Raw genomic sequence first — 70,069 nt, 5'->3', positions numbered from 1 at the left:
CCACATCGGGCTCCCTGCTCAGCGGGGAGTCCGCTCCTCCCTCTCATGCTCTCTGTCTCTCATTCTCTCTCTCGCAAATAAATACAATCTTAAAAAAAAAAAAAAAAATTTCTTAAGGTAAAAGCTAAGGTCATGGATCTGAGACCTTTTTCGACTCAAGTATCAGTGTTTAGTGGGCTATACCTGCCCCTTTTGGAAAACATTATACCACAAATTCCCTCGAAGACCTGCCATAATGCATCTCACAAGCCCCGATATGCTGTTTCCATTCTCATTCAGTTCAAAATACTAATTTCTCTTTCGATTCAGTGGTTTTGACTCATGGGTAGAAGTGTGTTATTTAGTCTCCAAATACTTGGGTATTTTGCTGAGACTCTCCTCTTACTGGCTTCCAGTTTTTCATTCCATGTTGTTAAAGAACATATTTTGTATGAAGTCCTTTTAAATTTACTAAGACTTGTCTTGTGGCCAGAATATGGTTTTTCTTGGTAAATGTTTGCATGCACTTGAAAAGAATGTGTATTCTACTCTGGTTGGTTAGAGTGTTCTAGAAGCCTCTGTTGACTCAGCCTGGATGATAATGTTCTCTACATCTTCACTGCGTACCTGTCCACTTGTTCCGCCAGTTACTGAGAAGGGGTGTTAATCTGACTGTAATTGTGGGGTTTTGTACTTCTCCTTGTACATTTATCAAATTTGCTTTATGTATTTTGATGGTCTTTTATTAGGTATGTGAAGGTTTATAATTGTTAAGACCTCTTGGTAAATTGATTCCCTTTGGAATTATGAAATGATGCTCTTCATCCTGGTTTCTTTGCTATAGTCTACTATCTGATATAAATACAGTCAGCCCAGCTCCCTTTTCATTAGTGTTAACAAGGTAAATCTTTGTCCATCCTTTTACTTTTAACTTATTTGTGACTTTATATTGAAAGTGGGTTTCCCAAGAATGTAATGTAACTATCTTTAATAATACTATGCTATACATTTGAAAGTTGCTAAGAGAGTAGATCTTAAAAGTTCTCATCACAAGAAAAAATATTTGTGGCTATGTGTGGTGATGAATAATAGACATTTTGTGGTCACTTCACAGCATATCAAATCATTATGTTGTACACCTGAAACTAATATAATGTTGTATGTCAATTATAGCTCAATTTCTAAATAAATGAAGTGGGTTTCCTGTAGGCAGAATACAAGATTGCACAGTTTGACGATCTCTGCCTTTTAATTGAGTGTTTCTACCATTTACATATAATGTGATTATTAGTATGGTTAGACTTAAATCTACTATCTTGACATCTGCTCTCTATTTGTCCCATCTGTTCTTTTTCCCCCTTTTCCTCTTTTTCTGCTTTCTATAGATTGAGTATTTCTAGTGATCCTATTTTACCTCCATTATTTCCTTATTGGTTACCTGTCTTTAAGTGGCTGTGTTAGAGTATATGGTGTACATCTTGAAGTTGTCACCGTCTGCCTTCAAGTGACACTCCATCACTTCGGGTATAGTGTAAAAACCTCGTAACAGTATACTCCCTTTCAGCCTTGCTAGCCTTTATGCAACTGACCTGGTACATTTTACCTGTGCCTATGTGATTAAACCTCACATTACATGGCACCTGGTGGCTCAGTCGGATAAGCAGCCAACTCTTGGTTTCAGCTCAGGTCATAGTCTCGGGGTCCTGGGATCGAGCCCTGTGTGGGGCTCTGTGCTCAGTGGGGAGTCTGCTTTCAGATTTCTCTCCCTCTCCCTCTGCTCCTGCCCCAGCCCCCTCACTCTTCTCTCTCTAAAATAAATAAATAAAGCTTTAAAAATAAATAAACCTCACATTACATCAGTATTAATTTTGCTTTAAACAATCAATTGTGTTACAAAGAGATTAAACAGTAGGAAAAATATGTACCCAAATAGTTACCTTGTCTGGTACCCTTTTTCCCTGTATAGATCCAGATTTCACCTGGTGTTACTGTCCTGCATTTCTTATAGTGGAATCTCCAGGTAACTAATTCTTCCAGCATTTGTATGCCCCAAAATGTCTTTATTTCACCTCTGTTTTCAGAGGCTATTTTTTCTAACTACAGAATTCCAAAATATCAATTTGGGATTTTGTTTTCTGTCCAGTTCTTTAAAGATGCTGCTCTGTCTTCTCACTTACATTGTTTCAGATGCAAAATCCGCTGCCCTTCTTATCTGTTCTTCTCTGGACACCGAATGTCTCTCCCCACTCTCCCGCTGCTTTTAAGACTTTCTTCTTGATCACTGGTTTTTAAGAAATGTGATCATAGTCTGCTTTCTGTAATTTTCTTCATGTCTCTTGTGTTTGGAGCTCATTGAGATTCTTCGATTTGTGAGTGTGTAGTCTTTCATCAATTTGGGAGTATTTCAGCCCATGTTTCCATTTGTCTTCCCACTTCCTTTCCTTCAGACTCCAGGTGTACCTACATCAGGACACTGAAGTTATCCCACAGATCACTGGTGCTCTGTTGATTTTATTCAGTTTTTGTACTGTTCCACTTTGGATATTTTCTATTTCTGCATCTTCCTATTCACTAATCTTCTGTCATGTCTCATCTGCCATTAATCCCATCCAAAGTATTTTTTTATAGAATTGTTTTCATCTCTAGAGATCAATATTCCATGCCACGTTCAATCTTTCCTCTAGCTTCCTGACATATGGAACATAGTTACAATAAGTGTGAGAATATCTTTTACTACTAATCTTAAAATCTGTGCCATTTTCTGGATTGGTTTTTGAATCGATATTTCCTTTTATTATGGGTCACATTTTTTGGCTTCTATGCATGGCTTGTAATTTCTTATTGCTTGCCAAGCATTGTCAATTTTACACTGTTGATTGTTGAATGTTTTTGTATTCCTTAAATATTCTCGAGCTTTCGTCTGGGATGTATTAAGCTATTTGGAAACAATTTAATCCCTTCAGGTCTTGATTTTAAGTTTTTAGGCAAGACTAGACCAACTTGTAAGTCTAAGTCCCATTCTGCACCATTTCTGAGGCAAAAGCCTTTACCTAAAATGCCCATGAAGTACGAAGTTTTCATTCTGACTGGTGGGAACATGAACTATTCTCAGCCACATGTGTGCTCTGAGATGCATCTTCTCTAATCCTCTGGGAGTTCCCACCATGCCCCGCACTGGTACTCAGATAAAGACACAAAGAAGGAACCTCTGCAGACCTATGAAGTTCTCTCTCTGCGACTCCCTCCAGGACCCCACCCTGCACACCCCAGTTGACTCTGCTCCTTTGATCCCCAAGTCCATCCCCTGAACTCAGGGAGGATGCTGGGCTCCACCTGGGTCACCCTCCCAGGCCACAGCTTTCAAACTCTCTCTAGGCAGCAAGCTGGAGTATTTGAGGGGCTCACCTCCCTCCTTGTCCATGTCAGAGATCCTGTTTGTTATTGCCTGAAGTTCAGTGTCTTAAAAACCACTGTTTTATCTATTTTGTCCAGTCTTTTTTACTTGTTTCCGGTGTGTGTGTGGAGGGTGGGAGAAGTCTACGCTTCTCACCGCGTATAAATAAATACTCTTTACTTAAGCCATTTGATGTAGATATTCTGTCATGTGTGTAATAGAAAAATATACATTGACAAATACAACCATCCACAATGCATTGTTTCATTTCACTTTCTCAGAGTGTCTTAAATTTTGTCAACTGAAACTGTGCATGGGTTACCCAGAATCTTCTTTAAATGCCAATAACTCTAGTAGGAGCAAAGAGCTACCAACTTGTCTCAAGTTAATACAAATTTTTTTCCGACGGCTTTTCACCCAGTAGCTGAGATTAGCCGGACTAAAAATGGAAATTTTAGTTGGGGGAAGGACAGAAAAAGTTAGAAATCTGGAGAGGAAACAGATTGCGGTTTGGTAGAATAATACACCTGGATGGGAAGAGGCAAGAGCTATGTCCCATGTGAGAATGTTAATGAGAAATACTCAAAGAGCCAGGAAGATGCCAAAGCATTAGGAGCAATCATATGAAATGACCACTTTGTAGGTCAAACTGTAAAATATCTAATTTCATACAGTTCCACAAAATATTTTTTTCCCACATTTTTCAATGAGCTGACTGGCCTGCTTCAAAACCTCGCTCCCAGGATGAAGAACGCTGCATGGGACAGATTAGCCACCAGTACACTAATTTTTTTCACTCACCCACGGTCCTGACTCTATCAAGAACACAGAAGAACTCCCACGGAGTCTGCGGCAACGCCATGGAAGGGTGGCCAATACGGGGAGCCAGCCACTCGAAAACCTTTCAATTCGGTATTACTCTACCGAATGGGTAGAGTAATATTGTGCCTGGAGCAAGATCATTCTGGGTAGAAGCATACGGAAGAGTCAAGATAAGAAGTTTATCTCTTACTCCAAACGACATCAGACCATCAGACGTCATCGAGAGTGAGGGAGTCCCACGGTTTGCCCTCCTCTTTTCAAAGATAACTCTAGGGACGCCTGGGTGGCTCAGTCGTGAAGTGTCTGCCTTCAGCTCAGGTCGTGATCCCAGGGTCCTGGGATCGAGCCCCGCATTGGGCTCTCTGCTCAGCGGGGAGCCTGCTTCTCCCTCTCCCTCTGCCTGCCGCTCCCCCTGCTTGTGCTCTCTCTGCCAAACAAATAAAATCTTAAAAAAAAAATAACTCTAGAACGTGGTCAAATAAGACATCTGTGGACTAACCAGGAACTCAGTCTCCAACTTTGTAGTTCCCTATTTCCACATAACTTTGCACGTAAAGTTGTCAACATGAGACTTCATTTTAGAAACACAAGTCTGTTCCTAAGTTGAAGAATAATTCTCTTAGTTTAAATAAAGAGGAAGAAAAGAGAAACCCCCATTTTCCTGGAATATATTGCTATTTAATGACCCATCAAAAAAGAGGTCTAGCTTGACCACAGGTTTTTAAAAGATGAGAGAGGGGCCCCTGGGTGGCTCGGTCGGTTGAGCATCTGACTCTTGGTCTCAGCTCAGGGCTTGAGTTCAAGCCCCACGTTGGACTCCACACTGCGCGTAGAGCTTACCTAAAAGATGAGAGGGACGGGGCACCTGGGTGGCTCAGTCGTTAAGCGTCTGCCTTCGGCTCAGGTCATGATCCCAGGGTCGTGGGATTGAGCCCCGCATCGGGCTCCCTGCTCGGAGGGAAGCCTGCTTCTCCCTCTTCCACTCCCCCTGCTTGTGTTCCCTCTCTCGCTGTGTCTCTCTCTGTCAAATAAATAAATAAAATCTTTAAAAAAAAAAAAATTTAAAAAAAAAAAAAAAAAAAGATGAGAGGGAGTGTGTCAAAGGTTTTTCCAGAGAGTCTGAGGGCTGCAGAGAAGAGCATGAGCTATACCACCGAGGAGATAAACCCTCAATTTCCTTCTTTCTGCCCTTTCTGGGAGGGGAACAGCATTCCTGTGCCGCCCTCCTAAACCAGTATCATGGGGGTTTCTCTCTCTGCTTTGGAAAGACCAACCACCAATGCCTTTTCTTCTCTAAAAACACTTTCAGTTCAGATCTTTCCTTCCCACCTCAGGTGTCCTCATCACTGCAAGACCCTGACAACAATATTTCATGCCTCCGGTATAAGGCTGAATTCAGTAGACCAATTCCTTATATAATTCTGGACTATAGAAAATATAGAAAGATCTGCATTTCATTTTGAGAAGACAGCACAACCTTTTCTGACATTTAAAACTGTACCATATGTCAGCCCGTCTGCGTGCTTCTCATTCCTCACCTCCTGCAATCCTCAGAGCAGACCCGTGAGCTCAGTGTTGCACGTGGTCTTATCTCACGGGTGGGGCAGCTAACAGGAAGAGAGCAAGTGGTCCGGGGCGCCCATCCGGCGGCGGGGGGCAGGGGGTGGGTGTTGCAGTTCAAGCCTAGCAGTCTGCTCCCAAAGCCCGGCACCACCACCTGGAAATGGTAATGCAAAACCAAAAACCCACTGCTCAATCTCCCTTATGAGCACAGACACAAAAATTAACAGAGGACGCAGAAATGCTATGACCAAGCAGGGTGCATTCCAGAAATTCAGCAATGATTGACATTAGGAAATCTATCAGCATTAAAAAGTTACATCAAACAATGGAGGAAAAACCAAATTATTATGAGTAGAGGCTGAAAACGCACTGTCAAAGTTACTAACCATTTCTAGTAAAAGCTCTATACATAAAAATCTTAAATATGTTCAAAATCACTTGCCAAAGAAGGGATAAGAATAAAATAACTTAAAACAGTAAACACTAATGCTTTTCCCACTGAAATCAAGACATTGATACTCATAATTGCCACTGTCGTCCAAATTTATTAGTGTTTCCAGCAGATCCAAAAACAGAAAATAAAAAAAATCAATATAAATATTAGAAACATCATAATACAGTCTCTTTTTGCTAAATGTGACTGAGTTCCCAGAAAAAGCAAAAGATGTGTCAAATGAGTGTGTTAAAGCAGTGGGATTCAAGATAACTACCACTAAAAAAAAAAATTGTTTTTTCTGTATGTTACCCATAACCAACTAAAACGTAAAATGGAGAAAAACATCCCATTTGTCTAAAGGGATACACATGAAGAAAGTTAAAAGTAGAAGATGAATTTTAAAGTGTGTCTCATTGGGGGACTAGGAGAAAGGACAGCTTTGCAAATAGAAGAATGTAGTGAGGAACAAAGAGGAGAAGAGGAGCACGGAGAAGAGTGACCACTGTGGGCGGGGGGGGGGGGGGCGCGGGGGGGCGGGGGCAGGTCAAAGGGCACACACTCCCCACTCCCGGGGTAGGGAGAGTAAGTCCTGGGCATCCAGTGTATAGCATGTGACAACAGTCAACAATGCACTGTGTCCTCGAAAGTTGCTGAGAGGGTAGATCCTGGATGTTGTCGCCATAGCAGCAACAACAAATGGTAATCACGTGGGGTGACTACTCCCCGTTTCACAGCATACCAGCCCGCTCAGTCATGCGCTGGACGCCTCAGACTTAGGCAGTGTGGTGTGTCAGTTACAGCTCAGTGAAGCTGGGGGTGAAGCAAAACACACCATTTGGGAACTGTTTGAAAACCTATCCTGAATACTGAAAGAGCACATACAATAAAATTTCACGCTACATAGAAAGTGACACTGATACCGAAGCAGCTCAAATAAGCAAAGCGTTAGTCAGATAAAAGTGTGTGGTCTAATGTAATTTATTAACAAATAAGAATTACTGTTTTTAAATGTTTAAGGCTGAAATTAAAGAAATTAGAAAAGGATCCCAACAGTTCCAAGTAAAGAAGAAAGGAACTAATAAAGAGGGAGGGGGGGTATTAAACGTAAAAAATGTGAGAGCGATCTTAAGAACCTCTATTTTTCAACCTAAGAACAGTAAGAGAATGTTCAAATGTAAAATAAATGATAAAGGAGAATTAACTGCAGAAAGAAAATTAAATTGGAGAGAACAATTTGCTTAAATGTATGGAAATAAAGCAGATCTCAGTGAAGTATTTATTTTCCAAAGGAAATGTAATTTAACAAAACTGCTTTGCTGAGCAGTGACTACGGCTCAGGCGACTAGGACTTCCCAGCATGATCCAAGGCGACGGAAGTCTTCTCCACAGCAGGGGCAAATGCAAACTTGAGCAACCTCTTTGCAAGACAGTTGGGTGGTTGCTGACAAAACTAACATACCTTAGGGGCGCCTGAGTGGCTCAGTCGTTAAGCGTCTGCCTTCAGCTCAGGTCATGGTCCCAGGGTCCTGGGATCGAGCCCCACATCGGGCTCCCTGCTCCACGGGGAGCCTGCTTCTCCCTCTCCCACTGCTTGTGTTCCCTCTCTTGCTGTGTCTCCCTCTGTCAAATAAATAAATACAATCTTAAAAAAAAACTAACATACCTTAGTACAGGATCCAGCAATCGTGCTCCATGGTATTTACAACAAAGGAGTTGTAACTTTGGTCCACAGAAAACCAGCACATGGATGTTTATAGCAGATTTATTAGTAATTGCCAAAACTTGGAAGCCACTAAGTTGCCTTTCAGTGGTGCATGGATACACAAACTGTGGTCCATCCAGACGGTGGAATAGCATTCAGCGCTAAAAAAAAAAAAAAAAAAAAAAAAAAAAAGCTGTCAAACCATGAAAAGACAGGAGGAACAGGAGAGATGTCAAGTGCTAAGTGACAAAAGCCAGTCTGAAGAGGCTGCCCTCGTATGATCCCAACAGTAAGTGAGGAGTGGTTCGTTCGTAAGAGAAACGCAAATTAAAACCACACCGAATTACCACTTTCCACTTATCTTAATGGCAAAATTACAAAAGTTTAAGAACACACGTTGTTATCGGAGCCATGGGAAAACGGGAGCTCTCTCACCCGGCCAGGGGATCCGTCGACTATACATCAGCTGTGGGCTACAGAGACCAGCAAGGAGCAGCTATCAATTCATCTGTGACCCACAACCCAGGCGAGCAACGTCCTGCAGGTAGGGCTGCACACACACAAGATGACACATGTCCAAGCAACGTCTGTTATAGTGAAATAGTAAACAACCCGACTATGCCCACGCAGCGGTGATGCTGTGCAATTACTTAAAGAGAGAAATCTCAGTACACGAAATGAAAACATCTGCAGGCTACGCTGCAAAAAGCAAAATGCATAATGTCTAAATCAGCTAACTTTCATGTTTCTTAAATGGTAGTAAAATAGTCTATAAACAAGCATGGCGGGATATGTAAGAAACTAATAAAGGCCATTACCTACTGGGGAGAGGCCGGAGCTGCACGGAGGGGGTGACTTTTCATCAGTCTGCCTTGGAGTGCTCCTTCATTTTGGGGCCAGATGAATGTATTATGCATGCTCTGTTCAAATAATTAAAGGTATTAAAAACTCATTAAATTTGTATATACGCACACAATATGATAAAATGGAGAATGCTATGGAGCAACAACCTACCAGTTTGTTGCCATTGGTTACCTGGGTGGGAAGAGGATGGAAGGAAAATAAAACAATAAAATTGAAAAGTGCATGCATAAAAGAGCACAGGTAAGGACGGGAACCACAAGGTCACGCACGGTGTTTTTCTCACAGCATATGATTGATTGTAGATGCCTTCATATTTGTATATATTGTCTAGATATTTTTAAAACTAACACCTACTGCTGTAGAACTAAAACATGGTTATTTTCATTTTTAAGAAAATTCTCAGCAAGTCAAAAATACCGTTTATTTCTCAAAGAGAAAACTAAACGGCTTTTATATCTTAAAAAGAAACCAGCCTTCGTTAGGAAAAAAATGTATCAGAAAATCAGAAACATGAGTATCCTCTTTTTAAAAGGGAATTTTTTTCTTTTCTTTTTTTTTTTTTTTTTTGAATGTTTTATTTGTTTATTCATGAGAGTCAGAGAGAGAGGCAGAGGCAGAGGGAGAAGCAGGCTCCCCGCCGAGCAGGGAGCCCGATGCGGGACTCGATCCCCGGACCCTGGGATCATGACCTGAGCCGAAGGCAGACGCTTAACGATCTGAGCCACCCAGGTGCCCCAAGGGAATTTTTTTTCTTATTGAAAACAGCTTAATATGTTTTTAGGTGGAAATAACAAGTTTCAATTCAGTTGTATTTTTTACTCACCCTGTACTTTTTTACTCTTAAAAACTTCTTGACACTCAAGGGGAGAAAAACAGAACCCTCCTATTTTAGAGAGATAAGGAAATGCGCAGGGCCATCAGGCCTGAGATACAGTTTCAGGGCTTATGAAACATTATTCACATAATTATATGGTCGTGAAATAATGTCATCTGGGAGCATCAGTGGCTTATAAACGTATTTGTTACTTGTCGACACTAGATGGCGATAGACGGGGTCCTTATACCATCTTCTTAACTGTATTAACCATATCTTATACTAACTTCACTAGTCTCCATAATAGAAAGTTTTAAATTTTATAATCTAAAATGGCTGTGAATGATTTAAAAGGAAAGTTTGCTGAGCGTTTCCTTAAGACCATTAAAGCTCCAAGTCACGTGGGATCAAGGGGACAAATTCATTGTTGTCTTATTACCAGTTCTCTGAAAAGTGATTTCTGATGGTTTTTCTGGATCCGAAAAGACATAAAATTCTTGTGTTATCTTCCATAATAAAATTTTAAAATGGGAGACGGATAAACGTGTCAGTCCTGGTCACTGTGGTAACTAGATTGGCATCATGCAGTGCTCCGCGAGACCCACCGCGGGTAGGGGATGGGGGGTGGCGGCACTCACCCTCATAGGACCGTGGCCACCTGCACGGCGGGCGGATACTGAAGGAAGAAATCACTACTTACAGAGGGAAGAGTTTGGGCTCGTGGATTTCACGTGGTCTCAAACCCATGTCTTTCTGCATCTGAATTACTTTCTATTTCCTCCTTCCCCAAATTACCTTATACATAAAATGATTTACGGGAAATGTCTGTGGAATCAGTAAATGACATAAATCGTCATTGGCTGGGACCGGTCGCCCAGTGGAGAATGCTCGTCGTGTATTGTAACTGAAAACCCAGCCGGTACCAGAGTAGAAATCCTGACTCAATACTGTGTAGCTTGGCCAAGCTGCTGAATATTAACATCCAGCTTGTCATCTTTAAAATGGGGAGAGTAATAGTGTGGATCAACTGGAATTGTTAAAAGCGCTAAATATACCCAGTATTGTGTCTGGTACATATATGCATAAAAGCTAGTTCTTTTTTTTAAGATTTTATGTATTTGAGAGAGAGAGAGAGAGAGAGCACGAGTGGGGAGGGGCAGAGGGAGAAGGAGAAGCAGGCTCTCTGCTGAGCAGGGAGCCCGACTTGGGACTCGACCCCGGGACCCCGAGATCATGACCTGAGCGGAAGGCAGACACGTCACCAACTGAGCCACCCAGGCGCCCCAAAGCCAGCTGTTTTGATTATATAGTGTTTTGCTGTAGACATATATATGTATACCACACACAGTATTAGGACCACCACTAATAGGTACCAATAGAGTATGCCTTCCATGAAGAAATGGAGTTAAATTTTAACTCAAAACCAGTTTATCACAGTTATCATCTCCTAGAAGGCCGTCGGAATCCCACCCGCTTGTACGAACTGCAGCGCCAAGTTCTTTTTTTTTTTTTTTAAGATTTTATTTATTTATTTGACAGAGAGAGACACAGCGAGAGAGGGAACACAAGCAGGGGGAGTGGGAGAGGGAGAAGCAGGCTTCCTGCTGAGCAGGGAGCCCGATGTGGGGCTCGATCCCAGGACCCTGGGATCATGACCTGAGCCGAAGGCAGACGCTTAACGACTGAGCCACCCAGGCGCCCCGCAGCGCCAAGTTCTTAATTGGTGTTGTTCCAGCGCGCCGCACGCTCGGGACCCTCTCGGAAGCTTTCTCTACTTGCTTGAGTTTGTTGAAAGAAAATAGTCAGTATGGGATACAGACATTTAAATCCTTGAAATGAAATTCACACTTAAGACTTTTTAAAGGTATGCGTTTGTTAACATTGGTGGTAGAGCAAACATCTTGGTCTTTCTGACGTCACCAGGCGGGGCCGGGGGTGGGACAGAGGTCCGTGGGGCCCCGTCCGTCCGTCCCTGCAGCTAGGCCTCAGCGCTCTGGGGACTGCCCTGAGAACCACAGGCAGCACGGGAGGCCCTCAGCGTCCAATCCTCCCAACTGAGCTTGCGATCAGAGGCAAAGTTGCCCAAACACAGGATTGTTCCCTAAAGACCATTTGTAAAATGACTGCCCCACACGTCCCCCAGCCGGGTGCCTGTGAGCGTCACTGACCGAGTCGGCGAGCCCAGCTTCTGTGGTGCTCAGGCCTCCGGCCCCCGGGGATGAACAAAGCTGCCGCAAAAATCAGGTAAGAAAGCCCAAGCGCGACAAGAGATGCAAGACTTGATAAACTGTGTATCAGGCCGATTGAGACTAGCTGAAACTGAAGAATAGAAATCACAAGGACCGTCAGCATTCCGGAGGGAATAATCTGAATGCTAAAACACGAACAAAGTCTTCAGACATGTTTATATAAAAAAATAAGATCATGCTGTGAAAATCAACTGTGTGTTGAAGAATATACTATAATTCTACCACACAAATTGTGTTCTTCCCAAATTCACACAACTCATTTTTGGTTTGTTCCAAGAATCAGCATATAATTTCAATTACAAGCTCAGTGGCACTAAATACAAAACTTGGTCATGATTTTTAGTTTCATTTTTCAAAACACAGTCCTAATCATTTTTCACTCTTCACTTGGAAATTTTGATGCTTATTTTAAATGGTTTATTTCAAGTGACTACTTTTAATACCACTTACGCTCAGACAACAAGGAGATACATTAAAGAGCTTTATTAAACGACTTTTTTTTTTTTAAAGATTTTATTTATTTATTTGACAGAGAGAGAGAGAGACCGTGAGAGAGGGAACACAAGCAGGGGGAGTGGGAGAGGGAGAAGCAGGCTTCCCGCCGAGCAGGGAGCCCGATGCGGGACTCGATCCCGGGACTCCAGGATCATGACCTGAGCCCAAGGCAGTCGCTTAACCAACTGAGCCACCCAGGCGCCCCCAGATGTACAGATTTAATAATAGGTTGATTTCTACAACTGTGCTGGGCCTGTCTGCACACACACGCACACTCCCAAATGGACTTACAGGTTCTGTCTCATTCATGGCCAATGAAAATTTAAACCATCAAGTTCAACTTGTAACAAGAATTCACAAACTCAAATGCCTATAGACCAACACCTGGGCCGCGTGTAAGCAAACAGTCCTGAGGTTCTCAGACGCAAGAGTTGTGACAACCCGGAGAACCCGCCCCATCCCTGTAGGACTGGGGTGTCCCCAGATCTCTCCGTGTCTCCAGAGAAAATGGAAATCTAAATTTTACGTGACATTTTCTTAAGAGGTGTCACTTTAAAAAAAAAAAAAAATTATTGTGGCCCACACGGAATACATTGCTCGTGGGAATGAAGATTTACGACACTTTGGAAAGGAACTTGGCAATATCCAGCAAAATTGACCCTTGCATCTTAACTCTTCGACCCCCAGTCCCACTTCTACAAAGATGCTCTGGTGCAACACTATGAAATTATATGTGTGCAAGATGTTCCTTCCGAAGACTGTCCGTTGAGAGGGTCTGTGTGAATATATCCCGGAGCACGACATAGCAAAACCTACACCTAGGCAGTTGTAATGGACTGTGTCCAGGATACGTGCCACTTACAATTCAGAAGAACACACACAGTATGAAAACTTCTGTGTAAGAAACAGAGAACAGGCTGCCTGGGTGGCTTAGTCGTTAAGCGTCTGCCTTCGGCTCAGGTCATGATCCCAGGGTCCTGGGATTGAGCCCCGCATCGGGCTCCCTGCTTGGCGGGAAGCCTGCTTCTCCCTCTCCCACTCCCCCTGCTTGTGTTCCCTCTCTCGCTGTGTCTCTGTCAAATAAATAAATAAATAAAATCTTTTAAAAGAGAGAGAGAGAGAGAAGGGTCTTAATCAAATGACATGAAACTCCCCTGGTGGGGTCCCCAGTGGCCAAAGAGGGCACAATGTGACCATCGAAGAAGAAAACGGTGACTCGGTAGGGAAGCCCGCCAAAGACAGAGAACTATATACGTGCATAACGATACTACAAACAAAGATGATCTCGCTGGTCGGTTCTGGAGGGCATAAAGTCACCGCCCAGAAAACTGATCAAGGACAAGCACCAAGCATTTATTCTGCCTGTCCCTAGACACCACTTTTTAGGTCAAACAAATGGGTGACAAAGAGCATTCGTTCTTCAGGAAAGAGTCACAGCTAACCGACATAAGAGGGGTGACAGGTTGGGAAATCGCCACCTTGCAGTCCCCACCAGGATGGCGGAGCTGGTGGTACTCACCGGCTGGCGCTGAGCCTGGGGGGGCAAGGACCGACGGGGAGTCCTCGTCTTTCAGGACAGAAATGTGCATTTGCAGACAAAGCCGACTGCAGAAACTGTGCCACACCGAGACAGATCGTCAGCAGCTCCTCAGTGTCGCCACACATGGGATCCTCGCTCGAGTGTAACCGTCCCGCAGTTGCGTTCAGACTTTACCAAAATCAGCATCTAACGAGGTGGGCGGATTGCTTCCAATCCATGTTCCTCTCAGGCCTCTTTCGAAGCCATAATTCTCCCTTTGTCCTTTTTCTCCCCCCCAGGAGGACGTTAGTTGCTCTGCTGAGTTTCCCATATTCTGGGCTTTGCTGGTCATATCTGGACAGTGCGAATCTAACGTATTCCTCTGATCCCGAATTTCCATAAATTGGTGGTTAAGTTGAAGAGCGGCATTCAATTCAGGGTCAGCGTTTCGGCGGTCATGTTTCACAGGTTGGTGGTGGTGGCATATTTTCACTCTGCCAGGACATCCAGCCGGAGTAGCAAAAACACAAAATCTCATCATCTAACAAAACCAACCAAACCAAACCCAGGGACAAACCATGACGCCCGAAGTCCCTCGCGGTACCGGCATCTCTGAAGGGAAGGAGGCAAGAAGCCACATGGCAACTAACTGGAGGGTCTAAACGCAGAATGGCAACAACAAGCTCTTCCCCGGGGCGCGGAGGGCTGGCCAATCTGAGGACGGCGCTGGGATGTCCTGCAGAGAGGCCCGGAGGATGGAGCTCTAGCGGGTGGGACTGGCCTGAGATAGTCCAGCGCACTCAGAGGGAAGGCCACGTGAGGACACAGGCCTGGCTGCAAACCAGCGAGAGTCCTCAGCAGAAACCAAACCCTGCAGAACTTTGACCTTGGACTCCTGACCTTCAGAACTGGGAGAAAACAAATGTTGCTCATCTGAGCCACCCTGTCTGGGCCCTGGTAGGCAGCCCGGCAGACACAGCCCAGAAGCTCCTCCTGGGGCGAGCCCCACATGGAGGAGAAGCTTCTAGCAACAGATTCCCAAGTAGATGGGACAGAGAAGAAAGAAGCAACAGAAACCCCGAGCCCAGAAAAAAGGAGGTAAGGGTAAGAACCAGGGAATTTCCAAGTATGGAGATGCTTCTCAAACATCATGAATACAACAGAAAAGCAAAAGGAAGGGCAGTCCCCAAAAACAAGCAGAGAAAGGGGTTAGGGTGGGGTTCAGAGAACACTTCAGGGAGAGAGGACAGGGGACGTAAGTGACAGAACACAGACAATGAACTGATGCCAACCAGATGCATCCTCTTTAAAAGATCACAACGATAAGCTGCTTATTTCAAAATAGGCTAAGAGAAATTATTAAAATAATCCGAGATATTAAAAAAATAAATCAGGTCCCCAAAGAGTAGTTTGAGGATGCCTTTTGAAACACAATGACTTTCATAAACTCTGACCAAATAATATCCCATCCCAATTTCTTGGAAAGAAAACATTGTTTGTGCCGTAAACACGAAAATGTTCATTTATGTAAAAAATATTAACAGTTAAGTGGGTTATTAACAATTATCTGAAAAATACATAATCATTTGTAAACAATGTGTGCGGGCTCAGTGCTCACCACCTCCCCCCTGCGGCCCTGCGGGTGGAGCCCCCCTCCGCCCATCTGTGGGGCAGCCCTGTGCCAGGAGGGGAATCACCACGGAACTGAGGGGGGCAGCTCCCCTTCTGACCGCCACAGCCGAGGGTCTGAGACCCTGCCTCTTGGCCTCACTCACCCCAGGCCGCGGGTCAGGAGCCATCACGGAGGGACGGCGTCCCGGGAGCCGGCACGCGTGGGGACAGGACATGGCCTCTGGAAGGGAGACACCTGCGGTGAGGGTCTGGCCCAACGTGAGCATCCCAGTGGAGGAAGTGATGGCCGGGCTGGGAGCGAGAGTGTTAAGTCATGGGTGTGTTCACGGTTCTGAGTCGCAACGGAGTTTACCTTCGTACACAGCCCTGTAACTGCGGGACTCCAATCACGGACACTTGGGTGACAAGACCCCGGCCTACTGCTTACCTGCCCTGCCCCCTCCCCACCCCCCGTCTGTTCTGGTGAGATGGCAGCGGCCGGGGCGAGCCCTGTCCTACGGGGGGATGGGCAGCCTTGGCTGCTCATGCGGGGCGGGCAGCTACGGTCGCACAAGGTAAGAACCCGCCCTACGTGGGGCGCCTGGGGGCTTGGTCCGCGGAGCAAACAACTCTTGGTTCCAGCTCAGGTCGTGACCTCGGGGTCATGATCTCAGGGTCGTGAGGTCGAGCCCTGTGTCAGGCTCTGCGCTCAGCGGGGAGTCTGCTTGAGACTCTCTCTCTCCCTCTCCCTGTGCACCCCACCCTCCACTTGCACTCTCTCTAAAATAAATCAGTCAAAAAAAGGAAAAAGGACACGCTGTACGCGGAAACCCTGCTGCACAAAGGACCAGTCAGCTCCTTCATATTAACAGTGTTTTCTGGGCTGTTACGTGGTGTTTTTGTTTTTGTTTTTAATTTAAGCTCTCAATTTCCATTGTATCACCACAGGTTTTCTGGTTAGCCCTACTTTCCCCCCAAGATTGTCTCCCTTTAAATCCAAACCCAACATCACCAGTCAATATTTTCCAAGCTCCAAACGGGGGCATAACACAGTACAAATACCTGCAGAGGGGTGAGCGTATATCCCGCACGTTGTATGGCTCTGAAAACGAAAACTATGAATTCATAGGTAAGTGGCCCCAAGGCCGCCTTTTTTTTTTTTAAAGATTTTATTTATTCATCTGAGACAGAGAGAATGAGAGAGAGAGCACATGAGGGGGGGAGGGTCAGAGGGAGAAGCAGGCTCCCCGCCGAGCAGGGAGCCCGACGCGGGACTCGATCCGGGGACTCCAGGATCATGACCCGAGCCGAAGGCAGTCGCCCAACCAACTGAGCCACCCAGGCGCCCTCCAAGGCCGCTTCTTAGTAAGAGGACTGACGCGGCGCCTACGGCTGTCTGCATCTTGCACCAAGTCACACACTGGGGACACACAGAACTTCTTAAAGAATAATTTTGATTTTCCATCTATTAGGATTTGGTAAAGCAGAGCACATCTTCAAAAGTTAAAATTAAAAGCGTGGCTGTTTGGGGGCGCCTGGTGGCTCAGTCGGTTGAGCACTCAACTTGGTTTCAGCTCAGATCGTGGTCTCAGGGTCGTGGGATTGAGCCCCATGTTAGGCTCCGCACTCAGCGGGGCGTCTGCTTGGGATTCTCTCTACCTCTGCCCCTCCCCCTCTGCGTTCTCTCTCTAAAATAAATAAATCTTAAAAAAAAAAACAACATGGCTATTTCAGTAGCACATGGAGGTGAAATAGCATGGCGGTTCTAAGCATTTGGGAATAAATTCCCCTCTTCTCGCTAAAACCACTCTGAAAGGTGCACCGTGAGGAGATCACGGAAACTCAACCCGACCAGGTTTGTCAGCTGACACGGCGGCCCGTCCACAGTACGGGGCTTCCTAGCATTTGTCAGAAGTGGTGTAAAACCGTCTGGCATAGAAACGCCCTGAATAAAAAGTGAAAAATGATCACAAGACAGTATTTTAGCATAATCCTCCTTTTTGGGGAAACATCTCCAAGAATATGTGACCAAACGTCCTCAACAGTTACCTCTCAATGGGAGGGAAATGTGGTGAGTGTATGTTTTAACTGTCCAAATCCCTAAACTTTTAATATATGAAGTATGTAGCTTTTTTCACTTTGGGGGGAAAAATGGTCCGACATGTCAGGAAACGAAAAGCAGAAAGCCAAGGCTACTCACCCCCAAACTGCCCAGCAGTTCCCCCTGCCGGGCTGGCTTCGGTGCCAGGACTCGAGGGTGTTCTTCCCAGCAGTGTGGTTTCCCAACTAACTGGCGCTAAATTTGTGTGTAACTTTATACGGACACTGCAGCAAACGGCCTAGGACGCTTGGCTCTTTACCCTTCGTCTAAGGGGCAAACTTCCGTACGGTAGCCAAGGTGTGCAGTCAGCCTCAGCGTGCACTGGCTGGTGAAAGGACAAGGAAGATAGGTGTGGACAGGGAACATTATTCAGCCTCCAAAAGGGAAATCCTACTGTTGACGTGGATGAAACTGGGGGACACTGTGCTCAGTGAAATGAGCCAGACGGACAGTAGCGCACGGTGATAATTCTACGTGGGCTCTAAGCGAGTCGAACTCCGAGAGAGAGAGAGTAGGGTGCTGTGGGGGGGGCGGGGGTGTCAGGGCGGCCAGGGGAACGGGGAGGAACTGGTCGCAGGGCACAAAGCCTCAGCTGCACACAACAGGCAGGTTCTGGAGACCCAGCAGAGCGTGGTGACTAGTTACCACCGTGTATGCCTGGCACGCGCGGAGAACGGATCGTCAATGTTAACTACAGAGGCGGACACGGCGAACAGCTTGGTTTGGTAACCAGTTCACATGTTATCAAGTATCATGTTGCACGCCGTAAACATAAATTGTAGTTGCCCATCACACTTCCAAGAAGATGGGAGGAAGAGGAGTCGTCCCATAAAATGATAGTACCTGGCGTTCAGTGTCTGCTCAGTTTCTGCTGCACGTTTGTTGGACGAGTCATGGTTTGGTCGTTAACGTGTCAACCTCCCTTCCCTGCAATACTGCAGCATGGAGGGGACCTCAATGGGTCAGGGCAGGATGGCCACTAGTCCCTGGGCACCCACGCCTGCTGCCAGAATAAGCTTTAAAACGCTCCTGACCCTTCAGGGGCTCCCCACCATAGCCCACCGCACCGCAGGGCTCTGCCCCCTTGACTCGGAGCCTTCTCTCCTCCACCCGCCCCCCAGGTGGATGCGATCCCTGCTTTCAGAGCAGTCTAGTTCTGCACATCAGCTCACTACGGTCCTAGCGCTTTCTGCAGCTCCTGGACCACCCGTCTCCCCAACCCAGAACACGCAGCTCAGGACGTAAGCAATCCCTACCCACATCGTAAAAGGACTACTCACCTGCAAAGGTTTTCCACTCTGCTTCTTAGAGGAAGGCAACTGAAAACCCACTAAATCCAAGGTCCCCCCTCCACTTCCTGTGGCTGAACAGACAGCACCACAAACCCCTATTTAATTCCGCGGATCCCACCAGACAAGGTTCCTTATTGTGCACACTTTCCCTCCTCTAAGAAACCGAGCTGGAGTAAGTGGACAGAGGCAGCTGCAAACTACAAACTCCAGGAGGGAGACGCTCCCCACGATCCCACCCTCTCTAACCACTTTCCTCCCCTCCGGATCCCTCAGGAGGGACAGGAGGGGGCAAACATGACCGGTGCCCTCACAGCAGATTAGTGAGGGGGACAAATCGACCCTTCCCCCCAGGGCTGAAGTGCAGCAGTGTGCAAACTGCCACAGGAGACCCAAGGGGCATTCTGGGGCCTGCACAGAGCTGCAGGTAGGGCGGCTGTGGGCAAGGGACCCCAAGGGCGGTCTGCAGTGCTCAGGCCCCTTTGACCCCAACAGGGCTCCCAGTCTGAAAGAGGGAGCGGGAAGGGTGGAGATGAACTTCAGCGCGGGCGCAGCACCTGCCTCGCGTGACTCTGGAAACAGGCAGGAACTCTGCAGCCTAACACGGCGAACGGTGTCACCAGAACACCTCGGGTGGGTCCCACGTGTACAACTAGCAAATCAGATGAAAACTTCAGCCACGTGCGCACCTCATTTCCGAAGATCAAGTGATGGTTTTCACAAAGGAAATGAGAAATTCTCACTTGAATTGCTTTGTACACATGCACTTCGGAGCCAAGAAACCAGTTCTTTGGGAGTTTAACGTATTTTTGCAAACCTCTGCCCTTCCCCAGATGTGCGGATAGCAGAGAAGCCACTGTACGTTGAAGTGGCCACAGGACCCCATCGAACTGCTCTGCAGACACTCTGCCCTTCCTGCATCTTACCAGTGCTCCATACTGATTCTGCTGAATTGGGACAGGTCACCAAACAGGATGAACCATCTAAAGGAACCAACGCTCCACACCCAAATGCATGAGCCAGACCGTCCTCGTTCTTACAGCCCGTGCTCTGACAGACCCTTACGCGTCTGCATTAACTCAGCAAGGGCACAGGCTTCCAATGCAAGGCTTCCCTGTTACACATCAGACTTCAGACAACTGAGGGGAAAATGTCCCCCACGTGCACAACCCGCATAGAAACGGACCCTCACAGGGAGGTAATGCATGCTAACGATTCAGTTATTTCCCAGGGAATACTAGAGATGATCCAGAAAATCCAGACAAAAAAACAATATATTTTGCAGCAAATTTTTCTTTCAGTAAGACTTGTAAATTCTCTCCCACCCCATATTAAACAGGTAAGTGAAGCAGCTTCCAAATTTAACGGTTACATTTCAGATTCTGAGTAGTCACGTCACGCTTGCATTCCACACAGGTCACAAACACACATGCCTTCTGTTAAGCATCTGAAAAAGCGTTCATCCCAGTTAGGGGAAGAATCTTTCCAAGTCCCAGACTGAATCTGGTTTTGAACTGAATAGAGCAGAGTGTATACAGCAATCCAAATCTGTAAGCAAATCTAGAGATACATTTACTCAGTATTGAAATTTATTCAATTCTATCCTTTGTATTCCATTTTTTTCATATATTTAAGCAATCCCTACCTTTTTAGGTAGGAAGTAATCATTTAAGGAGAAATGGACATCTGAAGAACTTTGGTAAACTCAACTACAGCAGTGCTCTGATGAGCAAAATCGTTTCAGACTCCTCCAACTGCTACAGTATGGCGTCGACGGGGCAAAATAGACCCAACGCATTTTTAAATGTGGAAATCATACAAAGATAAATGGTTTCATCCAATGAAACTTTTGCAATGTTTCACGTTTACTGAGGAGCCATTCTAAGGTCTACTTTTCTGTTTATTATTTGTGTCCTTGAACTGGCCACAAAAATCCTTCAGAAAAAAGCATCAAAGCTGTGAGGTGTCCAACTTAAATCCTTCGTGTTCGGCATCTTTAAAGCTTGGGAATACTTGAAAGCAGCGGGTAAACGTGGAACATCTTTCTAGAATACCAATTTTACATTAAACGTGTAACATTAAAACAAAAAGCAAATAAATGCATAACTTACACTCATTTTTAACAAATATTTGAGACTTCTGTCAAAGTTCCTCTCATCCTTTGTATGGTTCGACCGGACTCTGAAAATCTCTACATCAGAGCACGGTTACTTCTGCCACAAAATAACAGCAACTGTAATTCTTAAAATGCCTATCTGGAAAGTCTAAAACACGCGGTTTTGTTCTGACAGGTCACAGAAGTCTCAAGCTCTTCCCCAGGTGACACCACCTAGTCAACAGGCAGGTGGGCCAGACATTATTTTAGCTTAACCACACCGATGACGTTCACGCCTCGTTAACTTACCATGCTGACACCTGCCCTATCACTTTTGTGAAAGGATTCAAACGTACAAGAAACAGACATAAGAATTTAACTTGCAAGGCTTCAAATTAAGTGAGAATAGCAAAGGCAATTTAAACAGTAACATGGCACAACTTTCCCTGTTAGTGGTTTTAAAATGCTTACCAAACAAGGGAGGAGTTCACTTGCTTAGATATTTGAAATACAACTTTATTCTGATTCTAAACGAAAAGGAATGGGAATGACAGTGACAACGAGGTTTCACCACTGGATATTGTGATGGGACTATAGCAGTCTCGTATCTGAAACTGAGGAAGGAAACAACTGCGTTCCAAAACAGCTAAATATGCAGGTCCAAAAAACGAAAGTACTTTTTAAACTGCCACATTCACTCCGAAGCCCATTCATCTCCTTCAGCATCCCAAAGATTAAGCACATGTTCTGCTCAGCTATGTAATAAAGTGGCAAACACGCTGCACCACTGACATCACAGGACAGTTGCCTATAAAACTAGACTTCTGACGCTGGGCTCCAGCTGCACGTTCTCACAGGTCATCATCTTCATCCGGGAGAGCAGTTGTCTGAGCAACCTAGGAAAGACACAACGTGGAATACTCTGGATTAGAGCCGTCAGGAACACAAGACGCTGAACGGACCCCGTGGCCGGGCACTTGGACACCCTACCTCTAGATCGTGCTCGTACTGTGCTGCCAAAGCTGGGTCCATGACAACCTCTGGGGGGGCGAGAGCGGGCATGGCGACAAACTCCAAGTTAGGGTCTCCAATTAGTTTTCTAGCAAGCCACAGGAAGGGCTTTTCAAAGTTGTAGTTACTTTTGGCAGAAATGTCATAGTACTGTTTTAAGAAAACGTAAAATTAGTTATTAAAAATCTACTTCTTGCTAGTCACTTGGATGTTCCAAACTAAAAAATTCTTCTGATCCATACCACAGATGTTTACGAATCCCTTTAATGGACCTGTTATTGTAATTTCATTTTTAACAGAGCAATAATGCAGTAAATGATAAATTTTAAAAAACTTACCTGAAGATTCTTCTTTCGGTGGAAGACAATAGATTTTGCCTTAACTTTCCTGTCCTTAATGTCCACTTTGTTGCCACACAGCACAATAGGGATGTTCTCACACACTCGTACCAGATCTCTATGCCAGTTAGGCACATTCTTGTAAGTAACCCTTGACGTGACATCAAACATTATAATGGCACACTGGGCTGAAACAAAGATTTAGGGTAAGAGTTACACACCTAGGATTTCCTGCACAGGCGAGGAACGCTAAGGAGCACGGACCAGGCATCAGGCCATCTCTATTTCTGCACTCATTCTCAAGGTCTCTTCCAAGTCTAAAAACCTTAAAATCACGAGTACACAGCAAGATTTAAAATTCCATATTCTATTTAAGTGTGAATGACCAGCTTGCCATATCAAATCTCTCTCCTCTAATACTTCATTAATTCTGCCCCATCCCGAAGTCCAAAGTCGATGATAGATCAGCCTTCTAGACAACTTGTCTCCTCTATTCTGAGGATCTAGGACCTATTCCTCAAAAGATCCTAAAATGACCAGCTGCATCAGAATACGTTGTTCTTTTCCATAAGAACACTCAAGTCTACAGACTGACCTACGAGAAAACCAAAATACAATTAACACAACCAACCACAAAGTACGTACAACCTAACAGTTTTCTAGCTCAACATATTTTAGGGAAAAAAAGTCTGTTATTTGTGCACAGAGATGGCAAAAGTCACGGAGAAACTCCCAATAATTTTTCAGCACAGGAGTGAGATTCCTGGAGGCATTTTCTTTATGCACCTTTATTTGCGATTCTGAAGTCATTTGGGGGAAAAAAGAAAAGGCCCAACTCCTCTGAAGCCGCAGCAGCAGCCCGTCTGACGCTGCTCCCCGCGTCCCGAGCCTCCGGGTCGGCCCGGGGCTCCCCGCCGCGCCGGCCATGACGCAGCGGCCCCCGCCTACCTTGGATGTAGTAGCCGTCCCGCAGCCCGCCGAACTTCTCCTGGCCGGCCGTGTCCCACACGTTGAACTTGATGGGTCCCCTGTTGGTGTGGAACACGAGCGGGTGCACCTCCACGCCCAGGGTGGCTGCAACAGAAGCACGGCCGTGAGCCCCGAGGGGGCGCCCCCGACCCGCGGCCCCGGCGGCTGGCCCCCCACGTACCTACATACTTCTTCTCGAATTCACCCGTCAGGTGACGCTTCACGAACGTCGTCTTCCCGGTGCCGCCGTCGCCAACCAGCACCAGCTGCGGGACAGCACACGTCGGCGCGGGCCCCGCCACCCGCTCCCCTACCCGCTCCCCGCGGACCCCGCGCGCGGCGCCCACCCCCCGACCACGTACTTTGAACTGGACTTGGGGCTCTCCCTGGGCAGCCATGGCGCTGGTGCTGAGGAGCGGAGAGAAAGACGTGGGGCCGGCGGCGCGGCCGGGGAGCCACATGGCCGGGCCCGCCCCACGTGCCGGGGCCCACAAAGGGGCGCCGGGCGGCCGGGCCCCACGCGCGCACACCCCGGCCGGGGCGGGGGCCGCGGCGCGCTCACGGCGGGCGGCGGGCGGCGCTGGCCCGTCCGCGGGGCCTGGCGCCGCGCCCGCGAGGGAAGAAGGGAGGCCGGGAGGCCGGGCGGAGGCCGGGCGCAGACCGGGGCGCGGGGCGGAGGCCGGGGCCGCACAGCGCCCGATCGCGCGCCCCACTCTCCACACCGGGCCCGCCGTCCGCCCCGGGGCCGCCCCCCGCCGCCAGCCCCGGGCCCACCGACTCGCGTCCCGGCGCCGGCCTGCGGCCTCCACCGCGGGGGGAAGGGGAGAGCCCGCCGCCGCCGCCGGGGCCCGCGCAACCGCCGCCGCCCCGACCCCGCCGCCGCCCGCCCCGGATCCCAGTCCCCCGGTGCCCCCGGTGCCCCCGGCCTCCGAGCCCCCGCGGCCCCCGCGACCCCCGGCCCGGCCCCGCCGCACTACCTTCCAGAAGCGTCTCCGGCCCGTCTGACTGAGGGCTGGAAAGATGGCGGAAGCGCAATTCAAATGCCCGGAGACGCAGCCGACGCCGGCGCGCGCCGAGGAAGGGCGGGGCAACGGCACCGCGCCGCTCCCACGTGGCCCGGCGCGCGCGCGCATGCACGCCGCGGGCTCGGGCGGCCACACCCGTCGGCCTGGCGCGGAGGGAAAGACTCGCGGGGCGGCGGGCGCGGGCGGGCGCAGGACGCAGAGCGGGCGCGCGCACGCACGCCGGCCCGCGGGGCCACGTGCACCGGCCCGGAGGGCGGGTTCCCGCGCGCGCATGCGCTGACGGCGACGCGGCGCGCCCTAGTGCGGCCGCGCCGCAGAACTGGGAGGAGAGGGCAGGCCCCTTGGGCGGGAAACTCGCGGGGAGCGGCCCACACAAAGCCTTTGGGCCTCCCAGGCCGGGAGCTCGCCGTGCGAACGCGGTACAGCGGTCCCCGGGCGGGCCCCCTGTTGGGTGCGGGCCACGCCTGCGCCCCAGGCCGCTTCCACATCCCCCGTCCACGCCACCCACGCCCCTGCCCTGCGCCCCTAGCTCCTTTTCTCTCTCGCCGCAACCCCAGGCCCTTCCTCCCGCATCCTCCTCCCTGAGCCCCCCCTCCCGCCCACTGCCCACCTCCCCGAGGCCCCGTCACCCTCTGGGCCCTTTCCCTGTCCCCCCACCCCCCGCCTGGCCCCTCCCGCTGTCACCGCACCCCCATTCCTTCCAAAGCCCATTCCTCAGAGGCCACCCTAGGCCCCCAGCCCCGGGCCCCTTCCGCCCTCGCCGCACCCCCGGTCCCTTCCTCCCACACCCCCGTTCCCGAGCTCACTCTAGGTCCCCCTTCCCTGCGCCCCCAGCCCCAGGCCCCTTTCATTCAGTGCCCCCTTCTCCCTCTGACCTCGACTGCCGGCCCCTTCCCTGTAGTTCTAGTCCCACCCCCTCACCCCCCGTGTCCCTGGCCTCAACCAGAACCTACTTGGGGGTAAAGGACAGAAGGACAGATGCTTTTTCCCACCCTGAAAAGCCAGCCACCCTTTTCTGAAAGCATCTAATTGGTCAGCAGCCTTTGTGACCGTATCCTGCAAACAGGATGATGAAATCTTGCTTTCAAACTTGGCAGCTCTCCTCATCCCAGTTACAAACTTGGATGCAATCGATGAGTGTTTAGGTTCCAGACTCTGGAGGGGGTAAAGCTGTCGAGTCCAGACAGATCCGTGCACTCAGAAGTCACATGCTCCTGGGGATATCCACCTCAGAGCGTCATATAAGTAGAAAATAAGATGAGCCACAAGCTTAATAAATGTTGATTATTTTTATCATCCATTTGCTTTAGCAAGGATGTGGGCCAAATGGAGTCCCCCAACCTCTTACCCTAAGCCTAAGGCCGGTTTTTGGCATTTGTGTGGACAGCCACAGATTTTCCTTTAACCCAGGCCTTCTTGGTCCCCTCCACAAGCAAGCGTCCACACTCACAGCAAGAGCAGATAGCTAATGGCCGCATCAGAATAGTCAGGTTGCTCGGAAAGGATTCCACCACGGGAGCTCTTCCCAGAGCAAAGAAGACCCATATGACCAAGAAGGAGTTAGCCACTTCGTCCTGAGTGCACTTTGCAAGCAAGCCTGTTGGGAACCCAAGTGACGCAAATTGGGCACAATGCTTCTGCGAACCTGCCTGCTGGGAGCTCAAGTCCCAGCGCCCCAGAGGACCCTCAGGAAAACACCAAGCAGCTCTCTCTGCTGCTGGTGGGAGTGTATGTTGCTTTGGCCTCCCAGGAGAGCAGGAACTGATAAAACATAAATGCTGAGAGCTGGTGACCCTGTACTTCCACTTCTAGAGAGATTCCCCGGAGTTAAGCTCCCACATATGCACAGGGAGACAGTATCGCAAGTGCTTACTACAACACGATAGCAACAAAAAATGGAACTTCCAGAAATACCCATTGACAGGGAAATGTATACAAATAGTTACCTGGATTCCGGTATGGCATCTAAAAGGAAGCAAGTTCATCTCTATCAACAGGGTTAGATCTCAAAGGATAATGTTGAAAAAAGAAGGAAGTTCAAGAAAGGTATGATAATAGCTTTATACAGTCCACAGTATGTATAATTTTATATAGGGATGGTATAGGATAATACCATTTATGGACATTTTTATAAACACAAAGCCATATTAGTTCTTGAATGTATGTAGACAAATTTTTTTTTAATTGACTACAATGATATAGACTGAATCCGGATGCTGTTGTTTCGAGAGACAGTAGGAAGGGGTGTGATGGGGAGGGGCAGAACAGTCAAAGGAAGGCTATCTGCAAGGTTCCCTTTCTTCTGTTAAAAGAAGGTAATTGAAGCAAATAGGGCAACATATTAACCACTGTATAACTCTAGGCGGTGAGAACACCAATGTTTCTACCTTTTGGTATTTTTGAAAATATTTCTTCCCACAAGAAAAGCCAAAGGGAAATATGTCAAACCAAGGGTATTCGTTGTTCTCACACTTAGCATTCTAAGCTGAGCTCCTGGTGGTTTGGTTTGTTCGTTAGTTGCAGATGTCATTCACTGGCCCTGTCCCAGAACTTCTGAAGATGATCATCTCAAAGAGCACAGAGAAAAAATGGGAAAACGTACTCTGGCTGGCATAGATAACGCGTTTCCCCGGTAAGACTGCCCGAGCTCTTCCAGTCGCCAGCGGCTTTGCGGTGTAGAGGGGTACCTTCCTTGTCTCTGCCACCCAGCATGGATTGCAAACCCATGCTTACCCTGTAGTTTCAAACATTGCAGCCACATGCGTGGAGAGGCAAAAGAATTACAAAAATGTTGCAGCAACGGTACAAGCGATTTCAGCTATTGCCTCTAATTTCCCCAAACATCAGCATTTCCTCATTTCCTTGGTCCTCCTCTCCTTCTCTGAGTATGTATCTCACCGTATATATGATTTTTAATATATATATGGCATTTTGTCCTCTGGGATGTTTGAGAGTAAGCAGCAAGCGGGATGCCCCTAGGTGCGTATTTCTTGAAACCAAGGACATTCTGTTACGTAACCACTGCTCAGTTACCCAAATCAGGAGATGATCCTGGCAGCAATCCCATGGTCTCATCTACAGACCAGAATGCCACGGGTCTCACTGCCGCCCTATAGCTGCTGCAGGATCCGTTCAGGATTACATGTTACCTTCAGCTGTTCAGTCTGTGAAGTCTCCTTTAAACCAGAGCAGTAACTTCAACTTTCATGACCTTCACACTTCTGCAGCAGATTTTGTAGGCCAGGTCTTCTGTGGATTTGTCTGATATTTCCTCTGGATGGGATTCAGGTTACACAGTTTGGGTTGGGATACCTTAGAAATGGTGATGTCCTTCTCGGTGCATCTTTTCAGGAGCACAAAGTGACCTTCGTAGAATATTTCAGACCCTCCTTGGGCCTGCTAACGTTGCAGGAGTTTGCCGGCTCACTTACATACATGAAATCGGTGGCCGGCCAGGCCCTACGTGAGCTAAGTTGTGCCTCCTTTTCCACCCCATCTCCAGCTTCTTTCCCTGTAACTCTGCTGTAGCCACGCGAGCCTTTCTGAATCTTACCTCTGCCAAATTTGTCCCTGCCTGAGGGCCTTTGCACTGACTGGTCCCTCTGCCTAAAATGCTCTTCCTCCACATTCTTGCCTGACTGCCTCCTTCTCACCCCTCAGGTCACAGCTCAAATGTCATCTCCTCAGGAAAGCCCACCCTGACTGCACTCTCTAAAATGGTGTCACCACACCAGCCCATTTTCCATCTCAGCCCCCATTTGATTTTCTCCAAAGCACTTACCACTAACTGAAAATAGCTTGCTTAATAATTTACATGCTTACCTTTTTATCTTTCTCTCACTAGAATAAAGAAAGCACGTTGCTTGGCATGATACTCAGGGTGTCTAGCACAGTGCTTGGCTCATATTGGGTGCTCAGTAAATATATGTTGAATCATTGAGTGAATTACTCTTCACCCCATCTGAATACAGAAAGAATAATCAGTAACAGCATCATCATATGCTAATAAAATAATGGTGGCTTACATACACCAGCTTATAAGAATTTTAATATGCTATTTCATGTCAAAGACTAATCATTAAACAAATAACAAACATTTAGCAAATACAGGGCCAACCTTTCCCATTTGTGCAGTTTGCAAACCAATAAGGAAGGAATTCTTAAAGATTCCATTATCTACTTCATTCATCAATCCAGCTGGATATCAGTAATTTGTCAAATGAAATATTTCCTTTACTGGACACTCAGTTTTCTACATAGGGAGCACACTGATGCCCAGATTACACGCTACTTCTTAGCATTAGCACAGAAATTACTTTCCCTGACTGTGAAATCAAGAGCCTAGTCATGTATTCATGGCAGATATCCATCCAGTCTCTTCCATTCAACGACCAGACAGCGCAGACGGTACACTTCGGTGGCCCATGAACTCAGTCCAACCATCAGTGGTATTTGTCCTATCCTGGGGTGGATCACAACATGATTTGTATCTAAACTAGTTGCCTGTATTTTAAAATGTGCTGGTTTTTAAAGTGAGTTCACAAATTCCTTGAAACTTCTCTCTTGAAAAGGGTTGAGTCTACTTCTGGAGTGTGGGTGGGGCTTAGTGACTTAGTGACTGTGGACAGGTTCCAGTGACGAGGAGATGAGCTGGCCTGTGAGGGAGCCGTCTGGAGAGTTATCTTCCAGCCCCAGTCCCGCCTCGCCGCTGTGGCCCCCCATATACATCTTACCTGCAGTTTCTGGGGACGGAGTGAAGCCGCTCCCGAATCCTGACTCACGGAAACCATGTGAGATTTATTGTTTATTGTTATTTCAAACACTAACTTTTGACGTAATCTGCACTGTGATGAGTGACGGGTCTACAACACAAAAAACAAGGATAGTTCACATAAAAATCCAGACATCTGGTTTCTGTTGAGCATCAAGATAGGCAGTCACTGGGCCTATTCTTTTTTTTTTTAAAGATTTTTTTTTTTTTTTTTTTTTGAGAGAGAGAGAGAGAGTGAGAGAGAGCGCAAGAGGGGGTAGGGTCAGAGGGAGAAGCAGACTCCCCGCCGAGCAGGGAGCCCGATGTGGGACTCGATCCCGGGACTCCGGGATCATGACCTGAGCTGAAGGCAGACGCTTAACCAACTGAGCCACCCAGGCGCCCTGGGCCTATTCTTAAGACGAGAGGCCGTGAGCCTCTTTCCTACGTGGCCGCGAGCATCTGGATTAGCCCCTGCCTCCCAGGGATGGGCGAACCCTGCGTTTGGCCTCAGTCTCTGCCAATCCCTATTATGTCTCAGACCTGAAGTCTGTTGCTGGCCCTTGTCACCTGGTGCTCAGCCCGCTCTACACTCACCTGCCTGAGCCCTGCGGGACCTGAGCTCACAACCTCTGGTTTCGTGAGTCTAAGACACAGAGCTGAAAAAATACACCGATTCATTCATTCATTCATTCAGCGAATACTTAGCGAGCACCTATGGACCAGCCATTCCCTAAGGACTGGGTTAGTGAATGAAACAGACCCCAGAGGTCTTGGCCTCCTAGAGCTTTCATCCTAGAAAGAAGAAACAGGAAGTAGACTTGGTAAGGAAGTAACGTATATAGGTTATTGATGATTGCGAAGTGAAAAATAAAGCAGGTAAAGAAACTATGGAAGGGTGCCTGGGTAGCTCAGTTGGTTAAGCGACTGCCTTCGGCTCAGATCATGATCCTGGAGTCCCAGGATCGAGTCCTGCATTGGGCTCTCTGCTCACAGGGAGTCTGCTTCTCCCTCTCCGACTTCCCCCTCTCATGTGCTCTCTCTCTCTCTCTCTCTCTCATTCTCTTTCAAATAAATAAATAAAATCTTAAAAAAATATATGGAATGTCAGAGGAAGGGGAGAGTGACCAGCAGGACTTCCCTAAGATAGTGACATTTGAGCAAAGGCCTGTAGAAGGTGAGGGAAGAAGCCACACAGATATTGGAGGACAGATAATTCTAGGGCCAGGGAATGGCCCGTGCAAAGGCCCTGAGGTAGAAGGCTGCCTGGAGCTGTCAGGGACAGCACGGAGGCACGTGGCTGGAGCAGAGGCTCAGAGGTGACGCAGGGCCCCCGTGCTGACCATGTTTCTGTGTGAACTCGGGGTCTCAGAATGAGCGCAAGGAGCTCTTGTCTTAAGAACAACGGTTGCTTCTTTATAGCTAGAGGAACCTTCAAAACAGACCTTTGGCAGTCCACAGTAGGAGAGAATGCTCTTTGTGAAAGAATATCACTTTAGGGGAGTCTGGTCTAAGAGAGAGGATAAAAAAGGCCTTAAGAAAGCATAGGTATATAACAGAAGAAAACAGTTCTTAGCGGCTGACAGAGGTCTGGGGCCCTTCAGACCACTATAGATACCTACGTATCTGCGTCTCTATCTAGATATCACCCATCTAAAGTCCAGATGTTTATATTTACCTTCAGATGGAGAGATCTAGATCTAGTATCTATAGACCATGTGGCATAGGAGCAGCATCTCTGTCTATATAGATTCAGTACCTATATATGTAAGGATATATAGGTATTTACATATGGATGTCTAGATATGCAACTTTTAAAGTATATATATGAAAAATTCCAGTATATATATTTTCCCAGTATATCTTTAAATGTATATATATTTAAATTTTCAGTATATATGTTTTTCAGGGTTTCAAAAATTGTGGCACATGTTAAATGCTGACTTTGAACAAACTGGCTCTTCTAAGACATGGAAATCACCGATGCAACATAACGGTGCTATTTATAAGATAATTACAGGGCGTACTGGGTTCTGGGGGCTGCCGTAACAAAATACCACAAACTGGGTGCCTTGAAAGCACAGAAACGGATTCTCTCACACTTCTGGAAGCCTGAAATCCAGGTGCTGACGGGGCCACGCTCTCTCTGAAGGCTCTAGGGGAGAGTTTGTTCTAGGCTTTTCTCCTCGCTTCTGATATTGCTGGCGATCCCTGGCCATCCTTGGCTTGTCGATGCACCAGCCTGCGGTCTGCTGGGCTATCACATAGCTTCCTACGGTCTTCCCTCTGCGTGTCTGCATCCTAACCTCTTCTTTTTTTAAATTTTTTCTTAGATTATTTATTTACTTATTTGACAGAGAGAGAGCATGAGCAGGGGGAGCAGCAGAAGGAGAAGCCGACTCCTCTGCTGAGCAGGGAGCCCGACGAGGGTCTTGAGCCCAGGACTCCGGGATCCTGACCCCAGCCAAAGGCAGTCGCCTAACCCACTGAGCCACCCAGGCGTCCCGTGTCCTAATCTCTTCTGATGAGGGCACCATTTGTTTTGGATCAGGGCTCCTGCTAACGACCACATCCCTTCACTTGTTTATGTCTGTAAAGACCGGTCTCCAAATAAGGTCCCAGGTATGGGGGTGAGGACTTGGGCGTATTTTTCTGGGGGACACAATTCAACCCTAATGCAGGGCTTATAAACATTTTGTAAAATCACAGTACGCTTTGGTAGACTGCTCAGAACTGGGCACAAGCCTCGGGGTGTGCGATATTTTCTCTGCTGGAGCCTGACAGCATGGCTCAGGGCTGCCTGGGTGTATCACGTCACTCACAAGGAGGCTGGGGGAGCGGCGGGACTGTGTGTCTTCCCACATTGCTGGCTGACTCACGTAATAAGTAACCTTCCACCACTGATAGATACTGAGGTGTGTTTGAGCTTTTTTCCCACTAAAACCACGCAGCAGCTAATATCCTTCAACATATATATGTGTGTGCATCCTGGGGCTCTTACATTACTTTAGATTCCTCAAGAGGAATTGGTAGGTCAAAGGGACGTGTATCTCTATTTCTGTTTCCCCTAGACATTGGGAAAACAGTGTCACACTGTAGTTTTTGTTTGGTTTGGTTGTTTTTTTTTTTTTAAGATTTTATTTCTCAGTCATCTCTCCCGGCAATGTGGAGCTCGAACTCCAAGATCAAGAGTTGTTCGCTCCTCTGACCCAGCCTGCCAGGCGCCCCTGTCACACTGCAGTTTGAATCAGCGTTTCCTGATGATCAGGGATATGTGTATCTTTTCCTCCCCATGGGCTGACATTTCAGCCCGCAGGTCAAAAGGGACTGGTCTGATGATAGTAGCCCTTCAAGTATTTCTTTCCCTTGGATGACATCAGTACGAAACAAAAGTCATGTGTCATGATCTATGAGGTATTTCATCCTGTGTCCTTCCCATTTGCACAAAGGAATACATCAAATAGTTCTCTGGAAAACAAGCCAAGTGTAAGTGTCATGGGCAGAATCCCCCCAGGGATGTCCATGCTCCAGCCCCAGCACCTGTGACTCAGAGTCCCCAAAAGGGACTTCGCAGAGGTGATCCGCACCACAGACCCCGAGAGGGGACACTGTCCGGGGAAGCCCAGTCTAATCACAGGAGTCCCACGAAGGGGAGAACTGGCGGTGGGCAGGCAAAATGTGGGCCGGCGGGAGAGGGGTGAGCGCCCCATGGAAGGAGGAAGAGCCACCAGCGGGGGCAAATGGTGCCCCCAGGAGCCCGGAAAGGGGACAAAACGGACCCTCTCCCAGAGCCTCCAGGAAAGGCCGAATCAAGCCCAGCAAGACATCTGGCCCCACAAACATAAGGTAATAAATGTGTTTTGTTTTGAGCCACTAAGCTAGAGGTCATTTGTTACAGCCTCAGGACGAGCACAATATAAACATCATAAAGCTCTTTCCAGAGAATATATTCAGCCCCATCTTTAAGACGGTAACCTATTCTTTTTAAAAAGATTTTATTTACTTATTATTTGAGAGAGAGAGAGAGATTGAGAGAACGAGTGGGGGGAGGGGCAGAGGGAGAAGCAGACTCCCCGCTGAGCAGGGAGCCTGATGAGAGACTGGAGACTCGATCCCAGGACCCCGGGATCATGACCTGAGCCGAAGGCAGATGTTTCACCGACCGAGCCACCCAGGCGTCCGAGGATAGTCTATTCTAAGTTTAGCATAATGACCAATGAAACAAGGCAATTGCATTTCCAAATACCTGAAAAGCTCATCCTCGTTTCCATTTACGCTGTGTATGCAGGATCTGGAGGAGACAGTGAATTCTTTGAGGTATAACCAGAACAAACACTCTATGGTCAACTGACAATCCTTCTTCAGGAATCTGACTTGGAACGGATTTTTAAAATTTCCCCTCGTATTTCATTAAGTCCAATAAAGATACATAAATTTAGAATCACAGAATTTTAAAATAGACAGGAACCTTGCTGGGTTCAAATCCAGACTCTTCGGGCTGAAGTTGGGTATCCTGTACTTTGCCGTACTGGCCACCACAGTAATGAAGTTTACAATGTGTACGTGTACTAAGCAAATTCTGTGGCATCATTTTTTTATTCACTTAACAAATATTTATTTAACACCTCTTATGTGCTGGGCCCCATTCTCAGTGTTGGTGATAATTAGGGAGTAGTGGACAAAAATCCCTGACTTCAGTGGAGCGGACATTCCAGAGAAAATAGATAAATAATAAACAGCCAACAAAATACATACATACATGATGTAGCTCATCAGCTCATCAGAGGGCTGTAGGTGTTATGGGGGGGGAAGAGGGGGTCAGGGGGTTTGGAGTATGAGGCAGGGGGTACAATTTTTAACAGGGTCATTGCAAAGGCATCATTGGATCAAAGTCTTGAAGGAAGTGAGGGACCAAGCTCCACAGATCTCTGGGGAGAGAGCATCAGACAGGAACAGCCAGTGCAAAGGCCCTGAGGTGGAATGGGGCTGGCTGGGAGTAAGTGGAGGGAAGGGCACTGGAAAATGAGACCCTGGAGGTATTGGGGATGGTCAGATGGTGCAGGGCCTCCCAGGCCACTGTGAGGACTCTGGCTTCTACTCCAAGTGAGTCAATAATTTATATATAACAATTATAAACTGTCCCATGAATTTGCACAGCCTGTTACCCATGTATTGTATGTAAGACTGTTGGCTTAAACTTCAGTGTACTGAAGAATCAAACATGCTGCAAGCAACTGTTTCTAATGGAGGAGTGAGTCACGGAAAATAAAAGCAGCGGTCTAGAGGAAATTTCTAGGCTACACAGAAGAAAGTTGGAGACAATGTGCTAGGCTGTATTATATTGCCCTTACTGTGAGTCTGTGGCCTCTAGGGTTCCTACCTTGATTTCAGGAGGCACTGAGTTCTGTTCTAGCTCTAGGAAGGCACCTCTCACTCCCTGGGGACTAAGTGGATGATGGATTCATTCACATCCGGTCGACCAGAGACATATGGGTGGGGAGGAAGGATACCAAGATCAGCAGTCAGCAAAGTTGTCCTACTCATTCTTTCATTCATTACTTGTAACATTCCTTGAAAAGGGCCACATGATACAGCATAGACGCCCTATCCAACAGGGGCCAAATTCCTGATTTTAGTAAACGACTGTATTAGCTTTCTACTGTTGCCAGGACAAATTATAAAAAATTTAGCAGCTTTAAACAATAGGTATTTATTGGCTCGCAGTTCTGGGGGTCAGAGGTCTGGGTTGGGTTCTCTGCTTTGGGGTTCAGAAGGCTGAAATCAAAGTGTCAGTGGTCGGCTGTCACTGGGAGGCACCAGGAAGAATCTGCTCCCAAGCTCAAGCAGGGTGTTGGCAGAGCACAGGTCCTTGTGGCTCAAGACTGAAGTCCCCATCTGCTTGCTGGCTGTCAGGCGGCAGTTGGCATCCACCCGCTTAGCTCCTAGAAGTCTGTCTTCAGTCCTTGTACATGGGCCCTACATTTCAGAGCCAGTGATGGGGCATTGACTCCTTCCCACGGTTGGGGTCTCTCTGTCGTCCCCTCTGCCACATCTCCTCCTCCTTCTGGAGAAAAGCCCTCTGCTTGTGAGGGGTCAGGTGGTTAAACTAGGCCCACCCCCATAATCCGGGAAAGTCCATAACCTGTCACCATGAGGTGCAATGGCCACACTGCACAGGTATGTGTGTGACAGAGACAACAATGACAAAGTGTGTGTTAGTATCCACACTTCATTCTCTCCCTGGCTGGGGAAGAAAGCTCCGGTGACAATTCAACATCATCCAGTTGTGTTCGGGAATAATAGAGGCCGGGGAGGAGGAGACGCCATCCAGGGCCGGCACGCACTGCAGAGAGCGCTTAGCCAGCCCCCTCCCGTGCCTGAGAGAGCAGAGCTGGCCCACCTGTAGCACCCAGGAGGAGGGGGACCCGGAGGTGTGCAGAGACCACGGGGTTCTGGGACCTGCAGGGCGTGAGACGTGGAGCATGGGAAACTACACAAAGAGGATTTTAAAAGTGATGCTGTGGTCATCCTTTAATGTTCTTTGGGATGCCTTGATCAGGACTGACCGTGCGCCTGCCTGTGTCCGGGGCACCGCGCACGCTGCACGCTCGGATGCCATACTCAGGCTCCAGGGGCACTCGTGCTGACATCAGCAGGTTTCCATGGAGGAAGTGCGTTCCAGAAGAGCCTCCGTCAGGGCCATTCGGTGCCCTGGGTCTGTGCGCATCACCGCCCCACGCAGCCCGAAGTGGGGTTCCTCCAGCGCCACGTGCATCCCCGGAGCTCGTCCTGGAGGAGAGCCCCTCCGAGGTGCGTGTGTCCAAAGCTGCACCCAGCCCTTTCCACAGCCTGGCGGAAATGCTCACTAAATGTTCACGATCTTTAAAAACAAATGAGTGTGAAAGAACAAAAACAAAGCCAATCAAGAAGGGACAAAAGGCACATCTGGTTGACCCGTTGAAGAGGCGGCCGCTGTACGACTCCGCCGGCCCTCAGGCCCCTGCCCCGCCCGGCCCTCAGGGCCCCGCAGGCCCCCTGCCCGGCCGACCCCCGCAGGCTCCCGCCCGGCCCTCAGGCCCCCCTGCCCGGCCGACCCCCGCAGGCTCCCGCCCGGCCCGCAGGCTCCCGCCCGGCCCTCAGGCCCCCCTGCCCCGCCCGGCCCCCGCGGCCCCCGCGCTTCCTCACTCAGGCCCGGACCTCCCCTCAGGCCCCGCCCCCTCCCCGCCGAGCCCCGTCTGTTCCCCACCCCGCAGGCCCCGCCTTTCCTCCAGGCCCCGCCCCTCGCGGCCCGGCCCCGCCCCTCCGGCCGCGGCCCGACCGCGAAAGCGCCCGCAGGCTGCGTGGGCCGGGGGGCGGCGCGGCCGGGCATGCGCAGAGCGTGCAGGCGCGGTTGCCGTGGCAGCGCCGGCGGGTGGGGAGGGCGGTGGGAGGGCGCGGCGCGGAGCCGGCGACTGGCGGGCTGAGGCGGCGCGGCCCCTGAGGGTCCGCGGCGGCCGGAGGCGGCGTCGGGCAGGCCTGAGCGGCGGGGCGCGGCGCCCGGGCCCCTGGGGATGCGGGACCGGCTGCCGGACCTGAGGGCGGTGAGCGGCGGGCAGGCGGCGGATAGCGGTTCGGGCCGGGCGCGGGGGCGCGGGGGCCTCCGGGGCGGGCGGGGGGAAGGGGCGGGCGGGGAGGGCGGGTCTGGTCGCGAGGGGCGGCGGGGGTCGCTGTCTCCGCCGTGTGCTGGACGCTCCCGCGGCTGAGAGGCCGGAGCGCTTAGTCCCTCGCGGACGGATGGGGAAACTGAGTCTCCGAGAGCGCGGTGCCGGGCCTCGAAGCCCCGCTGCGGAGCCGCTCGCTGCGGACCCCCAGGCTCAGCGAGCTGTGGTCGGTCCCCCCGTGGGTGGGCGTGAGCGCCCGAGAGCAGCGGCCCGTGCCCGTGCCCGTGCCCGCCCGCGCCCGCGGACCTCGCGATGCCCCGGCCTGTGGGCGCCTGGTGGCCCGGGACGCCGGGCGGAGGGCAGGGGCGGCTGCTGAGCCGTGGGCGCGCTTCCCCAGCGAGAAGCAGGACCGCGTGCGGGCCCTTACTCGGCAGCCCGCGCTCCCGGCCCGGGCGGTGTGCAGCCGGCGGCCGGGCCTCAGCCCGTGACCCCCTCCTGAGCGACCGGGAGCCCCCTCCGCACGGGGCGAGCTCTGATGCTCTGCGCGTGTCCAGGAGACAGCGCGGGGACTGAGGCGGCGGCCCTGGGCCAGGCTGGGCGTTATAGAATGAGGGAGAGTGGAGACATTTTAGGCCCACAGTTAACTAGGACCTTTTTCTTTAAAAAGGCAAGTAATTGATGCTGAGTGCCTGTGTCCTGTAACCCACGGCGCAGGGAGAGCCAGGCCGCCCCAGAGCGGCCGTTGCGGGCGGTGGCCTGACTTCTGTCCCTTGCTTCCAGAGTGCGCCTGGCTATAGGCCATGCTTGGGGACGAGGAGCGAACAGCCCCTTCAGTCATTACTGATGTTCTGTGCATCCGACGAGGCAGCCTGCTTCAGAAGGGCGAAGGATGACTCCCTTGGGGTCGTAGAAATGATGCTTTACACTCATTCCAAGAGCCTTTCTCCACAGTGATTTTTTTCTTTCCTTTTCGTTAATGGCCAAATATTCTGATCTCTGCAGTTGAACATCATGTTAAACGTAGCAAATCTCACCCCATAGAATGTCTTTCTGTGCCCCGAGGAGCTCAAATATTTGTTGAGTGAAGAAATGCTGAATGCATCTGAACAGGAGAACTGTAACTTAGCAAACAAAAGACCTCCGAATAGATGCAATACTGGGGAATAGTAAGAAAGATCTGTCAGTGGACTATATAAGCAGCTTTTCTTGGCTTGATTAGCAAAAAATAAATCGGGCAGTTATTTATTACTGTTGAAGCTTATGTATACTCCAGCTCTCTGCTGCAGCATGAAGGACACGTGACCTGTCTTGATCTAGAATTTCAGAGCTAGAAGTGGCCTTCGCAAGTCCAGTACCATCCTGCTCTAGATAAAGACACTGAGCAATTGTAGAGCAGACTGCTGGAAGTTTCTACTGGTGGGGCTGTCTAATCTTGGGCAAATTATTTTTAAAACTCTCAAAACCTTAATTTTCCTGTACATAAATTGGGGATAATAATATCTGTCTTGCTTACTCATAGAAGGAATTGTGAAACATGAAATTACCTCCTGTGTGTGACACTCTGGGAGGAGGTGGGAGAAAATGCCATGTAATTATAAGTGCTATTAATATTTATTAGCTTTTTAATGCTTGCAGGAAGTTATAAAAAGCAGTCTTCTATCTAGTGTAAAATATTAATTTAAAATTGAATTTGACATATTTAAAGCTTAATAACTTAATATTTAAAAGCTCATCTGAAAATTATCCGATATAAAAGTAAAACTTTTATTTTTCCTTAGGGAAATGTATCCTTTCCAAGTAGTTCTTGGAGTAGTTGAATATATCTATTCATGACCATGTTTCTAAGCTGGTGTTTTTTTTCCTAGGTGAATTCTAATTTGGTAGTTAACATGCCTCATCAACAACGTCCAGCCTGGCAAAACAGTTGTTTTTGGAGACCTCCAGAAAGTTTCCTTTATTAGCTGTTAGTGCTTTCTCCTGAGAAGAAGATTATCACTGATAGGGTACCCCTTGGAAAAGACCTAAATATTAGTGTGTACAATTTGTCAGATTCAGATTTAGCTGCTTCTAACCAATGATTCTCTCTTTTTAAAAAAGATTTTATTTATTTATTTGACAGAGAGAGACAGCAAGAGAGGGAACACAAGCAGGGGGAGTGGGAGGGGGAGAAACAGGCTTCCCGCTGAGCAGGGAGCCCGACGCAGGGCTTGATCCCAGGACCCTGGGATCATAACGTGAGCCGAAGGCAGACGCACAATGACTGAGCCACCCAGGCGTCCCACCAGTGATTCTCTTTTTGAGCAGCCAATTTATTTGGGTGCAGAAAGTTTAAGTGACTTGTTCAAGATCTCCTAGACACTGAACCCAGAAAGATGTTTCTGATTTACAGGAAGTAGAAGAACCACCTGTCCAACAGACACATGATGCCAGGTCTCTAGGAGGTGGTGTGCGGGATGCAGAGAAACACAGATCTGACGTGGGTGCACGCGTGGAGGCAAATGGCCAGGGCGGGAAGGAGGGAGGGAAGGTGGAAAACGTCTTAGGACGAAAGTAAATACAAGATGAATACCTATTCTACGAGAGACAGGGACTCCAGATGTGTTACGATTGCCTTTTTAAAAAAAGTTTGTGCGTGCAAATGGACGTATTTATTACGGTTAAGAGTAGAGAAACTACGATTTCAACTGTGGGTATTGTTTACAGGATAATAAACAAATACACGGTCCTTCCGTGCCTTCATTAGTAGACCTAAGGGAAATGAGAAAATTAGTATTTTTAATCCCTGGATTCAAGATGATGAATTGCAAATGCAGTTTTTTAAAGGGTAGGAAAAATTGCCCAGATATTTTGAAAGTTATTTTTTGACAGCTCGGCCTGCACATGTTATAAAGATTCAGATTCCCGTTTATAAAATAAAACTTTTTTTTCTAAATACTTCACTGAAACTTAAAATGTAAGAATTATATAGTATATTTATAATTTCCTATATGCGTATGTTTATAACTTAAAATTTTATGGTTTATTTAGTCCCGCCAACTTTTTATATTTCGTTTGTCATCGTAGAAACAGTTCCCCCAGTTGGAATCTGTGGGTTCTCTTTCTTAACTATCATAAATATGTTCATATGTATCCATGGTGTGTCTCTTTTTAAGACAACAAAACTTTGACATTTCCACAGATTAATTCTTCTTGTTATTAACCTCAAGTCTGTTGTGAATTTAAGGAATAGCGAACCTATGAGAACCAGTTCATGAAAAGCCAATTCATAAAAGGGTTTCCTCTTTGGTGCACACCTTTCCCGGGCCGCCTTGGTCCTGTCATCGGGGGCTGTCTGCTGTTTCCGAGGCGGCCTCCCTCTTCGGCGCCTTTGTGTGTACTGCTCCCCGCGGCCCCCTTCCCTGCCTGCCTCGTGCCCTTGTGGTCTCAGCTCATGCAGGCATCACCCCTGGGAAGTCTTCCTGCCCTGCTCTCCTCTTAGGTCCCCAGAGATGGCCGTCTTCCTGTCTCTGAGCACCAACGCCATCCTGTTTTCTTCCAGACTCTTCACCCTTTCCAGGGCCGACTTGTGCGGCCAGTTGTGCTCAGAACCTGCCAGGTGTTGACTGAATTGGTGTGTTTCTGTTTCAAGATCCCACAGTGAGGAAAATGGAGATGACAGTGGAATGTGTTGTCCTCAAGGTTCTTTGGGTCACAAGGGACAGAAACCCCTTAGCTGCAACAGAGAAGGGAGGAGATTTATTCAAAGTTAGACCGGTGCCTCAGAATTGGAGGGCAGAATGTGCCGCCCGATCTGCTGCGGAGTGGAACCAGGGACCAGCGAGTAATGCCTCCGCCCAGCTCACACCTGCTTTGTCTCAGCCCTGTGTGCATCTCTGCTGCTTGTCCTCGGTCCTCTCCACCCTCTCCTCGGTCTCCTCCCCCTTCTCTTCAGCTCCGTCACAGCCCTGAGGCACGAGCTGTGAGAAGGCAGGTGGTGTGCTTGCTGCCGGGACACTTGTCGGGGGCAGGCAGGAATGAGCTAAGTACATTCCTGCTCTGCGGGAAATAGAGCAGGGTGCGTGGCTGTGGGTGGGCTACTTGGGGCCTGAAGGAGAAGGAGAAGCCAGCCGGGGGCAGGTCAGGGCAGCTGTGCCCCAGCAGAAGGCACAGCAAGCCCCGGGGCTCCTAGGTGGGGACAAGCTGGTGTGAAGGACAGAAGGAGGACTAATTTGTCAGTGAGCGAAAGGGAGAGAGAAGGAGAAACCTTTAAACACATCACGGGGAGAAAGTCAAATTGCAGAAGCATCTGTGCAGTATGATTCTGTTGATGGAAAGTCTAAGTACCTGTAAAAGGTATTTGTGTGATATTAACAGCGGAGACAAGTGTTCAGTGAAAATACAAAAATGTGAAATGTAAAGTTGGGGCGTAAAGCATAATAATATAAAAATATGAAGAAGGCGCGTTACGTATAAACGCCAGGAGACAGCTATGTAGAGGAGACAACCTATATTCAGTTACGGGCACTCTTCTTTTACTTAAGTGATTTAAGTTAATGTTTTCTAGCAGCAAAGGTACAACAGCTGTATATATTTTTTAAAAAATGTAATTTATGTGCCCACAGTTAGTATCTGTGCAAGGCCCTCGTGTCCCTGCGCGTGGAGGAAGAAGCCAGTGTTTTATCCAAGTTTGGATTCTACTAACTTGTGATAATTCAGCTTCTGTTGAAATCTAAACAGTGAGCATTCCAGGGACAAATTATTCGTGTCTGTGAATCAGTCCCCAAGCATGGACGCTGCTCAATGTCTGCTCCTGACAACAGTGGTCACACACGGAGAATTTCATTTTTTATATGCTACTTTGAAGGAGGCCTCTTTTAAAATTTAACAGAAACGGAATGTTGACGTTTGAATGTTTATTTTGCACTTTGACACTTTGGAAATCAAACACGTCACATTGGAGAGTGTTCCCACTGCTTTTAGAAAATGCTTTGCCACGAGTCGTTTTGTTATTCACAGTAAAGCCACGGTCAGGCCTCGGTCAGGGCTCGGTCAGGGCTCGGTCAGGGCTCGGACTCCACTGTCCCAGCGGGAGGGACAAGGAGGCGCTCCCGCGAGTAGCAGTGTTCTGTCTGCCATCTCTCGGTTTCCCTTTCTGAGGAATGGAGAACCTAAGACAGTGATGGAGCCTATCTCCAGTTACCTGATAGTTTTGAGAATTCCCGTTAGAAATAAGAAGTAGAGGTAGAGGTTGTAAAATAAGGATAAAGACAGGAGACAGTACAGAAAATGCATTCCGAGCCCTCTGGCTCTTTGCTGGCCGCGGGCAGAGGGCAGTCTGTCGCCTGCAGGGCTGGCTGGAGATCAGGAGCGCCACGCGGGTCAGAGGGCGGAGGCCGCATCGGGCTTCCTCGGTCTGGTGTGCTGGTGGCCACCGCACGTGGGGGTATGGTCAGTGAAAGTGTGGCAGTGACATGATGTGCCCCCCTGGGGGCGCGAGGTCGGGGACCGTCACCCTGAGCACCACGGTGGGCCGCGGGGTCTCCCCTGCAGTGGCAGCCGGAGTTGTCTGCTGCGTGGGGCCGCGAGCGGGCATCTCCTGTGTGGGATTTGCCTGGGGTGACCTAGTGCGGTGGGGGTGGGGGCGCGGGTGAAGCAGGACCAGCTGCGGGGAGATGGTGGTTGAACCACGCGATGGACGCATCCAGGGCTCATTGTAGTAGTCGTCCTGCTTGTGTGGCTTTGCAGTGTTCCACAGAAAGCGAACCAAAGCTGCCGTGTGTGAGCCTACAGTTACTTTCAGAACACTGCGACGTGAGCGGCCGTGTGAGAGTCCGGTGGGGCAGGTGCTCCGGGCCGCAGGGAGAACCGCCGCACTAACTCCTAAATCAAGTGCACGTCTGTTCACGGGAAGCCGGCCACTTAGGTGATGCTGTTTCATTCTGTTGTTCTGACTCGAGCTGGACATGACATAACCGTTTCCTTCTGAGACCCCACGGCGGAGAAAGGAAGACGAGTACCCACCGGGAAGTAGAGTGATACAGGGCCCAGTTAGGATGAGTGGGGTATGGCGTACGCTCTGGAAGGCGAAGGGTGAGGCTGCCGCCGGGAGTCGGAACGAGGGCCTGGTAGCTGGGCTCTGTCTGCGGTGGAGGACCTGTGGGGAAGCTCCTTCCTCTGAGGCGTGGATGGTGAATATTTAAGAGCAAGGGCGTTTGGAGTCAAATCGACAAGGGCAGCCCCTCTGTCCTCAGCGCCTCGGCCTCTTCCTGGCAACATGGGGATAGTAGAGTTAATGGGACCATTGGCTGAGTGTTGGAGCTGGAGGTGAAGGGCAGCTCTTTGTGGTCAGAGTCAGCGTGGGGGAATTGTTGATGGTGAGCTTCGTAAAGTCCAGCAGACCTGGATTCACGTCCTGGCCCGGCACCGCTGTGCTCTGAGCACTTGAGCACGTCCCTTCACCGTGTGGTTTGTGTTCCAGTGTGTGACGTGGCCATGCGGACGGGGCGGGGGGTGGTGGTTGGTGAGGGTGCCTCCCGCAGTCCTGGCTCTCCGTAGCCGTCAGCAGCACTCTGTTCCCTCGAGTGTCGTGGCTCCCCTTGATGTCTGTTTCTGCAGCTTGCTTGCCGATGGCCGGTTTAAGTGCGGCTTTGCTCACGACTGAGACTAGAATGATTTGATGAAAGCCCTTGTCAGTTGACACAGCCCTGTGACAGAGAGACCCCTTCGGTCACACAGGTAGACGGAAGTGCTTACAGCCCGTCTCTGAAGGAGGTGGGGCCAGGGGAGCCCATGTTTCGCAGACCGGAGGCAGAAACTTGGAGGTTCAGGCCCTGCCGGGAGGCAGACTGGAACCCACATCTGGACGACGCTGTTTTCCTGCTGACAGTAATGGGAAAACCGTCTTGATCAGCGAGGGAGGCCAGTGCAGGGCAGGAGCCCCGACTTGCTGTGTCAATGTCCTCGGGCTGTCGGAACAAAGTAGCACAAACCGGGGGCTGACACATGGCAGGGGGGTTCTCCCAGCTCTGGAGGCCAGAGGTCTGAGAGGAGGCATGGCAGGCCCGTGCTCCCTCGGCACCGGTGGGGGGCTCCTTCCTTGCCCTCGCAGCTTCCGGTGGGGCTGGCCGTCCTTGGGGGCATCCTCGTGGCCCTCTTCCCCTGGGTGGCTGTCTTCTCTTACGAGGACAGGGGTCATGTTGGGTGAAGGACCCACCCTGCTCCAGCATGACCTCATCGTAACCCGCACAAACCCTTGTTCCCACCGTGGTTCACATGCTGAGGCTTGGGGTTAGGCCCTCCACGTCTGCTTTTCTAGGGACACAGTTCAACTCATAATACTTGTCCTGTTAACACAGACAAACCAAACATTGTCAGTGGCACGCATGCCAGGCGCCTTTCTCAACAACTGGTGTCATGTGAGAGCAAGGTGGTGGCTCGGTGTAACTCAGGACACTACCGGGAAGCCCCCACCCTGGGGAGTCGGCAAAGGGAATAAATAGGGTTAATGGAGTGGGTGGCCACGCCTGAGAGGAGCCAGCGGGTCCCTCCCCAGCCCAGCGAGCGTGCGCGCCAGCAAGAGGGAGAGTGCAGGCCCATGCCGTGGGGTGCTCCTGCCTCCCCCTTGCCGACTGCCCCGCTGGTCCGCCCCGCTCGTCTCTGCGCGCACCGTGTCACCCTGCGACCCTGCGACCCTGCGACCCTGTGATTAGGGCTTCCTCCCATTCTACAAGCCGCTCCTCTAAGTGAGCGCTTCCTCTCTCTCTCAGAGAAACCTCTCTTTTCCCTTTGCCTCCGCTATCTGACGTGGCTTCTTTTGGCCCAGAAGAGGCCCCAGGCTGAGAGGTGACATCTAGAGATCTCAGCGTGGTGAGACATTATTGTTGACTCTTAGGCCGAGTCTTGCTTTCACGAGGGCCCTGGACGGTGCAGAGGGAAGTCTTCCTATGCTTTCCTAAACATTTACTAACTTTGCAGATTTTTCTTAGCTAAATTTTAGTAGAATTTTGTCTCCCAAGTTATTCGTAGGCTGTAGATCAGTAAAGCTACAGTCCAGACTTGGAATGGGTGAAGACTTCCATTGTGCTGAGGTTCTGAGAATTCCTGAAACCCACGGCCACCTCAGCTTGCACAGGGTTGGCAGTGAGCGGGCTCATCCAGCGTGTCCTCACGGAGATGGTTCAAAGCCGTTCCCTCCGCGGTCTTTCTGGCAGGTTTTCTTTCCTCTTCTCTTCGTCCCGCCCTCCCCACGAGGGGACGCTGCATACAGGCCTTTGACGCGCGCTGAGCTCAGGGAGCGGCCCCCTGGGCTGGGCGGCCGGGGCTCTGTGCTGAGCCCAGCGGATGCCGTCTTCCCAGGGCCGGCTCCCACCCGCACAGAGTCTGCCTCCCTGGAATGTGGCTCTTTACGCGGGGTCGCGGGACCAGCAGCTGCACCAGACCATGTTAGAATGTTCTAGTGTTCAGAATGCCCCACCCTGACCTGCTGAGTCAGAGGCCCAGCCTTCCCATGATTCTCATGCAGCTCAAGTCTGAGAACTGCCCTAGAATATTCTTTGATGGGATTGAAATGTTCAGAGCCTGACTGCTGGTGCAGCGTCCCTGTGGCTCTGTCCGCGGTCAGGACAGTTGCTTTCCTTCTTCCTGCTGACTGTTTCCTTATTAACTGTTCCCTATTCCCTGTTGATTATTTGTGGGGCCCCTGGGAGTTACTCACTTAGGGAAAAACGAGGAGCACCAGCTACTACATGTGCAAGTTCCTTGAAAATTGTGTTTAGCAAAGTTAGCCAGTGGGGGCAGTGTTTTTTAATCTTTGTAGAAAACATGCGGTACGAGGGTTTCACTTCTTGAGGATAAACTTGCTGTGTCCTGTTGACCTTCACGGTCACTAAGTTCTGGGAAGTCCCGCCATTGTTTCCAGGAGGTGGCCGTGCTGCCCCCAGGGCTGTCCGCTGCTTCCGTCCTGCCCCACCTGCGCCCGGGTCCTCGGTGGGCAGGGCCGGTCCTCGCGACAGCGCGGGCTTGTCAGCCCTGCGCTCTAGCCACGTGCTTCTCTCTCTCACCGTTTGTACCTGTGTGAACATTTCTAAAATCTGAATTTTCCTTTTTATATTTTCCATTTTAGTGTAGAAAAAATGACGATGGGGACACAAGTGTTGTTGTTGAGAAGGACCATTTCATGGATGATTTCTTCCATCAGGTAAGAGCCATTCGATGAAGCCCAGCAGACTTTCTTCTTTAAACACAGTGTAACTGTGTGTGTGTTGTATTTGGAAAATACTAAAAGTAATATTTTAAAAAGTTGTTTTCGATGACATAAGTTCTCTAGGATTTTTCGTGCCCTGAACATATCTGGTAGTATTGAGCCATTCTTCATGGAAATAGGCTTGGGGAGGGTTTGGTGGGAGTGGCGGTTTGGAGCCCCGAACCCCTGTCCTCCCCAAGGAGGAGCCTTACGCTCCCGGCTTGGGTGGGGCTTGGCGAGGCAGCCCTGTCGGTGATGCGGAGCTGGGGCCGGGTGATAGCGCCGAGGAGGAGGGCTGCCCCCGGGGGACCGCCAGCCCTGTGGTGGGTCTGAGTCTCACAGGTCCTCGCCCAGGACTGGTGGCGTTCTCCAGACTGAGGGCCGCCTGGTCCTTTGGAGAGTGGCGCAGATCTGGTTCTTGGTTTCTGGGGGCCACGCGCCGACCCGTGTTGGCCGCGGAACCCTGGAGGCACGAGGATGGTGCCCGTGCTTGGGGGCAGGGTGTGCTGGGGGCAGCAGAGTCCAACTGAAGTCCAGGTTTTCACTTGTTAAATAGTTGTTTCCTTTCACAGTTAAGCTTTGTGGAATGACTTCTTAGACAAATAGACAATGATGTTGTTAATACAAACTTGTTTTTAGAGTATGGCATTCAGATCTTAAATATCACTTAGAACATCGTAAAAGATAGGATTTTGCACCTGGCCAGTGCCCTACCAGGTGCCAGGGAACGTCCCCTTTGTGAAGATGATTTGTAAGGGACAGAAAGAGACCCTGCGCCGTGTCCCTCCTAGCTGTCGGGTGGGAGTGGGCGCCACGCTGATCGCAGGCTGCTGGGAGCGTGACCGCCCCCTTTCCTTTCTGGGCCACACTGGGGCCGCTGCCAGAGAGACTGCAGAACTCTGCGGGGGGCCAAACCGTGTCTTTTCTACTTGGTGACCGTTGTGTACCACGGAGTTTACTGCAGAAACAGCACTTTCAGGACGGCTGGTGGAGCCGCCGGCCTGTGCACAGAACCCAGAGTATCCTGCGCGTGTTTACGCCTTCGTGATGAACTAGCAAACATTTAAAAGAATCACCTTTTATTTCGTGCATTGTTTTTACATGATTAGTAATAATATTAAAGTTCTACAGAAATTGCGTGTGGATGGAAATCACCTCCAGGCCCAGCAACACGGCCATTCGCCCTTCTAGGAAGCCAGAATTCTGTGTTACCCTCTCCTTAACACTTGGTTTTCCAAATGTGCCTTGGAGCTGAGACCGGGGGCCTCTGGGTGGCCAAGACCCTTTCAAGGAGTCCATGTGGTCAGGACCATTTTCATAGTGATACGAAGTTGTGTTTTCCTCCATTCTCTCACGAATATGTGTGTGGACTTAGTCTCTCCTCGCTACTGTCACAAAGAAGCACAACCCGAGTGGCTTCCCCTGACGGGCATTCACCATCGTGTGGTTCCAGCCAGACCTGAAATGAGCCTGCTGGCGGGGCTGGCTCCTTTCGGAGGCTCCAGGGAAGAAGACTCCGGCGCGTTGGCTCTGTAAGTGCCTCGCTCCAGCCTCTGCCGATGTTACCACGCGCCCGTCTTCCAGATTTAATCCTCTCGCCTCCTTTTTATAAGGACTCTTGTGGTTGCTTTGGGGCAACTCAGACAATCCAGGATAATTTCCCATCTTTAGACTCCTAACCCCATCTGCAAAGTCCCTTTCGGCCCTGTAAGGGAACACTCGCAGGTTTGGGATGTGGGCTTCTACCACAACATGGAATGATCTTATAATTACTATTTTAAAATGAATCAGTAAACATTTAAGCTATTTTTCCAGTGTGGTAATTATGGATACGTGGATCCATTTGGACAAATCTCGCTGGTGAGTAACTTACATTTTGAAACAAGTGTTGAGTAGTTTAGATCATGAGAGGTAGAAACAATGACTCTGGAGGCCTGGCCCCATCGGCCGCAGACGCCTCCCCACGTGGAGTGTTACTGCCGGGATAGCCTCGTCTACCTCGACCACATGGAGCGCTGGGTGCGTGGCCGTGTGCTTCCGGTGGACGTCATCTGTGCTGACACTTGGGTCTCGATTGTAAAGGTTTTTACAACCTGATAGGTTTTGTTGGTGAATGTCGATTGATATCACCTTAGTCATGGGGGTATGGATCTTAACACGGTACATTTTTTTTATCTTTCAATTAAATAATTATCAATGTGAGAATGGAAAAAGGCTGTTATTTCTTCATGTGGTAATTATTCATTTATCCTTCCCTTTTTAGGTGATGGAAAGTGGTAGCAAATCTGAATTTGCCACAACAGTGAGGCTGTTTGTATCTGTCCTAGGTTGAGGAGATCAGGAACAGTACAGCTAAAATAGCTCAGTACGTTGAAGAAGTAAAGAAAAACCACAGCATCATTCTTTCTGCACCAAACCCAGAAGGAAGTAAGTCATTGGCTTTAAAAACTGTGCCGCCCTCTCTCTCCTGCTGCCTGGGAAACAGGCCTCAGCCCTGACTGCACACAGTCGCATGGGGAGCTTGTCCTAACCCCGGAGGCAGGCAGGCCGCCCCTCTGTTCGGATGCACTTTCTCTCCCTCTGCCACTCTCCCTGCTCACGCTCTCTCTCTCTAAAATAGAATAAATCTTTAAACAAAATAAATGAAAGTTAATAAGAGACTGAGTTGGAAAACAGCATTTTTAGGGCAGGTAAGATGAATCTGGATAAATCAGAGATTGCGAATTGGAATCCATACATCATTTTGGGGAAAAATTGGTGTCTTTAAAATATTGCATCTTTTAATCCATGAAAAGGGTCCGTCCCTCTACAGTTTTCATTTTCTTTAATCTCTCTCGGTCATGCTCCACAGGGTTTGCTGTAGGGACTTCACGCATCCTGCACTGTGTTTCTTAAAAGGTGGTGGAGGTCTTGATGTTAATGTAAATAGTATCTGCTATAAGCTTTATTTTCTGGTTGTTTCTATGTCTAGAAGTACAGTGGGTTTTTATACGTTGACCTTGTATCCCTGTTATCTTGCCTAATTACTTATTAATGCTGTTAATTTCTGTGTAGATTCTGCTGGATTGTCTCTGTACCTAGGAATGTCATCTGTGAATAATGACACTTTTCCCTTTGCTCTGTGCTTTCTATTTTTAGTGGACTTATTTCAGTGACCTCTGATATGGGGTTAAGCGGAAGTGGTGATGGGGACACTTATTCTCAACTTCAGAGGAAAGCTGAAAGCAACTTTTTGTTAGAGGATTATTTGGTATAGCCTTACATTGAAGAAATAAAGATACTACATTGGAAAAGAACATGTTCTTAATTTTAAGATTTTGAATGTCTTGTAAAATAATGCTTTGGCCCTCAGTAGATGCCTTATCTTATGGTTTAGAAAAACGTTTCCCAGAATGTGTTCTGGAGCACGACTGTCGTCAGCTAGCCTATGAGACAGGAGGTGTGTCACCTAGTGCATTTGGGAGCCTTCTTGTACCGTATCCCCTCTTGGGAAGTTACAGTGTCCTCAGTGATAAAGGCCCTGAGCAGTCCTGCTTAAATAAAGAAGCCTGTTTAACTTAGTGTAGTGTTGCACACATTTATTTGCCCACAGAACTTTTTATGTAACACCTATTAACATCTTAGTTCTTGGGAAAATTGAATTTGAATAAATATTAGCATGTTTTTTTCTTTTGAATAATTTACCTCCAAAGAATTATGCAGATAACACTCCTGTTTGAATACATGCAGAACTCTTAATGCTTCACAGTAGTCCCTTCAGGGCTCTAAATAGACCGATTGCTCTGGTCTTCTGTCTGTTTCCTGACAGAGCGTGAACCAAAACGGGGGAAGCAGTGTCCAGGTGCTCACTTAATTGACCTTTGAAAACAGAAGTAGTTTCTCTCCTGCAGAACTGGGCCCGGGGGGGCGGGGTTGGGGCGACGCAGAACCGGCCCCTGGGAGGGCCAGGGGTGCCTCGGCGCTGTCCCTCCCGGCTCCTGGGTGGGCTACACGAGGGGTGGACGGGGGCTGCCAGCCCTGCCAGCCTCAGGGCCGCGCGGGGCCTGAGCACAGTGGCCACCAGGTGGTGCCCTGTTCCCGGGCCGGTTCCTGCTGCGTCAAGGTCCTGGTGCCGTTAGACGTCGTCTTCAGAGTTTTAGTGTAACGTTTTCGAATCGCTGGGAAGGTTGCGGTGCTGGTACGGTGGGACTCACCAGTGGTCCACGCTCGCCACGCTGATCTGTGTGTGCGCAGGGACACACTGCGGGCTCTCGTGTGGGCTACGTGTGTTCCGCGTGGGCTGTTATTTGTGCCGCCTCCTTTCAGAGTGACCACTCCGAGATTAATCTCCGAAGAGGGACACTGCTGCACGCCGGTGCTGGTCCTCTCACCGGGGAAGGTAACGCTGATAAAGTGCTCTTGCCGGACGTGCGGCCTTGTTCTCATCGGAAGCCCCGTCCCGTGAAGCCCTCCAGAGCTTACCTCTGTTTCCCTCCTTCCGGGGTCCGGGCCAGACGCACGTGCGCGGAAAGCTGGGGGGCCGATGCCTTCACAGCTGTAGCGTCTCGTGCTGCGTTGGGCCTTTCGTCGTGGGGGGAGCGTCCCTCCTGCCCCCACTGACGGTCGTTTGTGTCCTCGCGGCCACTTTGCCTGCGTGAACAGAGCTCCCCGGTTTGCCTTGATTCGTGGCTGTGGGAGAGGTTTCCCCACTGCTTCTTGTTGATCTTCCATAGCCGTGTGCCTTTTGTGTTTCTCTCATCTTTTATAAATAAAGTATTATTGGGTTTTGTCTTTTTTCCAGTCTGATCATTTTTTTGTCACTAATTGATTGCAGGCTCTTGGCTAGAATTATTGATATAGTGAGGTGGACATTCATAATCATACTTGTTTTCACTTTTCTTGCTTGTTCTCTGTTACTTCTCTCTTTTCAGGCTTTCTTTTGGATTGGGTTTTAAGAATTATATCTCCTCCACCACCAGCTTATTTATATGTACTACTTTCTTTTGTTATAGTCATCGTCATCTAGAGTATAGCGTGCATTCTCGATTAAGGTCCAGTAGAAATCTGTGTTTTTACTACTTCCAGGTAACACAAGGACGTTAGGAAACTTTAACCCCACCTATTCTTGTACGCACATATTGCCGTACGTATATAATGGGTAAAAGCAACATAAATGTTTGTACCCTGAACGTCCATTCGGATCTCCCCACATGCATACCCATACCAGGGCTCCTTATTTTTCCTTGGGTCTCACAACTTCCATCTGAGGTCATTTCTTTCTAAAAAACACTCTTTGTTACTGCTTTTAGTAGGGAATATGCAGTTGTCTGAAATTTTCCATCCGTAATCTTGTTCTTTTTTTTTTTTAATGTTTTATTTATTCGTGAGAGTCAGAGAGAGAGAGAGAGGCAGAGGCAGAGGGAGAAGCAGGCTCCCCGCCTAGCAGGGAGCCCGATTTGAGACTCGATTCGAGGACCCTGGGATCATGACCTGAGCCGAAGGCAGACGCTTAACCATCTGAGCCACCCAGGCGCCCCCGTAATCTTGTTCTTGGAGGATGTCTTCATGTAGGAATCTATCGGGAAGTAAATTTCTTTGATCATCTTGAAAATTTTGAAGTAATGTTTCCAGTGCCCCCCTTTTTTTTTTAAGTCAGCTGTTGAATTGCAGTTTTTAAGATACTTGGTGTTTGGTCTTTGATTTAGCGATTTTGTACTGCTGTTTCTGGGTGCGGTTTTCTTTCTGTTTGTGCTGCTTTTCCTAAGTTAGCCTCTTGGATCCTAGGATCTGCGCCTCTGGCTGCCTGGGCCCTTTCTCCTCACGAGCCGTCCCTGCTCCATTTCTTGCCCTCCCTCTTCGGGGGACCTGAAATCTGTGTGTTCAGGCCTTTTCCCTGTGCCCCTGGCTCCCCTGCCCTCTGTTCTGTTCTCGCCCCCATCTTGTCATTCTGATGGGAAGTCCGTTTGTGGTTCATCCGCAGACCGCTCTTCACCCATTGAATTATTTCTGGGTGAGATATTTTCAGTCCTAGAATTTCACTTGGTTCCTTTCTGTCCTGTCTTGATTTTCTGACAAAATTCTTCATCTTGTATTTCACCCCTTTGAACATAATGATCTCACTGTCTGTATCTGATCATCCACTAACTGGTGCCCCTGGGGGTCTGTGTACCTCGACTAGTTCTTTGTTTGCCTGCCTATTTTTGGTCGGGCCCTGGGCTTTGTGCATAAAAGCTTGTGGCAGTAATTTGAGTCCTAGGATAGTATCTTCTTTTCTAGAAGATGATTTTTAAACATTTCTGACAGATGGCCAGGGGCAGCAGCAGTTCTGGGTCTAGTTTAGGAGGGTTAGATGAACCCTGTCACAGTCCCCTCCTCCAGGGCAGGGCCTTCAGTGTCTTTGCAGCTCTCCTGTCCTCTCCCCTGCCTCCAGCTTCAGGCCACTCCAGTCGCTGGCTCCCCTTTCTGGGTGTTCTTCTCCTGGATTTCCTTACCTGACATTTTATTTTTTTATTTTTTAAGATTTTATTTATTTATTTGACAGAGAGAGACACGGAGAGAAAGAGAACACAAGCAGGGGGAGCGGGAGAGGGAGAAGCAGGCTTCTCGCTGAGCAGGGAGCCCGATGCGGGTCTCGATTCCAGGACCCTGGGATCGTGACCTGAGCCGAAGGCAGACGCTGAACGATTGAGCCACCCAGGCGCCCCCTTACCTGACATTTTAGCTTTAAATGCCTCTAAGCAGATTAAAAATATATTTTGTCCAGTTTTCCTGGTTCTCAGCAGGAGTGTTGATCGCACCACATCCTTTTCTCAGTGGTTCGAAATGCTCCCTTTGCCAAGGATACCCTTATGGCTCTCTTCTGTCGCTTGAAGGGATCAGATATGAAAACGCCTCTTTCATTTCCCTCACGAGCACCTGAGCCCCTGCCTGCCTGTGTGAGCAGGGAGTCCGGGATCTCCTCGTCCTGGAACAGCCCAGGGCTTTCGTATCCAGAGCGGGGAGTGCTCCTGGGAAGTGCCATCTGGGGGACGGGGCTCTGATCCACCCCAGGCTCAGTCCTCAGTTACGGAGGCTTCTGTGCGCACCCCATGGCTCGTAGCTGTTCCCCAAGTCTGCCGTGCCGTGTCCTCAGCTCGGCCACACACATTCTCCTGCTGTGTGTGCATTTTCCTGTAGACTCCCGCACTGGCTCTCCGTCTCCAGACGCAGTGACCGGGTCTGAGGGTTAGCCTCAGCCTTCCCAGCGCGGGTACCAGCACTCCTGTGAGGAGCCTGCTTCGATTAGGTAGAGATGAGCACAAAGGAGATCAAACACATGGGAGAATTTCTTTCCAGAATACGATTAAATTTCTGCTTCCTTTCTTAGGTCTAGGTGTTAGCGACAGATTCAGTGAACTATTTTATCAGTTAATTGCTATAAACCAGCTCTTCTCAAATGCAGGTGCACATCACAGTCACCTGGCGGCTTGTTAGGTCAGATTGCTGGCCGCAGGTCCCACACTGAGTAGGTCTGGGCGGGGCCCAGGAATGTGCATTTCTCCCAGGACCCCACCTGGTGCTGGGGCTCCTTGGTCTGGGAGCCTCACTTTGAGACCCAAACACTTGAATATTCACCAAGAATATTGTTCCATTTAAGTTTATTGGGTATTATAGCTTAGATGCCTTTTTTTTTTTAAATTTTAAAGAAATAAAAGAAGAGCTTGAAGATCTGAACAAAGAGATCAAGAAAACTGCTAACAAAATCCGAGCCAAGTTGAAGTGTGAGTTTACAGCTTTGGCTGCGTGTAATGGGTGATGGTGGCGTATGGGTAATCTTGTTTCCTTTATAATGTCTTACTCTTGACATTTTTACAAGTCAGAACTGTGAGCACTATGAATTATTTGTATGAACTTGGAGTAGTGGCCTTTACATTACTCATTGTTCTAGAATTCTTAAACTACTGGCTCTGAGGACTGCCCACAGGGAGCTAAAGCTAACGGTTGTTAATCCGCAAATTTAGGACAGAAACACGAGTTCATATTCATCAAGGTTAATTAAGCATTTGCTTATAATAAATTGTTAATTTCTCATAGAGGCCTATTTTTATGACTTTTTTTGCTGAATTGCAGATACTTGAGAAGGTTAATAGCTTTTCATACGAATCTCCAGTTCTTCTTAGTTTCTTAAATTTGCAGGAGTTTAGCTTCTGGTGCTGGAGGTTCAGCTCCAAGAGGTAGTTTCTGGGAGGTGTGGGCGTAGAGGGAGATGCTGGGAAGACACGCTTTATCTGATTGTTACAAAAGAGCATTCAAATCCAGGAAATCTCTGCGGATCAGAAAGAACTTTTGTCAGGGAGCATTTCAGACAGGTGGGGGCAGGGAGATGACGGCCCGAAGCCTGTGGCCACACCCTTCAGCTTTGCACCCCCGGGGCTCCCACCTGCCCAGGTGGCTTCATCAGCACATATGTCAGTGTATTGCAGAACAGAAGGATTTTCACCCAAAAATACAACCACAGTGCCATGATTATATCCAGTTATTTATTAGGAAATATCCCATCAGAATTTATGCTTCCCCAGTGTTCTTTGAATTTCTTTTTACAGCGTGCTTGAACTGGGTTCCAGATAAGGACCATCCCCTGGGATTGGTGGCATGTCATTTAAAGTTTTTAAAACTCAGACTCCCCTTCCCTCTTCCCCCCCTTTTTTGTTTTGGTTGGAGAGACCAGGACATTTGTCCATCAGACTTGGCCATGCCTCAGGGTTTGAAAGCTCTATCTCCTGTAGATGGATGGTTAAGTTCTCCAAACTCCTCAGTCAGGTGATCTGTTTGTTTTTCTTTTAAATGTTAAGATAGAACATCTGGTTTTATTTTGTGGTATTACCAACGATGGATATCATTATTGAGATCCATAAATTGATGAGGAATTGATAAGAAAGAAAAACATTTTGAGGTTTGGCTTGAGAAACCTCTGTTTTTTAGCTTAAAAGGTGACTCTTTTCCTGTCTGTTTCCAGCTATTGAGCAAAGTTTTGACCAGGATGAGAGTGGGAACCGGACTTCGGTGGATCTTCGCATCCGGAGAACCCAGGTTTGGTTGTCTGCCTCATCCAGACTGCAACGATGTGAAGAATAGGTCTTTTTACTTCTTTCAAATTCAAAATAGTTCATCTTTATGTCACATTAATCCTTACATCTCTATAGATGACCTCCTTATTATGAAGAAAAAGTGTATTCAGTCCATCAACAGAGTTCTGCTCTGAAGAGCAATATTATCTGAATTATCCGAATCCCTGGAGGGTGGGGGGGGGTGAGGTCCGCACCTTCTAAAGGTTTGTGGTCAGGCTGCTCCCTTCTGCTTGACAAAGGGGGGCCCAGCGTGCAGGCCAGGCCTCGTCCAGTAAGCCGGGACCCACGGGCGAACTTGCGTCACAGTGTCCGCGTCTGTAAGGTGGGGTCGCTGGTGGTGCGCGTGAGGCTTCAGCCCGGGTTCTGTCGCAGAGTTGGCCGTGGCTCATCTCACTGTCTGTGTGAGGGACTCCCATAACAGGTGCAGTTTTCCTGATGTCATGTTTTTGTATGTCACTTTCAGCGGAAATGATCATTGTGTATTAATTTCTTCTGTGTTAATAGCATTCCGTACTATCTCGGAAATTTGTGGAAGTTATGACAGAATATAATGAGGCACAGACTCTGTTCCGGGAGCGGAGCAAAGGACGGATACAGCGTCAGCTAGAAATAAGTGAGTAAAGGAAAATGCTATTTTTGTAAAAAAACATATTTTTCTTAAGGTCTGACATCAAAGTACTGTAATTTCAGAATAGTTATTCCATCTTTATTTTTTGCCAATATTGCAAAACCTAAAACCTTTTCATGACTTCCTGTTCGTTGAATCACCAGAACTTTTTCTTTATTTACATCCTTTGGAAAATCCTTGGTGAGTGGACTTTAAATTACTTTCTAATCAGCATTATTTTTGGAGGGTTAATCAGGTTTGGAAAACTTTCAGCCATTATCTCCTCAAGTACTTTTCTGTTGCCCCCAAACCTCCGTGCTCCGTCTGGGGAGACGGTCTCTGAGGGCTCACGGTGCTGTGTGTCTGGCGAGCAAGCGCGGACGGCCCTTTGCTCCAGTCTGCCTTGCAAGGACCCGTGTGGAGCCATCAGCCTGGGACGGTGGGGCTCGGGCCTCCCTCCGGGCGGAGGGCACTTTGCTGACCGCCTAAGGGTCCGTCAGGTGTGTCTGCTCCCCGTCAGAGAAGACCAGGGCTCCTCAGCTGTGGCACGAGCTCGCGACAGGCGCAGTGCGCACCTCCCCGGGGACCTGGGGAGCCCAGAGAGCTGCGAGTGTGAACCTCATCAAATGGCATTTCAACATATTGACAGAGACACAGTTATATAGCATGCCAGTGTCGTGTGAAGAGTACAGGTCAGCGGCTTTAGTGGGTCGCACAGCCGATCGTAGAACATTCGTCGCCCCAGAAATGTGCACCTACCATCAGTCGCTCCCTGCGCCTCTTCCCTGGAGCCCCCGGCAGCCACCAGCCTCTGCCAGTTCGCCCGTTTTGGACACTTCACATACATGGAATCATGCAATTTGTGGTCTTTTGTGACTGGCCCCTTTGACTTAACACAGATGTTTCGAGGTGCGGCCATCCCGTGGCCTGAGGCGCCATCGTGCGGACGGGCCGCGCTGGGTTTACCTGGGCCTCAGCTGACGGACGTTTGGTCATTTCCACTTTATGACGATATGAATAATGCTGCTGTCAGCATTCACTTTAAATGATATTTTAATTATTATGACAGTCATTTTATTTTGTCTTTTGTGGCACAAATTGTAAAAAATAAGAATTATCAATTGAGTTTTTCCAAAAACCTGTGAATGTATTTCATAGAGAGCATTAATATATTTAAACTCAAGGAAAAATACCAACAACCAACACATAACAAGTGTTAAAGCGTCTGATTCTAATTATTCAGTCTTTATTTATGACTTTCTAGTCTATGCTGATAACATACCCTTTATCCGTAAGCCAGAGTTAAACTTAGGAAAACGTGTGGCACAAAATTACATATGATGTCCTCCTTGGAGTTGTTTCTCATTCATGCTCAAGTTAGGTTTTATGATTCATTCCAGTTATGAGGTTCTACATGAGAGTTTCCTGATTTTTCCTGTTTCTTAGTCTTATGTCAGTTTCTCTCAACATTAACACTCTCCTAAGAAAATACATTTGAAAGGTTAGAAAAATGTTTAAAAATGTAAACTCAGGTTTTAGTTGCTAACTTACGGTTGAAAGAGTCGTTTATAAATGTTGGCACGTTCTGAGTGAACTTTGTGTTCGTCTTGCAGCTGGAAGAACCACGACGGATGATGAGCTGGAGGAAATGCTGGAGACCGGGGGCCCTTCTGTCTTCACGGCAGACGTGAGCGTCCGGGAGGCCGCGGCCGCGCGCCCACACGTCCCTGCCTGCGCCTCACTCCCAAAGCGGCCCTGAGTTCATCAGTATTTCTTTTTTGTGTTTGTTTTTCAAAGATTATATCAGATTCACAAATTACTAGACAAGCTCTCAATGAAATTGAGTCTCGTCACAAGGACATCATGAAGCTGGAGACCAGCATCCGGGAGCTGCATGAAATGTTCACGGACATGGCCATGTTCGTGGAGACCCAGGTAACTGCACACATCTCCCCATCTCCAAACGGACAGCAGGCATTTGTGAAGTCTCCTCTCGGATTCCCGCGTAGCCGAGGAAGCCAGCATTTTGGATCCAGTCTCAAAATTCAGAAGTTGATTGCAGTGTTACTGTGAGACAGGGATGCTGGCAATAGCGTCAACTTCCAACAGTGAGGGGCCGGCTTCTTTAAGTTCTGTGTGTCCACAGGACAGCCCACTAGGCCGCCACAGGGAGACTGTCGTTCAGGGAGATTTCTAGTGAGACGTACAAATACTGTGCTGGACCTGCAAGCGAACAGGGAGATAGTCTCACGTGTGTACATCCCCCTCTATAAGCACAGTTCTGTATCCCGCACATGCGTGTACGTATATGGCATGAACTTGGCTCCGTAGAACAGTGTTCGCAGAAGGAAAGAAATCTACCAAGTAAAACAGCAGTGGGACTGTGGGGGATTTTAATGTTTTTCTCTAAAATACATGTGTTTTCAAGTGTTCTACAAGGAGCATGTATTAGAATGATAATTGGGAGAAACATTTAAAAGAATAAGCCCTCAATTTAGGGTACCGTCCGTGACACAGCTAGAAGCCTGTGGTCACTGCGTGGTGGTGGTTCTTGGTTTGTCCAGTGATGCAGGCGGGGAGGGTGTGGAGGTTCCCCTGGGAGAGGATGGAAGGAATGTGGACAATTCCTCACAAAATATAAAATCCAGTGTCAAATACAGGCTGGTGTGTTCTGACTCCTGGGACCTGAACCAGGCCCTCCGGGATGTTTCCAGTAGGGAGCGAGGCCTGCACGCGGCCGCTCATTGATTCAGGGGTTAGGATTCGGGTGACGCCCGTGCCGTGGGAGGGTCGGTGTCACACATCTTCGGTAGATCGCGTCCTCACGGCCCTGAAGGCTGGTTTCAGGACCTGCTCTGGCAGGAGCAGTCTGGTGAGAAGTTTCTGGATTGTGTGAGGGATGACAGGAAGTCCATCCTTGTACGGGATTCATTCTCCATGTGTATCACCGACCTTTTGAAGAGCACTTTATTTTGAGGACGTGTATCATAAACTGGAAAGCTCGGGTACTGTGTGATTGGTGGGAGAACCCAACAGCCCCGGGGCAGCGGGCGGGGGACTCGCTCTTGTTGGCCTGGGCGGAGCCCTTGCCTTCCCACGCCGGGAGTCTGCCAGCTTCGAATTTTCAGGGAGAGTTCCGAAGGGAGCCGCTCGGCAGTAGGGACCCTACGTTGTTTCTGTGATTATGAAAGATTTTCGAGTACCTTAGACTTTAATCGTGACGGTTCTACACCAGATGTGTCGCGTTAAGCTCCGTTAGGACAAGGGCTGTGTTCTTAGCTCTGTGTCCAATGCATGCTGTCGGCTCCCGTCAGACGGCGTGCGCCGTCGGAGCCACGGGCGAGCTCGGGTCTGGAGGCGGGAGGTGACGGTGCGCCGTTCTCCACGGCTTCTGTCGCTGCTGCGGGGTGTGTCTGCCGTGGACGGAGAGCCAGGGGCCGTGGCCTCTCCCCTCACACCTCCCTGCACTCGCCTCACGCCACGCTCTTCCCGAGTCTCGTCAGCTCAGCGTCAGACATACGCTGGTCTTGGTTTTTGGTGTTCGAAAGAAAGCACGACAGGTTCTGCCTGTTAGAAACGATGTTGTACCTCGTGTGTATGTGCGCGCCGGGAAGGCGTTGGCTGCCCGCCCCTTCCCCGGGAGCGCACGTACGCGGGCGCAGCTCAGGAGGTACCTGGCGCGCCTCTCGGCAGCCTGTCGCCCACCCCCTCATCCTGTTCGTTCTTCATGAAATGTGCACTTTGATGGCTTTGTCTTGGCATGTTTAGTGTCCTCCTCTGTTTGTAAACATGAAAAACATTTGGTGTCTGTTACGTGCACATTACGTCCACGTGCAGACTTTCTCGGTGCTCCGTGGCTGTCATAAGATACGCACTCAGGTCTTTTGAAAATGTCCTCTGAGCCTGGAACTTTCTGTTTTAAGGGCGAAATGATCAACAACATAGAAAAAAACGTGATGAACGCCGCAGACTACGTAGAGCACGCTAAGGAAGAAACGAAGAAAGCTATTAAATATCACAGCAAAGCTAGAAGGGTGAGTTTGGTTTTAAGAATTAAAGTGCATTCTTCTCTTTATTTGGCTTTGAGTGTAGTATGTTGATGTACCTTCCTTACCAGGTGGTCCAAGAAATAAGTAATTCCTTAAGTTCTTATTTCACTTTAAAACTGAAGTGATTATTTTTGCTGAGCAGTTCAAGGTTGTGCAGGTAAGTGTGGTGACTGTGACCCTTTGTATTCCGTGACCCCACGTTTCTCCAGAGGCTGCTGTGTCTTGGCCATTATCTGGAGGGGGTGTAAAGCTAAGGGGACTGGACTTCTAGAAGCCGTTGGTCACACATTCTGTGCAGCGAACCCTTGGCTCCTCGCTGGGCTTGCTTGCCAGTTCTCTGGGTTGGAGGAAGAAGCGCATCACCGGGACCGGACTGCGGCTGCCGTGGGGCCGCCGCCTTGAAGCTTCGTGAAGGGGCTGTGACGTCCTTACCTGAACCCCGCGTGCGTGTGAGCAAAGCTCTTCTCAGAAAACAGCGACACGACGGCATTAAGTTCTGACTCAGCACAAGAAAGCTCTGTCCGCATTTCCCGGGTGTCCTTGTCCGGCTGCTTGGGTTTCTTTCTGCCCGGGGTGGAGAAGGCCCGCACGAAGCGCCCGCCGCGGCTGCCCGTCCCGGGCGGAGGCTGCGTGGGCTCGCGGTGCCCGTCTGGCCGGGGCTTCCCACGCGCTGCCCACAGAGGCCTCGGAAGGAGGCGGCTCCAGGGCGCCGGGAGGAGAGGGAGGGCCGGGGTCTGTGCGCGGAGTCCCGTGACAGGTGCGTCTGGCCCCCGCCGTCAGCCCGCGGAGCTCAGCGCCCTGCTTTCCCAGGGGCGCGTCTGAGCGTGTTCGTGGTCTTTGAGACACGACAGTGGTCTGTGTCATCGCTCTTTAAAATACCCCTCCCCGAAGTGCGGTGATAAGGTCCACGCGTGAGTTCTCAGCCTACTCCAGGCACACCGAGGACTTGCCTGACGGGGTCATTAGCAAAGGGCCGGTCCCTTTGTTTCCCTAAGCAGCGCGTCAGTGCAGCGAGAATTTTCCTGAAAAGCTGGTTTTACAAAGACGACAGGCCTCCTGTTAAGCGCGGCCTCCACTGCTGAGGAGGCCTCACCGGACGGTGTCTGCTGCTGAGAGGGGTGGTGCCCGTGTCCGGCCCTGTCGCCATCTGTCCAGTGACACGGCTGAGCCCTGACGTCACAGGGCTTGTCCACGCTGCTCGCTCCGCCCCCGGACGGCCTGCTGCCGCATCTGCTCAGACCTCGGCCGTCCGTCCCCGCGCAGCTGCCTGGGCGCTGGGGGGCAGCCGGCCTGGGGTGCTGTGCTTTCTGGGGTGGAGGCTCTCACCGCCAACAGCAGAGAACAGGGAGCGAGGGGGGGCTCATCCGTAGCTCTGCCCGCGGGAACATCGCTCCCTGCCGACTCACCGCCTCACTGATGGGACCCGGTCGCCTGAGTCTAGCACCGTTCATCTCCAAACAGTCTCACTTCGTTCAACTAAAAACCACCGTCTTTAAGAACTAAAAGCTGTCAAGCAGTCAGACGTCCTGTGACTTAGATTTTGCAGCAGCTTCCTGGGGATTGTTTTATTTTCAGTGAATGATGTCTTCTAATGTGGTAGGAAATTACCATCGTGTAATCGGTCTGCTTTCCTTTGACAGAAAAAGTGGGTAATTGTAGCTGTGTCCGCGGCCCTGGCGGCCGTAATTGCCCTAATTACTGGTTTATCAGTTGGCAAGTGAGGGTGTGGATCACGTCCGTGCCCCTGCCAGGCGGCAGTAAGTAACCGCTCATCCGCGGACTGACTTCCCCGTTAGCCAGAGGTCACGCGCGCCCGCTCTTAACGGGCTTACCCGTCCTAGCGGCCCGCCGGCGGGGGGGCGGGGCGGCCTGTCGCCCGGGGTGGCCGTGCCCGGCTGCCGCGCGCACTGGGTGTTCGCAGGCTGCAGGTGGGGCATCGTTCACCGGAGGCCTCCTCCTCACGTGGCCGTTCAAGCTGCGTGCAGTGTGGGGGGCCCCCCGCCCTCAGGCGCCCGCACTCCGGGTGGCGGGTGGTGGCCACAGCCCCGAGGCACTTAATGCTTTCGTGTGCCTTTGGGAGTAACTGCAACAGCTGAAGGTTGCTTTGTGAGATCTCCCTGGGGGTCCTGGCGGGGGTCCTGGGGGCCTGGGGTCGGGGCAGAGCTCTCCGGGAAAGCCCCTCGTCTTGCTGGCGGCCCTGTGTTGGCTGCACGTGGTTTTCCCACCCCCGCCGAGGAGAACAGACAGTTAGTGATAAAGTGTCTTATTTTTGTTTACTGTGTTCACCTTTCTCCAACCTTCAGTGCATTCTGTGTTTTCCCTCTGGTCTCCGGTGCGTTTGGGAGCCTCCGCCCCGCTGAGCGCTCCGGCTGGAGGGCCGGCTGGCGTGCTGCACCCCTCGTCCCGGGCCGGTCGGCCTGGTCCTTCTGAGGGCCGCCGGCCGGGTGCTGCCGGGTGGTCCCGGGGGAGCCCCCTCTGCGGCCGGGAGAGCGAGCTCAGACACGTGACAGACACGAGTCAGGAGGCCCGTGTGCCGCGGGCCTGAGCTCCGTCCCAGCGGGAGCCGGCGGCCCTGAGCCCGCGCAGCGTGGTGGTCGGCGGGGAGAAGCGGGCGCGGTCCCCGCAACACTCGATCACTCGGGAAGTTGTTTCAGAATAGGCTCCGGCCGCTGCGTTGGTGGAAGGTCGTTCTTTAGAAGGAAGGAGCCTTAGCACTCTTTATTTGGACGTTTATGTGATCTTCACGATGCTGTCCTGTTAGCTCTGCTGGAAAACATGGTGTCTGTGATTTTTCTTCGCTAATGTAATTGCATTTAAAAATATTTTTATAATTGCTTTAAATACACGTATTTTCTTAATTTTTCGTGGTGGTCATAATATGGTTGCTTGAATGTGGTTACACTAAAGATTTTAAAGTTAATCTTTAGATTGGACCCAGGGATGCCGTTTGGTAATGCCATTGAGTACAAGCAGGTTTTTCAGTGTGATTTTTGGGGGAGCAGTGGGCTTATCGTGGGTGCTGGGCCCAGATGCCCGGTTTACCCTAAGGTCTTTAAAAAAGAACACAGAACAATCCTCGTTAATAAAAACACACCAAAGTGCACACCAACAATTACTCCGTTTGTACAAATGCAGTGGTTGATAACTGTAGCTCTGTCAGCGGCCCTGGTTGCTGTAATCTCTGTGTTCGGCAGAGCCCTCCGGTAGGCCCGGCACCGGACTGTGGGCACCTTGTGGAGGTAATCCGAGTCCCCACAGCCCTGCAGCCTGGGTGGGACGCTTGATTTCCTGTCTGAGGAGACAGGCAGAGCGTGCCCTGCCCGGGGTTCTTTATAACTCGGAACAGGATGTTCTGATGTAACTCAGAACAGGGTTGGCGCCCCGGGGTGCGCTCTGCCCACTGAGAGGAGGGCACGCGTTTGGTTTGAGCTGTTAGCAGGGTGTTAGACGAGAACGGCTGTGGCATCTGGGGTGCAGGAGGCCAGCTGTCATGGAATTCAGGGGAGCACGCCCGCAAGCCAGTGGGGAAGGAAGGACACACGTGCGCAGAGCCAGCCCCCGGGGCGCAGAAAGAGCTCACGTGCAGGGTGGCCGCCTCTCCCAGGGACCCCAGGCGGCAGCACTGGAGTTGAAGGGTGGTGGCCCACGGGAAGGACGAAGGTACCGCAGGCCTAAGGAAGAGGCTGTCCTCAGATCAAGGTGCTGAGCGGAGTTCTCGGGGCCACAGTGCTCACGCCAGGAGCGCGCGCGGGTCTGACGGAGGGGGCCTGAAGGCGGCGCTCCCTCCCCTGTGCCTGACGGAGCTGCCCCAGGGCCTGGCCGCTGAGCGTCGGGCCGCGGTGGGGATGGAGCCGCTGCAGGCCGGTGCCGGCTCCCCTGGCGGGTTTCTCCGGGGCCCTGTGGCCTGCGCGCGCTCTGCGGCGGGGCAGGTGAGGAGGCTGCCGTCCGCAAAGAGCACTCCGGGTCGTGCGGGGCTCGGTGCCTTTCATCCAGTCCTCCTCCGCCGGGCAGGTCCCCTGGACCGGACCAGACGCCTTAAGCCAAAGGTGGTTTAGCTCCAGCTGTGCAGGGATGCTTGTTGGCTGAGAAGCAAAGCCAGCTGTGCTCGTTGCCGGCCTCTGGCTGGGGGTGCGGCGGAAGACGGGTCAGCGGCGTACGGTTTCTCACACACGTGCACACACCTCAGTGTGAAGACACGGGCAAGTAGGATGTCAGCAAACGAGAGTCATTTAAAGTTTTGAGAAGACGCGCAGGACGTCCGAGGAATAGCAGCTTGTCATTGCAGTATGATCATAGAGAGCGTTCGTGAAGGACCCACACGGTGCCAAGTGGACTGCCTTTCCCTCCAGACCAAGTCGTCATCGTTGTAACACCTCGTTTAACTACATCCCCTTAATTTAATAGACACGTGTGCGTAACGCAGAGCCCTGCCGGTGGAGCTTTCCTTCCCCACCCCTCCCTTTTCTGTGACCTGTAAGACTCGTATTTTAAACTCTCAGATTTTGTTAAGAAATGACATTAGTGATTTCTTTCTTTTGATACCTTGCAAATTAATGTTTTTCTTTATCTTGCAGAAAATGATGTTCATTGTTATTTGTGTAATTGTTTTGCTTGTGATCCTTGGAATTGTCCTCGCAACAACGCTGTCATAGCGACGATGTCCTGAGGGCCACTCTCCTTGGAGCCAGACCACAGCTGCAGCAGGTCCGCGCCTCCCGTTCCTTGCCTGAGCCCCAGGCGCTGTGACGTCTGGCGCTGGGTGCTGATCTTTTCTTAGTGAAGGCGAGGGGAAATCTCGACGGGATGCATCGTGCAGGGAGGGTCTGTGAGCGGGATGGGCGTGCCCAGTTACCCCAGCGTCCCTGGACTCGGAACAGCACATCACCAAAATGTAACAATGTGAAACTTACTTCAGTGGCCTTAAAATAAGGAATTATTGAAAATTTCAATTTTTTTTTATATTTCAGTGTTAAAAATACATGTGAAGTTTAATTAGGAATACTTTATGTTAGGAAGCTATTAGATTTCAGGTCTGAGCTTTCCTCCCCCACCCCCTCTCAGCTAACATGCTAATTAAGAGACGGTTTTGTACTGTGTTTAATTCGTGTTTGTTTGGTGTTTGCAACAAAAACGTTTATCGTCACAGAAGCTGTTTTGTAAGATATCTATAATTTTAAATGTTTATAAATTGTTTAATATATTAACATCTTAATTTACTCCATTTTTATATATTGAATATTGCCTTTTGAAAGAGTACTCGTAATATTAATAGAACCAGCTTTGCACAGTTGTTTACAGTTTACCTTTGGCAAAGCACACGTCGGCTGCAAAGCCCCCGGAAAGCCTTTCAAGTGCCTTGTTGATACTGATTTGTGAGGTTCCAGTGCACCTGACCCTGACCCCTCCAGGACAGTCCCCGTTCCTGTGCTCATCTCCACGGCCCGAACTCAGACATCAGATCCTGCACTGTGAAAGGCCACGGCCTCTTGCTTGTTCGTTGGAAATAAGGTCTGTGCGTCCCTGTTTACATTGATGAGGCCTGAGTTTAGGTGGTGAGAAGACCAAGAGTCAGTACTTTCTAAACTCATGGCAATTATTTCCAGACGTTAATTCTTCTAAATGTAAACTGTTGTACAGGGTCCTTAAATGCTCTTGTTAAGTACTTACTATTCTGCTGAACTTCAAAAGTGAATTACCAAAGTTTATAGGAATCTATAGTTAAACATTTTATTGCTCATTCATGTTTTTTAGTATAATAATATGGTTTATTTTTTGACTTGTAAAATGTATGGGATCTCACTAGTGAGTGGACATTTCGAAGAAAGCTAGTGAAATTGTAAATAAATGTGAAGGATGTTCGAAATGTCACAAACTGGTTATCGCTATCCGCGATTGTGTAAGCACACACCTGTGTTCCGACGTTGGTTTGGAAACGGAGGGGGACGTTTGATTCCGCACAGTAGGTGTGAATGATATTGAGCAGTTTGGAAACTGTGTTCTGTATGTAATCCAATTATGAATTCCACTCGTTCCTAATTTATGCACTCAGCGGCCTAGCTGAGACTCACGTGAACGGATGCATGTCGTTTGCTGGCCGGTCACCTGTGCGTCCTCAGAATTACGAGAGGAGCCTGCTGGCCGTCATGTGTTCTTAAAGATCTTGAAATGGCCTGTCAGTGGGGTGTGCTCCCTGACCTTGCCTACGTCGGAGACTCGCCTGGAGGGGTGTTTAAATACTGAGCGATCATGCTTGTACTAGTGTAGCTCTTGTGCTCCTGTTTGTGTCCTTATGTCTGTGTGTCTGTCCGGCCCCCGTTCTCCTCCAGCTCCGGCTCCAGGTCATTCTCCTTTCATCTGAAGGCCTTACTGAATGTGTGCTTTTGTCGTTGAAGTTATGGAAATGCCTTTTGATTTCTGTTTAGATAAATATTTAAGTCAGTCATTAAATAGCACGTCTGTATGTGTCAGCCTCAAGCACCTGTTTGAGATCAGATTTTTAAAAATATATTTACAGGTTCACTTGTTACTTTTTATCATTTCTTCAAATGTTTTATGTTTACATTTAAAAAAACTGCCAGAGAACTGAAAACCAATTTACTTTCTGTCTTGTCATTTCTGGAAAGATTTTTGGGGACATACTTTATTGCATACCCATTAATAAATTGTTCTAAGAAAATTACTCTTACCCGTGGCCTTTTTTTTTGTATCATAATGTGAGTGAATGATGTAGGGGTGTTGATAGGTTTTGGTTATTTGTGTTGTTATTACGAGCCTCTGTGGCCCGTGTCTCGAGCCCATCTGAGTCCCGGCGGCTCACAACAAATGCTAATTCAGGGGACGTGGGTTACATCTCAGAGTCACTGGCTTCCACTGCTTATGTCCACTCGACAGATTCTCCTTTATTAATGGGGTTGGGGGGGGAGTCCTCCCGCCCCCGGTGCGCTGAGCTGTTTATCCTCTTTCATTGCTTAATCCTCTTTCAGAATTTTTCTTAAGTGGGATTTCCTAAATTCACAACCCTTAAATTCTAACCATATTGGAAAGTGATGTTCAAAAGCCAGAATTCTAAAAAAGGAAGAGAACTATGTCCTGGAGCGAGCAGGTCCTGCCTGGAGCTCGGCTCCCATACATTCATCCCTGTCCCGATGCCCCTTCCACAGCGAGTCTCCCTTCAAACCGCAATCTTGGTACACACGTGCAGTAAGTTAGCTCCTTCGTTTATACTTTTTATATGTAGTTCAGATGATAAAGTCATGAATTTTGTTAGTGTGAACCCTCACGAGCTCCCCGGGTGAAGTCTGGAACCCGCCCGCTCCGAGGGCAGGGAGAGGCCGAGAAGCAGGCAGGAGGCCCCAGACGGGCGGACAACGGGGAGCTCCCATCCAGCTCCTCTGGGGCGGCAGACGAGCAGGCTTGGGCCCCGCCCGCCAGCACCTTGGGGTTCACGGGGAGGCCTCAGCGGGGTCCCTGCACCGTCCACAGGGTCTCAGCACCACATGCCCCTCAAGGTGCAGCCTGGAAACGCGCTCCCACCGTGGGAAAGGGCAGCCCCACCCCAAGGACGGGAGTGTGAGGGGCCAGCCGCGGGTCAGCCGGGGTCGTGTCCTCTCTGTGACCTCTGCCAGGGGTCTGTTCACTTCACTGCACCTCAGGTCACGCCCTCCCACGAGCTTACAACAGATTCACCTGGGACGGGGTTCCCACCCGCCGGGCTGCCCAGCAGCTGGAGGCCGGCCGCGGGCCGTGGCGGGGGGCTGCGGGCTGGGCCCCCGGCCAGCGCAGAGGGGAAACGGCGGCCCCCAGGCCACCCTGTGCTTGGCTGGTCCCGCTGCTCCCTCTGTTAGCCTGGGCCGTGTGCACGGTGCAGGGGGGACGAGGCAGGGCTGAGGGCTGACCGCGGCAGAGCCCACCGGTGGGGCCCGCCGTGGCAGCCCGTGCACCTGGAGCCAGCAGGCCCGGCCACCCTCCACCTTGACCTCAGGGCCGCGGACAGCCTGGCGGCCTCCGTCCCCCCCTCGGACTGGGGCCACTGCAGGGGAGGAGGCGCGCTCCTAAACCACAGAAGGCGGCTCGGGCCTTGACTTCGCACGGGGTAAGTTCCAGAAAAGGCTGCCTGGAGTGCTGGAGAGGTCTGACCTGGGCGTGACCTCGGGCCCCTCCAAGACAGAGGAGGGGGGTGGGGCGCTGGGAACCTCCCAGGACCTCAGGCCGGGGCGGGCACAGAAGCTGCGGCGGGAGACGCGCGCACACGCACACAGCCTCTGCGTGTCCCTCGCTTCCCGCTGGGCGCCCGGGGCCGCGAGGCCCGCCCGAGGGCACAGCGGGGCTCCCGGCGCAGGTGGCCTCTGAGGCAGAGTGGGGCTCGGGCAGAAGTGGGGGGTGGCGTGGGGTGGCCTCCGCGCCGCCTGCCCCCGGGTGCTGGGGCTCGCTGTCTGGGGGCTCCGAGCCGGGCTGGTTTGGTCTGGTGGGGCGGGGACCCAGCCCAGGCAGCCCCAGCGCCCGCCCGCGTCCTCTGGGCTTCGCGGGCCGCAGCTGCTCGGGGGGCCGCAGAGTGCCCGCCCACCGTCGTGTTTTCTGCAGGTGCTTCTCGAGGTCTAATCTGCCGTGAGTTCATCTGTCGCAGCGGTAGAGTTCTGTGGTTTTCAGTACATTTATAGGCTTGTGTAACCACGCACCGTCCAGTTCAGGCCATTTCGCACGCACGCACGCAGCGCCGGGAAGCCTGCAGAACGCCTTCTGTCTGTGATCCGGCTTCTCTGGCCATTCTGTGCACCCCGAGTCAGTCCAGCTGCTTCCCCTCTACGTCCCGCTAGTGAGGTCTGGCCCTTCGGCACCACGAATCCCTACTTTGTTCTTTTCTATTGTCTTTAGTGTAAACCACGCCTCGTGTATCCGCTCACCGCAGGTCTAGCCATCGTGAGCCGCGCTGCCTGAGCTTCGCGGGCATCCACGTCTGCAGACACACGGTGCCATTTCTCTTGGGGATGCTCCTGGGTCGCATGAACCTGTAACTTTACGAAACTGCCAAGCCGTTTGTCCCACTGTAACACCATTTCCCGGTCCCCCAAGCAACCAATGTGCAGGGACCCCAGACTCCGCATCCTCGACAACACTCGGCGCCGTCTGTCTTTTTCTTGTAGCTTCGCTCGACGGTGCCATGTGCTGTCTCCCCGCGGTTTTACTCTGCATTTTCCCCACTGGCTCATGGAGAGGGACACCTTTTCATGGGCTTACTCGTCATTCATAGGCCTCTCTTCGTGAAATAGCCACTCAAACCTTTGGCACATTTTAAAAATGTGGATGGCTTCTTATTTTTGAATCATAAGAGCTCTTTGTATAATCTGGACAAAATTACTGTTTGTACGCAACTTGCGTCTTTCAGAGGCATTAAGAAAAGAGGAAGATGTACCTACCGTGCCTTTGATGTTTGCACTCGGCTCGACCATTTCTGGTGCTGGGATTCTTCCTACAGACCCTCATCACTGCCGAGTCTCTTGCTTTCAGCTCACAGGACCTCCTTTGGTGTTTCTGGGAAGACAGGTCTGGTAGAAGCATGTCCTTGGACTTTATGCGGGAACATCTCTGTTTCATCCTCAGTTTTGAAGGGTACTGTGTGGACCGTGAACTCCTGGTTCACAGTCTTCTCGCGCCCTTTGAGGTCATCCCTCCACGGCCTCCTGCCCCCACCGAGCCCCGCGGCCGTTATCCTGTGGCCCCTAACAGTCCCTACGGTGCGTCCCTTCTTTCTTTCTACTGTCATGATTCTCCTTGTCTTCTGAGAGCTCGACCAGCATGTGCCTCGGTATAGATAGACCTCTGTATATATATATATATATTTTTAAAGATTTTATTTATTTATTTGACAGAGAGAGCACAAGTAGGCAGAGTGACAGGCAGATGGAGAGGGAGAAACAGGCTCTCCGCTGAGCAGGGAGCCGGATGTGGGGCTCGATCCCAAGACCCCAGGATCATGACCTGAGCCGAAAGCAGCCGCTTAACGGACTGAGCCACCCAGGCGCCCCTAGACCTCTGTATATTTTGTTTTTCATCAAATTTGGGAAGTTTTTGGCCATCCATTATGTCTTCAAATATTTCCTCCGGCCCCTGCCCTTCTCTCCTTCTGGGACTCCCCTTACAGGTATCTTGATATTCTTGTTGCTCTCCCCCCGTCTCTGAGGTTCTGTTCATTCTCTTCCGTATTTTTTCTTCTGTTCTTCGTATTGGATAACGTCTACTGATCTCACTTCGGGTGCTCGGATTCTTTACTCCTGAAATCCACCACGGAGCAAATCTGTTCATCACTGTAGCTGCACTTTTCAACTCTGGAATTTTCATCTGGATCTTTTTTTTTAAAATACGTATTTCCATCTACTTGAGAATCTCTTGATTCATTACTAAGGATGGTTTCCTTTAGTTCTTTGGTTACATACATAACAGCTGC

General features: G+C 49.9%; 2 protein-coding genes across 3 annotated transcripts; one reads left to right on the top strand and one right to left on the bottom strand.

Moving 5' to 3' along the window:
- Positions 1-20,094: 20,094 nt before the first annotated feature.
- Positions 20,095-24,383, bottom strand: RAN (RAN, member RAS oncogene family). Its single transcript, XM_036106519.2, has 7 exons — positions 24,229-24,383; positions 23,614-23,659; positions 23,433-23,517; positions 23,231-23,356; positions 22,283-22,470; positions 21,924-22,094; positions 20,095-21,829 (listed from the first exon to the last, which is right to left on the bottom strand). The coding sequence occupies exons 2-7, from the start codon at positions 23,647-23,649 to the stop codon at positions 21,785-21,787; spliced, it is 651 nt and encodes a 216-aa protein (XP_035962412.1). The 5' UTR covers positions 23,650-23,659; positions 24,229-24,383; the 3' UTR covers positions 20,095-21,784.
- A 12,057-nt stretch (positions 24,384-36,440) lies between these two features.
- Positions 36,441-66,307, top strand: STX2 (syntaxin 2). 2 transcript variants are annotated; one of them, XM_036106512.2, is made up of 10 exons: positions 36,441-36,606; positions 45,767-45,841; positions 48,214-48,313; positions 53,551-53,625; positions 54,861-54,934; positions 55,477-55,585; positions 57,193-57,266; positions 57,377-57,514; positions 59,503-59,613; positions 64,203-66,307. In XM_036106512.2, the coding sequence occupies exons 1-10, from the start codon at positions 36,577-36,579 to the stop codon at positions 64,278-64,280; spliced, it is 864 nt and encodes a 287-aa protein (XP_035962405.2). In that variant the 5' UTR covers positions 36,441-36,576; the 3' UTR covers positions 64,281-66,307. The 2 variants fall into 2 exon arrangements, with proteins under 2 accessions (XP_035962405.2, XP_077917272.1); XM_078061146.1 differs by lacking the exon at positions 64,203-66,307 and adding an exon at positions 59,838-61,703.
- The last annotated feature ends 3,762 nt before the right edge of the window (positions 66,308-70,069 follow it).

The sequence above is a fragment of the Halichoerus grypus genome, chromosome 13 (assembly GCF_964656455.1).
Source record: "Halichoerus grypus chromosome 13, mHalGry1.hap1.1, whole genome shotgun sequence".
Lineage (NCBI taxonomy): Eukaryota > Metazoa > Chordata > Mammalia > Carnivora > Phocidae > Halichoerus > Halichoerus grypus.
Note: the sequence above shows the minus strand (reverse complement) of the source record. Positions and strands in the feature narration are given on the sequence as shown.

What these genes read in the sequence shown, in the direction of transcription:
- RAN (XM_036106519.2), bottom strand. Translation starts at nt 23,649, where the DNA reads ATGGCTGCCCAGGGAGAGCCCCAAGTCCAGTTCAAA. An exon ending in ATTCGAGAAGAAGTATGTAG is followed by an intron (nt 23,357 to 23,432) that starts GTACGTGGGGGG and finishes CTTCTGTTGCAG; the next exon opens with CCACCCTGGGCGTGGAGGTG. An exon ending in AGTACGAGCACGATCTAGAG is followed by an intron (nt 21,830 to 21,923) that starts GTAGGGTGTCCA and finishes TGTCTTTCCTAG; the next exon opens with GTTGCTCAGACAACTGCTCT.
- STX2 (XM_036106512.2), top strand. Translation starts at nt 36,577, where the DNA reads ATGCGGGACCGGCTGCCGGACCTGAGGGCG. An exon ending in CTTCTGTCTTCACGGCAGAC is followed by an intron (nt 57,267 to 57,376) that starts GTGAGCGTCCGG and finishes TGTTTTTCAAAG; the next exon opens with ATTATATCAGATTCACAAAT. An exon ending in CCATGTTCGTGGAGACCCAG is followed by an intron (nt 57,515 to 59,502) that starts GTAACTGCACAC and finishes TTCTGTTTTAAG; the next exon opens with GGCGAAATGATCAACAACAT.